This window comes from Dama dama, chromosome 14, assembly GCF_033118175.1.
Source record: "Dama dama isolate Ldn47 chromosome 14, ASM3311817v1, whole genome shotgun sequence".
Taxonomy (NCBI): Eukaryota; Metazoa; Chordata; class Mammalia; order Artiodactyla; family Cervidae; genus Dama; species Dama dama.
Window position 1 is genome coordinate 42,250,369 of NC_083694.1, and position 72,089 is coordinate 42,322,457.

The 72,089-nt window shown below is 44.7% G+C and overlaps 1 long non-coding RNA gene across 2 annotated transcripts; it reads right to left on the reverse strand.

The window, feature by feature from the left end:
• Positions 1 to 390: 390 nt before the first annotated feature.
• On the reverse strand, positions 391 to 25,939 carry LOC133069204 (uncharacterized). Of its 2 annotated transcripts, none has more exons than XR_009695813.1 (3): positions 25,205 to 25,939; positions 9,738 to 10,195; positions 391 to 2,979 (listed from the first exon to the last, which is right to left on the reverse strand). It is a non-coding gene; the product is annotated as an uncharacterized LOC133069204 (long non-coding RNA). The 2 variants fall into 2 exon arrangements; XR_009695814.1 differs by having other exon boundaries at positions 393 to 2,979; positions 10,083 to 10,195; positions 25,205 to 25,938.
• Between the last annotated feature and the right edge of the window lie 46,150 nt (positions 25,940 to 72,089).

Sequence of the window (72,089 nt, forward strand, 5' to 3'; positions counted from 1 at the left end):
ACCTTTAAAACTTGTTTTTATGAATGTCTAGTTGACTTACAATGTTGTGTTAGTTTCTGGTGTACGGTAAAGTAACTCAGTTTTATGTATATATACATATATATGGGCTTCCCTTGTGGCTCAGCTGGTAAAGAATCTGCCTGTGATGCAGGAGACCTGGGTTCAATCCCTGGGTTGGGAAGATCTCCTGGAGAAGAGAAAGGCTCTTTTTCTTTCCAGAATACTCCAGTATTCTGGGGGTCTCAAAGAGTCGGACAAAACTGAGCGACTTTCATACATATATACATATATATGTATATATATATATTCTTTTTGAGATTCTTTTCCTTCAGAGATTACTACAAAGTATTGAATATAATTCTCTGTACTATATAGTAGGTCCTTGTTGATTATTTTATTTTCAATCGAAGTATAGTTGATTTATAATGTTGTGTCAGTTCCAGGCGTACAGAAAAGTGATTTAGTTTTTTATACATTTATTATATATACATTTGTTTTTAGATTCTTTTTCCTTATAGATTATTACAAAATATTACATATAGTTCTATGTTCTGTACAGTATGTCTTTAATGGTTATTTATTTTATTTTAATTTTTTATTGACATATAGGTAATTTACAATGTTGTTACCTCTGCCTTTTGATTGCCATCCCAAACACTGTATTTATAGTCATTTTCCCCAGCCTTATAGTACAGAGCATTTCATATAAAAATAACCATCACAAAAGCTAATCTGTTTTTCTATGATCATAAGCATCATCCAAAGTCTGAGAAAAACCGAGTCACAAGCTGAAAATGCCATTGGCATGATGGTTACGAACTTCTAGTTACACGTTGCTTCAATCATGAGACTCTTAGCTCATGGTTAACTTAAAAAGGTCCTCATTAAATGGGAATGGGAAAATACATTTATTATTTATTTTTAAGCAGTCTTTGATAATGTAGTGAGGCATATTTACGAAGTGCTCTGACACGATCTTTCTACATCTGGACTCAAGGAGGTCTGGCTTTGAAGAAATGAGATCTACTGTTTTTACAAAGACACCAGAACTTAGGTATTCCAAGGGTGTTTCCTCTTCAAAGTGCAAGGATTAGTCAAATGATCACGCCCTTTGGAACGACGTCATTGAAACTCCTTTTGGAGGCAAGAGGCTCTCCTGATATCTGCTACAGGGATTCCTGCAACCCTTTTCAGGAGGACAAGGGGACTTGAATTTTGGAATCGGCCAAGTCACCTGATGCCAAGTTTGATGAGTAAAAGCAAAGACTGAGCCAAGTCACATCAGTTCAGCAAACCTGTGGTGTTCATACCCCACCTGAACCTTTTCCTCCCCAATTTTCACCTGCTCATGAAGAGCATCACCACCCACCAGCCTGAAAACTAATTTCACTAAAGCATTTATCTAAAATTTAGTCATACGTGTGTTTCCTTTCCTTTCTGCCTGCCCAAACCTGATCCACTCCTGGTCTACTTATTTACTCCAGAACCCAGCACCACCATCCTCTCACTGCCCCATGTCAAGCCATGGGTCACCAACCTCCTGATGAGGTTGTGGGCTCCAGCTCCCTCCATCCCTTCTCACCAGGCATGTTCTGCTGTTCTCCGGCTGACCACCCTTCATAAGTCCCATCACTATCACAAGCGTACAGACAAATTCCCCGGTGGAACTTGTTCCTGGCAGAGCTGCACCTCCTAAGCTTTGTCTTGGTTCCTTGCATTTGCTGAGGTTTCTGCCTCCTTAGAGACATTGCAAATGCTGTATCTGCAGCCCTGGGACCCTCTGCCTTCATTCTCTGTGTGCCTAGCTCCTTTGCACTGGTATTGGTTTCTTAGAGCTGCTGAAACAAATGACTGAAAACTGAGTGACTTAAAACAGCAATTTCGTCTCTCAGAGTTCTGGAAGTAGGAAGTCCAAAATCAGAATGTTGGCAGAGTTACATTCCTTTAGAAACCTAAAGAGGAGCTTCCTTCCTTGTCTGGTACAACTTCTCGTGTCACCTGCAGTCCTTGGCTTGTAGCTGCATCGCTCTGGCCTCTGCCTCCATCTTCATTTTTTAAAAATTTTATTTACTTATTTTTGACTGTGCTGGGTCTTTGTGGCTACACATGTGCTTTCTCTAGTGCATGGGCTTCTCATGTTGCAGAGCACTGGCCCTAGAATGCACAGGCTTGATAGTTGTGGCATGCAGGCTTAGTTGCCCTGTAGCATGTGGAATCTTCCTCGACCAGGGGTGAAACTGGTGTCCCCTGCATTGGCAGGTGGATTCTTAAGCACTGGACAATCAAGGAAGTCCTCTGCCTCCATCTTCTCATGGCACTTTCCTTTGCGATTGTCTCTTTTCCTAAGGATACGTCATAATGAGTGAAGGCCCATTCTACTCCAGCTTGTGTGTTCAGTTGCATCTGACTCTTTGCAACCCCAGAGACTGTAGCCTGCCAGGCCCCTCTGTCCGTGGAATTTTCCAGGCAAGAATACTGGAGTGGATTGCCATTTCCTCCTCCTGGGGATCTTCCTAACCCAGGGATTGAAGTGGCATCTCTTGTGTCTCCTTCATTGGCAGGCGGATTCTTTACTGCTGCACCACCTGGGAAACCCAACTAGCCACTGGATCACCAGGGAAGTCCCACTCCAGTATGACCTCATTTTAACTGTTTCTATCACAACCCTATTTCCAAACAAGGTGACTTTCACAGGTACTAGGTGTTGGGCCTTTGACAGATCTTGAGGGGTGGGCAGGTACAATTCAACCTCTAGTAGCAGCTTTCAGATCTCAGACTAGACCTCTTTCCTCCAAGAGACAGAGCTCTGCAGGGTGAGCTGTGCATCTTTAGCTCAGCCTTTAGCCAGCTTCCGTGGCAGTCTTCTCAACTTAGATGAACATATGCGTTCAGTTGTCTTATCTTTGTGTTCACCTTTCACTTGAATGTAAGTTAAGCTCCTTGAGCACTGGGTCCATATGGCTGCTCATTCTCCAGAGCCTGGAAAGGTATAGGCACAACATTGATGCATCATGCATTTTTACTCATGAATTTCAAAATATATACACTATTGATATTATGTATAAAATAGATAATTGGGCTTTCCCAGTGCTTCAGGGGTAAAGAATCTGCCTGCAATGCAAGAGCTGCAGGAGACTCGGGTTCAGTCCCTTGGTTGGGAAGATCCCCTAGAGGAAGACACAGCAACCCACTCCAGTATTCTTGTCGGGAGAATCCCATGGACAGAAGAGGCTGACAGGCCATAGTCCCTAGGGTTGCAAAGAGTCGGACATGACTAATGAGAACCTACTGTATAGTTCAGTGCTCTGTGGTAACCTGAATGAGAAGGAAATCCAAAAAAGAGTTTATATACATATAGCCGATTCACTTTGCTCTACAGTAGAAACTAACACTACACAGTAAAGCAATTATATTCCAATAAAAATTAATTTAAAAATATGAGTTGCAGGCTAGAGAAAGTAGCAGTCTGAAGATTGGAGAACATATCATCACAAGACCGTAACTTACATCTAGCTCACGCTTCATCATTTTGTCTTCACAGCCTTTATCTCACATCCTCTGCCCAACAACTCATCACAATAAGCCAAGCAAGTCTATATATCTCCCCATTTTATATAGAAATCAAGCTCATAACAAAAGGAGATGCTGTTGTTGAGACAGGACCACAGATTTGTAGAGCCGAAAGGAATCTCATAAGATGGGTCTGTTCTCCTTGTTTTACAAAGGAGAAAACAGGAGTTGGAGAACTGAAGCCATTCACTTATAATATCTTATCTGCTTGCTAGTAGAGCTGTAATTAGATTCTTTCCATTTCTCTTTTTTTTTTTTCTGGCTGTGCCGCTTGGCATTCGGGATCCTAGTTGTCCAAGCAGGAAAGGAACCCACGCCCCCGGCACTGGAAGTGCAGAGTCTTAACCGCTGGGACACTAGGGAAGTCCCCCCGAGCTCTACAACTTCTCATCAGATTCCAAGAGAGTAATTCCAAACATGTTTGGGGAATGGCAGACCCATCCCAGTAAATGTGTATCCTCCCCAAATGATGACGTGGTTGGATGACACTTTTGGAATACATGAAGCTAGACTGCCTGGGTGGGAAGCTCGACTCCACCCCTTCCGGGCTTGGTGAACTTAAGGGACCTCATAAATCAATTCACACCAAGACATCTGTGATTCATGTGATATCTACCCAGGTTGAACCTACTTTTGAAAAGAAATCGTTAGCCCCAGGCAAAAATCTCTGCTGCTGGTGCCTCATGTAATATCTGACACAGATATTCCTAATAAACAGGGAATGGATGAACAGGACTGGAACTCAGGCACAACTGAACTTGGACATGGGGGAGGTTCTGGAGCAAGAGGGAGCCACCCAGAATTCCTCAATTCATTCACAGTTGTAATGCATCACCTATGCCACACGTGCGTAGGATTGTGTAGTCCTGAAAACTCGTTTCAGGAAGGACAAGCACAAGCTAATGAATCAGTGAAACTTGGCATCATAACACAAGTGATAATTACAGGATAATAAGCTCCATTATATCAGTTTTCAGGGAGTTACAACAGACTATTCCATTGAACATATTGGCTAATAGATACCTGTGGCCAAAAACCCATAAAACACATAAGGCAGGATTTTATGAAAATATGTCCATGTTTTTATGTACAACCAGGGACATCATATACACTTTTAACTATTTTTGTAAAAATGTTTATTTATTTGACTGTGCCAGGTCTTAGCTGCAGCACATGAGATTTTCTTTTTTTTTTTTTTTAAGTTGTGGCATGTTAATTCTTAGTGTTGGCATACGGGATCTAGTTCCCCAACCAAGGATAGAACCCAGGACCCCTGCATGGGAGCATGGAGTCTAAGCCACTGGCCCACCAGGGAAGTCCACATTTTAAATTATTTGTGTCAAGAAAATAGCTTGAAGGAGAACCATGAAAATAATCACAAGGAGGGGAAATTGTTGTTGGGGATAGAATAAAAAAGTTAGTTTTGTTTTTTTTTCACCTATTAAGAGGATAGATCAAGGGAAACTAGAAAATAATTTCTGAAGGATTTTCTGTCCATTAGACAAATATTTATCAAATGCCTACTTGGTCTGGGCACATCTAGGACTCAAAATGCACAAGATAGACCAAGCCCTGTCCTCAGGCAGTCATTAAATAACAACATGAACTTGTTTACCAAATTTTGGGAAATTAGTTGGAAGGATTATCTCATGAAGCTTGTCAGGGGTACATTTAGAACAAACAAAAGAATCTGCCCACAATGCCCAAGACCAGAGAGATGCCCAAAGGATAGTTAGTAATTTTATGTAACAAAGAAATGTTGATACGCTTGATACCCTTTACCTTTTGTTGTTGTTCAATCTGTAAGCCATATCTGACTCCTTGCAACCCCATGGACCACAGCATGCCAGGCTTCCCTGTCCTTCATTATTTCCCAGAGTTTGCTTAAATTCATGTCCATCCATTGTGTTGGTGATACCATCCAACCATCTGATTCTCTGTCACTCCCTTCTCCTCCTGCCCTCAATCTTTCCCAGCACCAGGGTTTTTTCCAATAAAATGGCTCTTTGCATCAGGTGGTCAAAGCATTGGAACTTTAGCTTCAGCATCAGTCCTTCCAGTGAATATTCAGGGTTGATTTCCTTAAGGATTGATTGATTTGATCTTGCTGTCCAAGGGACTCTTAAGAGTCTTGAAAGCATCAATCCTTCTGCCCTCAAGCTTCTTTATGGTCCAACTCTCACATCCATACATGACTACTAGAAAAACCATATCTCTAATTACATGGGCCTTTGTCAGCTAAGTGATGTCTCTGCTTTTTATTATGTTTTCTAGGTTTGTTATAGCTTTTCTTCCAAAATATCCTTTATAGGTGTGTGTTAGTTGCTCAGTCATGTCCGACTCTTTGCACCTCATGGACTGTAGCCTGCCAGGCTTCTCTGTCCATGGAATTCTCCAGGTGAGAATACCGGCATGGGTAGCCATTCCCTTCTCCAGGGGATCTTCCTGACCCAGGTCTCCTGCATTGCAGGCAGATTCTCCACAGTCTGAGATACCAGGGAAGCCCTATCCTTTACATAGCTAATATCAAAACTCCACAGGCAATTCAGAAAGAGATATAAATGGCCTGTTGAATTTAATGCAAATTAAAATATGTGCAAAATTAAATGCAAATTAAAATACAACAATCTGGAGTTGCCAATAAACCTTCAGAGTTAGTAGGTCAGCAGGTGGAAGAGACTAATAGACTTGAAATTGATTATGATAAATCTACACCGGGTGTCTACTGATCCATTAGTGAGAACCAGAATCTTGGAGGATATGGAAACGAACACTTGAAAAATAACTTGTTGTCAGAGTTTCCCTGCATATGAGTTTATTTAGTTTAAGCCGGAAGATTCACGAAGCCATTCCTTGAGACCACCGTGAGGAGACAGAGAAGTGCTGAATTGAGTTGTTGGCACCCAGTCCAGCTGAACTTTCTTATGTAACAATGGCCTCGGCTGGTCTGTATGAGAACTTGTGAAATGAAAGCTCTAGAGTGGCCAAAACAAATAAGTAGCCAGATTCAAGCTGACTTGGCCAATGTTTCTTTAACATTTTCATCTTATGAACATAGAAAACTAATAAAATACAAGGCTGTGCATTTACCACAAATCACGATCAGGAACTGTTGCTTGCCTGTATCTCTGTTACATCATCTTCACTATCAAAAGCTTGAACATTCCATAAAGTCCATGGAAAGCATTCAAAACCGTAATGAAAACAAGCAAATCAGGAATGGGGAAATGCATGCTTTCTGTTATCTGCTGGGTGTAGCCAACAGTTTTCTCTTTCATAAGTGTTGTTTGATTTTTCTAGCAAACACCTAGAACCCTCTCCTCTCCAGAAATCAGGTATTGGTAGACCAGGAGGTGTGTTTGTTTAGCAGTCTATGCCTTTATTCCCAGAAGAGAAATGGGACAGAACACTCTGTCCAATAAACAATTGCCCAAGGTCTTGGGCAAAAGAAATTGGGACAGGAAGCAGACAGACTTACTTGTTGCCCCAGGTAACTGCTTGATAAGGCAAACACGCGTGTACAGTGAGTTCCTGTCCTCTTGTGATAAATATTTATGTGCTCAGCCCTGTGTTTGAAAGCACTAAACCATTTCTCAGTCAGAACACTGACCTTTGGATGCAAAACATAGGACTAATTTCACAGGTGATGTAATTAATTTTTGTGGCTCCAAGCTCACTGGGAACAAGAGAAACTGTTGTTTTCGTGCATGCTTAAAAAGCGATTCATCAGGTCTGAGAGGCTTTCAGGTTACATTGTCAGTTTATAACCTGAGACTTTTCCTTTTTTTAAGTCAGGGATGCATTCTTTAAATTGAAGTATAGTTGATTTACAAGTCTGTGTTAATTTCTGCTGTACGGCAAAGTGATTTAGTTATATATACACTCTTTTTATATTCTTTTCCATTATGGTTTATCACAGGATATTGGATATAGTTCCCTGTGTTTTACTGTAGGACCTTGTTGTTTATCAATTCTATATGTAATAGTTTGCACCTGCTGATCCCAAGCTCCCAGTCCATCGCTCCCCTACAATCTGGGACTTTTTTTAATCACTACTGGAATTCAGTGATTTTTGAGAGACAATGGTCTGGGAATATTATAAGCAAACTCACATTCTCTTGATAAAAGAAGAACTGATGAATGAATAATCAGTTCTTCTGATTATTCTGGGTTAATGCACAAGATTTGTATTGGGTTGGTCAGAAAGTTCGTTTGGGTTTTTCCATAAGATCTTGCCAAAAAAATCCAAATGAAATTTCTGGCCAACTCAATATTTTTTCTTGGAGATAATGAGGGTTTTATTTTTAGGATATTGGTTTAGCATGGCCCCAAATTTCTGTGACCAACATATATTTCACTTTAACGTTCTTAAAATGTACAGGCAAACTATTCTCCTATGGTCAGCTAAGTTAATCCTACCCCAAACAAAAGTAAAAGGCAAACAAGTAAAAATATTTATCACAAACACCACCACCATCTTTCCAGGTGATACAAGCTGGAGACTCCAGTTCCTCCTCATCACTTCTGCCTCTCTGATTCCCAGTGTTCAATGGATCTAAAGATCTTATTGTTTTCCCCCTAGAAATATATCAAATCCACAGACTGCCCTTTCTCTGCCTCCTCCAACTTGCTATTTGCACAGGCACCTCCAAGCACTAACTCACCAAAACCAAACTCAAGGTCCTCCCTGCCAGTGGGACCCTTGCAGAGTTCCATTTCTCACTAAAAGGCATCCTCTTCGGATCTACCCTCTAGGACCTGAGTCTACATCCTGGGCTTCCCCCCACCGCCCTCCCTGACTCGCCCTTCGCCGGATCTTGTGAATTCACCTTCTTGAACACCTTGGAGTCATCCACTCATGTCATTCTGTGTTCGCTGCTTTTTCTTAGTGTGAAAGTTGCTCAGTTGTGTCTGACTCTTTGTGACCCTATGGACTGTACAGTCCATGAAATTCTCCAAGCCAGAATACTGGAATGCGCAGTCTTTCCCTTCTCCAGGGGATCTTCCCAACCCAGGGATCGAACCCAGGTCTCTTGCATTGCAGGCAAATTCTTCACCAGCTGAGCCATAAGGGAAGCCCATTTTTCTTAGGACACATTCATCTCCCACCTGGGCCACTGAATGGCCTCCCAGGACCTCTGGGATTGCTGCCCTGGCTTCATTATCCCCAACCTAGCTAGACTGCTTTCCCAAACACAAACCTGATGGAAAATCATCTGTGACTTCACTTTGTCCTGAACATGAAGAAGATCCCATCTCCACCCTGGCAGGAGAAGGGGCTTGCACCAGCATCCTTCCTTCTGCCCCATGGTGTCTGCCCAGAGCTCCAGCCACACTGGCTCTACAACAACAGCCGCCCAGTTGACTCTCCACTTTTTCCCCTCTTCATCCACCTCTAAGAACTTATCAGTATCTGAGATTGGCTTATTGATTAGCCAGCACATCAAAGGTACTCAGTGAATATTTGTGGAATAAATGAATGTCTGAATGGATGAACCTATTAAGGAAAGGTGAATTCATCCAAGAAAATGGCAGAGCGGAGAGGGGAGAAGAAAACCACAAGATGTGGAGAAGGAAATGGCAACCCACTCCAGTAATCTTGCCTGGGAAATCCCATGGACAGGGGAGCCTGGTGGGCTACAGTCCGTGGGGTCTCAAAGGTTCAGACGTGACTGAGCACAGTCATCTGTAGGAACAGTGTAGGCCATACAAAACACATCAGTGGCTCCCCGTTTGCGGCCTCTGGTTTAATATCTTTCTTTCCCTTTGGCTCTCTACTTCACAGGGGCACATGCCTGTGGGTCTGCTCTGCTCACCACAGTGTCTGGATTCAACAAAGGGAAAACTAAAAATAAAAGATGGACCCACCCTCCCAGTAGAGCACCAGGTTCAGGAAAGAATACACTGGCAAGGAGATAGCATTCCATCACTCCCCGCCTCTTTTTGGATTGCCTGCTGGAAATGTCACCACTTCCCTTTAAGCCCTACTCCCAGTTGACCCCCCGCAAGCCTCCTTGTTCTCTGCCCTGAAGTCATCACAATGGCCAGACGGGTTCTGGCCAGGGCGGGGCCCTCTGTGACGTCACCAAGGCCCCGCCCTGCCTGGTCCTCAGTCTCCAGATGCCAGGGCAGACCAGCGCGCCAGGAGCCACTTCCTTGCTGCTCACCATGCGGTCTGTGATGTGGTTCTTTTTCTGGTCTATGTGTGTGTCCTCCTTCTGTGCCTTTGTGTTCTTCTGTCTGAGAGATGACACCATAGAGCTCCCCGGGAAGGTGCCCTGCGGAAGGCACTTTCGAATTCAGCAGAATCTACCAGAGCATGACCGAGGCTGGCTTGGCAGCAAGTTGCCCTGGTTTTTTCTCCTCGTTGTGCTGTTTGTGATACAGAAGTTTCCAGGAGACAGTGACGAGAGTACTGTGCAGACTCTTCCTGCCCTTCCAGGTGGTTCACTTGCCTCTTCGGGAAAGAAAAATAAAAAGGCTTCCCCCAACAAAGACTATATGTTCGATACCTTAAACCAGCTTGAGATGGACCTTGTGAAATTTGTGTCCAGGGTGCAGAATCTGAAACTCACCACGGCAACCGGCGGCAGTAACCTCAGTCTTCCCAGTCTCGAGGTACCTGCTGACATACACAATAACATGACAATACATGAGTTATGGGGTGACGAAGACTTCAATGAAGACTCCGAGTGAATATGTGTGTCAAAGTAGAAGAGGAAAAGTTGAGTGTGGAAAAAGTGTATCCAAACCAATAAAACTATTCTGAAGCAAAAGCAAAACCACAAGATGGAAGCCTATGCCTCAGGTGGTTGTCGATACATCTATATTCTTGGGCTTCCCTAGTGGCTCAGCTGGTAAGGAATCTGTCTGCAATGCAGGAGACCTGGGTTCGATCCTTGGGTTGGGAAGATCCACTGGAGAAGGGAACAGCTACCTACTCCAGTGTCTGGCCTGGGGAATTAGTCCATGGTGCTGCAAAGAGTGGGACACGACTAAGCAATTTTCACTTTACTTCACTTAAGAAAGGGGACATCGCTTCTGACCAATGGTCAGATGCCTTAACCTGGATCTCTAGTCTCCAAGCCTGATTCCCACTTCCCTTCACATTTCAGTTCAAACCACCTTCTTTCATGTCCTTGTACATAACCAGCTTCTTTGGCCTCAATGCCTTTGCACCTGCCAATATCTTTGCCAGGAATGTTCGCCAACTCCACACACCATCCTTAGTTCCTTTTTAAAAAAAAATATTTAAATGAATTCTTTCCATTACAGCATACTAACACATATATATGGAATTTAGAAAGATGGTAACGATAACCCTATATGCAAAACAGAAAAAGAGACACAGAAATACAGAACAGACTTTTGAACTCTGTGGGAGAAGGTGAGGGTGGGATATTTCAAAAGAACAGCATGTATACTATCTATGGTGAAACAGATCACCAGCCCAGGTGGGATGCATGAGACAAGTTCTCGGGCCTGGTGCACTGGGAGGACCCAGAGGAATCGGGTGGAGAGGGAGGTGGGAGGGGGGATCGGGATGGGGAATACGTGTAAATCCATGGCTGATTCATATCAATGTATGACAAAACCCACTGAAATGTTGTGAAGTAATTAGCCTCCAACTAATAAAATAAATAAATAAATAAATAAAAATATTTAAATTTTGGCTGTGCTGGATCTTCATTGCTGTGCAAGGACTTTCTCTATTTGCGTGAATGAGGTTCTCTAGCTCCTGGCAGTGCTTGGGCTTCTCACTGCAGTGGCTTCTCTTGTGGACCACAGGCTCTAGGCGTTTGGGCTTCAGTAGTTGCTGCTTGCAGGCTCTAGAGCACTGGCTCAGTAGTTGTGGCACACAGGCCTAGTTGCTCCACAGCACGTGGGATCTTCTTGGACCAGGGAACAAACCCGTGTCTCCTGCATTGGGGGGAGGATTCTTAACCACTGGACCACCAGGAAAGCCCTAGCTATTTCCTATTCATCTTCTAAATCATAGTTACAGTGTCACTTCCTGAGAAAAGACTTCCCTGAACCCTAGATTAGATTTGATCCTCTTTATCACACTCTGGTCCTTACCTTTGTATTACTTATCCCAACTCGTTGTTATGTATTTGGGTAATTCTTCCACACTATCTACCTTCCTGCCCCACGATTGCAAGGATTCTGATCTTGTTTCCAACCTCAACTTGTAGCCCAACATCCAACTCAGGGCCTCATCTAAAAAGGTGCCCAATGAGTATTTGATGATTTTATGTAACAAAAGAAGTGTTGCTACTTGTAACATCCTCTATTTATGTGATAGTAAAACTCTAATAGAAAAAGTGGGCAAAAGATAGCAGGCAATTCGATAAGGGGAGGTACAAATAGCCAGTTTTATTTGTAATAAGAGAAATGCATACTAAAATACAGCAAAATTCAGAACTTCCATGGTGGTACAGTGGCTAAGACTCTGTGTTCCCAATGCAGCGGGCTCAGGTTCCATTCGCAGTCAGGGCACTAGATCCCACATGCTGCTACTAAGACTTGGTGAAGCCAAATAAACAACAACAACAAAATACAGCAAAATACCATTTCAATATGCCCATTTGACAAGCCTTTAAAAAAGTAATAGTAACATCTACAGATTCAATGCAATCTCTATCAAAATCTTTAACAATGTTTTTTGCAAAACAAAATTCATCCTAAAATTCATATGGAATCTCAAAGGACTCAGAAGAGCCCAAAAAAATCTTGAAAAAGAACAGATTTGGAGGCCTCACACTTCCTGATTGTAAAACTTCCTATAAAGCTACAGGGATCAAAACAGTATGGTGCCATCAAAAGACAAGGACTTCCCAGGTGGCACTAGTGGCAAAGAACTTGCCTGCCAATGGATCCCCTGGAGGAGGGCATGGCAACCCACTCCAGCATTCTTGCCTGGAGAATCCCATGGACAGAGGACCCTGGTGGGCTACAGTCTGTGAGGCTGCAAAGGAGTCGGACATGACTAAACAACTGAGCATGCACTATATCTTTTTGATGTTTTGAAACACAGTTTACAGCCTAGACCTATTCTGAGAGTTCTGACAGAGCTTTCCTAAGTGGGGCTGTTTGGATGACAAAAGAAAAAATTTGTTTACTAATAGCCTTAGGCTGTTACTGAAGCAAATTTAAAATCCTACTGCCATGGAATTTGCAAGAGTGAACATAAGATTTAGTGTTTTTTAGTCTAGACTCTTTGGAAGTATCTGAAAGTCTGTGCATAATCATTAACTTTTATTATGGATGTATCAGGCTTTATTGCAGAAATAATGTAATCATTTGCTAGCTCTCCACTAGCTCTCACTCCTGGAGGCAGGAAGGTATGGGGCGAGCACTTGTATTTCAGAGAGATTTTCCTCCAGCATTTTCCAGTCCTTACACCCAGGGAAAGGTCATAAAATTGATATCCGGCACCAAATCATTTTTACAGTTGGAAACAAACTCACTTGGTTGTCAAACAACCAAAGCTACTGTATCCTCATGTAAGGACTAGATCAAAACCACAAGAAATCTCAACACCCAATTTGCTCCCAGGGTTTTCATTTAATTTATTTTTTAGGCCACAATGTCAGCTAGCAGAGTCAGAGTTTATTTCCTCTGCTTTTTGTGCTGAAGAGCTGCTGACATGCACTTGGGTATAACTTGAAAGACCCTCCACTTCCTGGTTCCCCTAATCCCATTGCCCCAGGGATATTGGAATCCTGTTTCTTTCCCCAATATACAAATCCATGCAATTGAAAAGGTTGCCTCAGCTATAGCAGAAGCTTATCAACAACACCCAAAGTGAGAGTCTAATTTACTCTTTTCATATACACAATCAGTTGCTCAGTTCCAATTGATACAATCAAATATTTTATTGCTAATCTACTATTAAGGGAGGAAAATTATCCCTTCTACCCTTCTGTGCTCTCCCTGGGACTCTGTAACAAAAGCTTAGCAGGAGAAAAGCAGACAAATTCATTAAATACAAGTTGCATGAGATACAGGAGCCAGTATAAGGAAAGGAAGACCTGAAGAAACAGTTAAGCTTCAGTGTTTTTTTATGCCAAGTTTGATCAAGAGTGGAAAATTGTGGGGAAATGTAATAGAAAAAAAGAGTATGAGCCCAGGGTAGTGAACTGGGGGCGGGGGGGGGGAACTTAGCAAAGTTTATTCTCTCAGGTTCCTCTCAGAATCCTTCCATCATTGGCGTCGAAAAGGCTCCTTTTCTCCAGGTACAGGGAGGGGACCTCTCACATGAGGGTCTTATGACCTGCTTCATGGGAAAGTCAGAGTCCTTCTGGCACCTGTCATTTCTCAAATCTTTTCATTTAAAAATATTCAATATGCCAGGGGCCTCGCTGGAGTCCAGTGGTTAGAAATTTGCCTTCCATGGCAGGGGACATGGCTTCAATCCTTGGTTGGTTGAAGAACTAAGATCCCACATGCCCGGGAGCAACTAAGCCATATACCACAACCAGAGAAAACCCTTGTGCTCCACAAAGAAGACCCAGTGTAGCCAAAATAAATAAAAATAAAAACAGTCAATATGTTGAGGTGCTGAATTTTGGAGTAGTATGCCCAAACCCTGTCAGGACAATGCCATCTCTATTGCATGATCAATACTCATAAACCTGCGGGTTTATTTTTGAGCTCTGTTCCTTTGTTGTTTTTCAGTCATTAAGTTGTGTCTGACTCTTTGTGACCCTATGGACTGCAGCATGCCAGGCTGCCCTGTCCTTCACTATCTCTCAGAGTTTGCTCAAATTCATGTTCATTGAGTAGATGATGCCATCCAACCATCTCATCCTCTGTTGCCCACTTCTCCTGCCCTCGATCTTTCCCAGCATCAGGATCTTTTCCAGTGAGTTGGCTCTTCACATCAGTGGCCAAAGTATTGGAGCTTCAGCTTCAGCATCAGTCCTTCCAATGAATATTCAGGGTTGATTTCCTTTAGGATTGATGAGTTTGATCTCCTTGTAGTCCAAGAGACTTTCAAGAGTCTTCTCCAGCACCACAATTCAAAAGCTTCAATTCTCCAGCACTTAGCCTTCTTTATGGTCCAACTGTCACATCCACACATGACTACTGGAAAATCATAGCTTTGACTATATGGACCTTTGTCAGAAAAGTGATATCTCTGCTTTTTAATACACTGTCTAGCTTTGTCCTTTAGTTTGCTTGTTTCTTTCTGAGTCAGTACGCCACATCTTAACTTCTGTACATTTATTATAAGTCCTGACATTTAGAAGGACAAACCCACAAAATTTCCACCTTGCCCTGTTTCTTGAAAATGGTCTTAACTAGTTTTGGCCATGTGTTCTTCCACCTATACTCCAGAATAAGCTCGTCAATTTCTCAAAAAATCCTTTTGGGGCTTTTCATTGGTGTTGCATTGGACTTCTGTATTATTTTTTTAAGATTTATTTATTTAATTTTGGGGGCTGTGGTGGGTCTTCATTGCTGTGCTCAGGCTTTCTCTAGTTGCAGTGAGTGGGGGCTACTCTTCATTTCTGTGTGTGGGCTTCTCATTGCAGTGGCTTCTCCTGTTGTGGAGCTTGGACTCTAGGTGTGTGGGCTTCAGAAGTTTCGGGGTATGGGCTCAGTAGTTGTGGGGCACTGAGTTAATTGCTCCAAGGCCAGTTGAACAACAACAGCAATTCTATTTACTATTACAAATAATGCCTTAATGAACATCCTTGGACCGTATGTCTTTGTGCATTTGTACAAGTACACCTGTAGGATAAATAGGAAAAGTTCTAGTTGTGAGCACCATTGTCTAACCGCCAAAACCCGTTCCCTGAATCATCTTGCCCTTCACTGCAGAAGACCTAAGAGGATTGTATTTTCTTCCATCAAGACCCTCCAGGACACATGGCTCTTCATAGCTCCTTCCCTCCTGGGCAAGATGATGAACCAGGGGGACAGAGGGCAGACAGCCAGCCTTCTGGCACTTCTCCCATGGACCCATTGGTTCTTCTTGGCCCATCTTAGCCTCCACAGACTTTGGACCTGATTATTTATCTAGACTCACAGTGCCTTCTGCCCTTTCCTCCTCCATGGCCTGCCTACTTGGGTGCCTGGTACCTGTGAGGTTCTCTCCACCTTCAAGGACACCCTGGGTCTTAAACTTGGCTCCATGGTATCTGCTAGCTCTTCCTTTTACCAAAGGATTCTCAAAGTCCTGCTCTGGGCCTCCTGCATCTGCTACGTTGTCTTCTTCCTGTAATAACTGATGTCCCCCTACTCCTTGGTCTGCTTGATCCTATCCCCATACCTTCAAAGGGGATCAAAACATGCCACCCTCAGTCAGGTGCTTTGGCACAGGTTTATTTGGGGCTGAAGGCAACTGGGAAAAAGTAGCCACAGGAAGGGCTCTCTGTGCTCTCACTATTTGCCTAAAAGCAAGGCATAAACTCCCCTTGCCAGGTTGTCCCCTACCCTTCTCCCATGCTAGACCAACCCTTATCACCAGAGATAGAGATAGTACTGAACTGAGTCTGCACAAACAGGCCTTACTAAATGAACTTTACCTGCCACTAGCTCTACCCATGTATTTGTTGTTGCTTAGTTGTGTCCGACTCTATGCGACCCCATGTACTGTGGCTCTCCAGGCTCCTATGTCCATGGGATTCTCCTAGAAAGAATACTGGAGTGGATTGCCACTTCCTTCTCCAGGGGATCTTTCCAGACCAGGGATTGAACCCATGTCTCCTACATTGGCAGGTGGATTCTTTACCACTGAGCCACAATGGAAGCCCCCATATATTTACCTCTCTGCAATTTACTGGCCCTAGAAGAAACTGGGGTTCCTTTGTCTTGGTACTTCTCCACTATATATTATTGCTGTTGTTCAGTCGCCCAGCTGTGTCTGACTCTTTGTGACCCCATGGACTGCAGCATGCCAGGCCTCTCTGTCCTTCACCATCTCCTGACGTTTGCCTAAGTTCATGTCCATTGCATTGGTGATGCCATCCAGTCATCTCATCCTCTGGCGCCCTCTTCTTCTTCTGCCCTCAATCTTTCCCAGCATCAGGGACTTTTCCAATGAGTCAGCTGCTTGCATCAGATGACCAAAATACTGGCGTTTCAACTTCAGCATAGCCTTGACAATACAGACCTCTGTTGGTAGGGTAATGTCTATTTTTCAACACACTGTCTAGGTTTGTCACAGCTTTCCTGCTAAGAAGCAAACATCTTCTGATTTCATGGCTGCAGTCACCATCCGCAGTGATTTTAAAGCCCAAGATGACGAAATCTGTCACTACTCCCACCTTTTCCTCCTCTATTTGCCATGCTGCCCTTTGTTAAAGTGGTATATAAGCCCCCAAGTCTAGGCATTTCTTTGGGCTTTCAATTATCTTCCCTATGAGTCTGTCTTTTGTCAATTTAATTCACACACTCTAGTCACAGAAACTAAAGGATAGAGGACGACTTTTCCCTCCCCTACATGCCCCATGTCCCACTCTCATCCGCAAGCCAGTGCTGACTGAGGACCCACAGATTATGCTTAACAAAGGTCCAATATATTCTCTACCCTACAGTCAGGGCAACCTCTGCAAGCAAAAATCAGATCATGTTACCTTCTTTTTAAAGATCCTTTTATGGTTTCTCAATGTACTGAGGGGGAAAAAAAAGCTCAAGTATACCTGCTTCAGCTCCTGCTCTGTTCTGCTCTGTCTTACTTCATGGCTTTGAATTTGCTGCCTTCTGCCTTCTCTGCTGGATGCCCTGATAGCTCAGTTGGTAAAGAAGCCACCTGCAATGCTGGAGACCTGGGTTCAATCCCTGGGTTGAGGAGATCCCCTGGAGAAGGGAAAGGCTACCCACTCCAGTATTCTGGCCTGGAGAATTCCATGGACTGAATAGTCCATGGCGGTTGCAAGAGTCAGACGCAACTTTCACTTTCACTTTCTGCTGGAAACATCCTCCCCCATCTCTCTGCAAGCTCAGCTTCATCCCCAGCATCTCACCACCCTATTAAAAGTAGGTGTTATTTTTTATCAGGACACCTCCCTTCTTTCTTTATCATGAATGCATCACATCTCCCCTACTAGATTTTTCTTGGAGGAAGTACCTGTCCTCCATAATAGGTGTCCACCAACCTGCCCCACCTTTTCATCAAGTGTGGCAAAAGCTCAGCCCAGAAGACTACCCACCCCACCTCTAGAATTTGACCTTTGACCCTCATGGTATGAGAACGCACAACAACAGCAGAACAGAGGAGCAGATCTATTTCAAAGGAGAGGCCTTGGTGAGAATCACCTTTAGCTGCTGCTCTTTTGACAGCCTATCCATTTTTCACCACCCCTGCCTGTTCAGCTTTTCCTTTCAATCTGTTTTCCCCTCATCTTGGCCCCAGCCTCCCTCTCTGACCCATTTGTTGTTGTTGTCCAGTTGCTAAGTCATGTCCAGCTCCTTGCAAACCCATGGACTGCTGCATGCCAGACTCCTCTGTCCTCTACTATTGCCCAGAGTTTGCTCAAATTCATGTCCATTGAGTCGGTGGTGCCATCCAATCATCTCATCCTCTGTCACCCCCCTTCTCCTCCTACCGTCAATCTTTCCCAGCATCAGGGTCTTTTAATGAGTCAGGTCTTCATGACAGGTGGCCGAAGTATTGGAGCTTCAGCTTCAGCATCAGTTCTTCCAATGAATATTCAGGGTTGATTTCCTTTAGGATTGACTGGTTTGATCTCCTTACAGTCCAGGGGACTCTCAAGAGTCTTCTCAAGCACCACAGCTCAAAAACATAAATTCTTTGATGCTCAGCCTTCTTCATGGTCCAACTGTCACATCCATACATTACTACTTGAAAAATCATATCTTTGACTACATGGACTTTTGTCAGCAAAGTGATGTACTCTGCTTTTTAATACTCTCTCTAGGTTTATTGCAGCTTTCCTTCCAAGAAGCAAAGTGTTAGTCGCTCAGTCTGACTCGGTGTCTGACACTCAGTCTCTGTGTCTGACTCTTTGTGACCCCATGAACTTTAGCCCACCAAGCTCCGCTGTCCATGGAATTCTCCAGGCAAGAATACTGGAGTGGGTTGCCGTGCCAGCATCTTCTAATTTCACGGCTGCAGTTATTGTCTGCTGTGATTTTGAAGCCCAAGAAAATACAACCTGTCATTGCTTCCACAGTTTCCCCCTTCTATTTGCCATGAAAAGATGGCAGATAGATCCGTTTAGCTGGCTGGGTTTCTGTTCCCACCTGACATTCTCCACCCTCCGAAGTCTCCCTCTTCAAGCCCTTCTCCCACTCCACTTCCTGCTCTTTCAGTGTCCTCTGTCAATACTGTCCTCTCACAATATTCCTGTGAAGGAATAACACAGGCTGATAACAAATGTCTGGCACTTTCTAAGGGAGGAAAAATATAATGAGGGTATAGGAGCCAGGCCTTTAGAGAAAAGTGCAAACAGTATGAACTACTACCTGCATCACACACCTTTGGTTTTGTTTACACTGTTTCTTTTGGCACAGACATGGCTTTCAGGAAGGGTCTAGGAGGAAAAGATGAAGTGTGTGTACAGTAAACAACTCAGTACTGACATGTTCAATCTGACCAGCTTCGCCATTTTGGGTTATACTAGTGGCCAATCTATGGTTTTTTCTTTTGGTAAAAGAGGACATGTTACTGGTGAGCATGTGGAACAGTTCCTCATCCACTCAACTTTCTAAAATTAATACTTTTCTAAATGCTGGAGACTTGTGTTTCACCTCTTGGTTGAATGTGTCAAGAGTTGTTAAATCAGTTGTAAAACGAACTCATGATCTCTTGCTACGCTTCAGGGACCAACAGGAAAATGTGGACATGGTCCCTGACTTGCACTTTCTGGATAAAAGATAAATATGCACATTTACAGAGATCTAAAAGTGTCCATCCCCACAGTCCCTGAGGGCAGGGCAGCTCTGTCCTGGCACTAACCACGGTGTTCCAGAGCTTGGTATGCTGCGAGGAACTCACCAAATGTGTGTCAAATGACCTAGTGATTTACATTTTTTCTCATTTATTTATTTTTGGCTACATTGGGTCTTTCTCTAGTTGCGGCAAGTAGGGGCTACTCTTTGTTGTGGTGCTCGGACTTCTTGCTGCAGCGGCTTCTCTTGTTGCAGAGCGTGGGCTTTAGAGCACGTGGGCTCAGTAGTTGTGGGACGTGGGCTTAGTTGCTCCACGGCCTGTGGAATGTTCCTGGACCGAGGGTCAACCCTGTGTCCCCTGCATTGACAAGTGGATTTTTACTCACTGGACCACGAGGGAAATCCTAATGGCTTACATTTTATTAAAAAGACTAACTTTGAAATAAAGCAGTCTTCTTTCTTCCCTTGGTGCAGATCTACTCTAGAACTAGAATCATAAAATTCAGATTAGAAGATTATTTCCAAGTGCCCAGCTGCAAATGAATTCCCTCTAAATCCTTTTGGCCATCTCTGCACAGCTCTGGATATGGGCAACTTTTCATTAGGTTAAGCCAAAGATCATACTGCAATTGGAGTCTATACCCTTATGTGTGGTCACTCCTCAAATATTTAGAGGCATCCTACCCATTTCTCCAGGACAACCAGCACCACCGCCACTACACCCAGCCCTCACCCTAAGACATTCACTGTTTCAACTACCCCTGGGGTTCCTTCACTGAAGACACTTCCACCTACTCTCTAAAATAATGGGGTCCCCAGAGCTGGGTCCTGGGCTCTCTTCTCTAACCACTCTTAGAGTTCTTCTGTCTCCCTCATCCCCAAGACCTTAACCATGGTTGGTGGCTCATGTTCTCCAGACTTATACCAATGGCCTTGACATCTGATCCAGATGCACCCCAGACCCGCATCTCCAATCAGTCCTTTGACTGCTCCCCTCAGATATCCAACCTCTTCCCTAAGGCCACCCGTTTCCACCTGCCTCTTTCTCAGTGAGCAGCATCCCTTCCCTAGCTGCTCAGACAGAAACCTGGGGGTCCTGCTTCTTACTTCCTTCCCCCTTGTACCCCAACCCTTTGTCAAATTGAGCAGCAAAGCTTACCAATTTGATCTCCAAGATTTCTCAAAGGCATCCTGTCTCTGTCTCCACTGCCACTACTCAGGTACAAGTCATCAGACTTTCTCACCTGAGCTATTGCTCGAGCCTCCTCTCATTGTCTTACTTAAAACTCTCTGATGACTTCCCAGGGATCTAGAATAAAATTCAAAAGTGATCTGCCCTTTCTGCCTCTTCAATGCCCTTGGCTGGGTCATTCCTCTGTGATCACAACTGTCCACCACTCTGGTCTTATTTTGGCTCTCTGGGCAGACTAACCTCTTTCTACCACAGGACCTTTGCACATGTCATCTGGGTCTCTCCCTGGACTGCTCTTTCCCTCCTTTCAGCATGATTTTCTCCTGCTTCTCCACTGGACGCCCGCCCAGAGCCCCTAGCTGCTGCCACATCGCATCTAGAATAATCTGTCCTCACGTCTTTACATAGCTTCTCTGGTGGCTCAGTGGTAAAGAATCCACCTCCCAATGCAAAAGATGCAGGTTCAATCCCTGGGTTAGGAAGATCCTCTAGAGTAAGAAATGGCAACCCACTCCAGTATTCTTGCTTGAGAAATCCCATGGGTGGAGGAGTCTGGGAAGGGGGAGGGGGGTATAGTCCATGGGGTTGCAAAAAAGTTGGACTTGACTACACAACTAAACAACAGCAAACATACTTATTTCAAGGTAAAAAGTGTAAAAGAAAGAACGACAAAGTAGGCAAGGATGGGGTGGGGGTGCTGGCTATAGGGAAGCAGGGGACAGCGCCCGTGCCATGCCTGCCCATCGATACTGTGTTCTAATGAGGCCACCCTGCAGAATCTTGGCTGGCAAAATTTCTCAGCAGTCCCTGTTGCTTCTACAACTGCACATGATAAGCCAAGTGCAGGTCTCAGATCTGTGCCCTAGCCAGAAACAGAATCTCTCATCCCCTCACCTGCTGAATAGGTGGATGAGGCTGCCTCCCAGCAACACTCCCACCTACACAGAGGCCGCCAAACAGATGTTGGGAAACCAAAGAAAGGGACAAAGTCCTCCTTCAGGAAGAGTCTGTGACCCCAGCCTGGATAGTTTGCATATATCTTTACCACAGCAACACCATGGCACTTGTGTCATTCATTCACTGATGCCTGCCTGTGTGCATGCTTTATTCACTCAACGAATGTAAACAGTGTCGCCAACTCAGTGGACAAGAATTTGAGCAAACTCTGGGACATAGCAGAGGACAGAGGAGCCTGGTGTGCTATAGTCCATGTGGTCGCAGAGTTGCACACAACTTAGTGACTGAACAACAACCTGGGCCCAGGGGATACTGCAGATGACAAAGCAAGCAGGAACCCCTGCCCTCCCAGAGTTCTGTCCTGGCTGTCCTCCTCGTCCAGCAGGTTTCCTCTTTCTTGGGCTTAAGATTTCCCCCTGGATGAAAATACAGAGACAATACAGGAAGTGACGAATTCCACTTCCCTGGTTGCCAGCCACACTGCACCTTTATTATCAGCTGCACTTTCCAGGAGTCTTGCCCTCTGTTTTTATTTTTAAATTATTTTGTTATTATTATTGTTATTTAAATTTTGGCTGTGCTGAGTCTTTGTTGCAAAGCATGGGCTTTTATCTCCAGTTGCAGTGCGTGGGCTTCTCTTGTTGTGATGCTTGGGCTTCTCTTGTTGCAGAGTGCAGGCTCAGGACTGGTATGCAGGTGAGTTGCCCTGCAGCGTGTGGGATCTTAGTTTCCCAGCCAGGAATGGAGCGTGTGTCCCCTGGATTGGAAGGAGGATTCTTAACCACTGGACCTCAGGGAAGCCCCTTACTTGTTTTTATTTTTTCACTTGAAGTGTAGTTGATTACAATGTTGTAATTTCTGCTGTACAACAAAGTGACTCAGTAACACGTATATATCCTTTTTTATATTCTTTTCTATTATTTATCACAGGACATCGACTATAGTTCCCTGAGCTATACAGTAGGACCTTGTTGTTTATCCATCCTATATATAGTAATTTACATCTGCTAATTCCAAACTTCTGATCCTTCCCTCCCCCACTCCCTCTTCCTTTTTGCAAACACAAGTCTGTTCTCTATGTCTGTGAGTCTGTTTCTGTTTCATAGAGATGTTCATTTGCGGCATATTTTAGGTTCCACATGTGTGGTATCACATGGTATTTATCTTTCTCTGTCTGACTTACTTCACTTAGTTTAATAATCTCTAGGTTCATCCACGTTGCTGCAAATGGCTGTCCTCATTGTTTTTATTTTTTTCATTTATTTTTATTAGTTGGAGGTTAATTACTTTACAATATTGTAGTGGATTTTGCTCATTGTTTTTAAGTTTCCCTTTCTATTGTGCTTTGCATTCCTGAGATTATTCTCAGAGGTCGTATCAGTCTCTTGTATTTTAGTTAGGTCACAGTTAAGTCACCATTCCTTTTAGGTACCTGTCCCTTAAAAATCTCAGCTCCGCTGTGGAATGATAACTGTAGCCACTGCCCATGTCCCTCTCATTAGAAAGAAAGTCATCTGTAATCACACAGCTGGAATTTTCAATTTTTTCTGAACTGATCTCGCCTTTCGAGATGCACATGTTGGAATCATAGGCTCTTCAATGTCTTCTGAAATCTCCCAAATTAAAGATCAGAAAACACACCTACTGTTATCCTTCTCAACTATCATGAACACTAAAGGTTGCAAGATGCTTATTTCCAGGGTTTCTGTCATTCCTGCTTGGGTAAAGCCCCTCAATATGGTGGCCATTCCTGGGGATAGCTTCTCAGAGACATGAAAAGGTTCACATGGCAGGTCAAGAGCTTGTTAGAAGCTCCCACAATCTAGTTTCCACATGGCAGTGAAAATGGGATTCTTAAAAAATGTGGAGCAGGTCATGTCATCCCTTGCTGAATACCCTGAAAGCCCCTGCCATTCTCACCAAATTCATCCAATGCAACTCTTGCCCCATTCCTTCCAGTATTCCAACTCCTTCCTGACCCAGGACCTTTGCACCTGCTACTTCATCTGTTCTTCTCTTCCCTTAGGTCTCAGGCTGAATTCCAATCTTTGAATAGGTCCAACTCTTTTCTACCCTCAGGACCTTTGCACCTGCTACTTCGTCTCCTCTTCTCTTCCTTTAGGTCTCAGCTGAATTCTAGCCTTTGAACAGGTCCAACTTTTTCCTGCCCCAGGACCTTTGCACCTGCTATTTCATCTCTTCTCTTCCTTTCTATGTCTCAGGCTGAATTCCACATCCTCCAGGAGGCTTCCTTTGATTATCCTTGGTTAATCAGGTCCAAGGATAAGGTCCCCTGTGGTTATTCTTATTTCTTCAGAGTTGCAATGATTGTATTTATTAGTCTGCTTACTTGTCGGTTTTGGTTTCAGTTTTCACTTGCTTCCTGCCATTGAAAGGTCAGCTCTGAGAGGGCAGGGACTCTGATATTTGTCTTGTTCACCACTGTGTACCCATGTCTAGCCTAGACCTGACTAAGGGCTGATACTCAAAACATTTTAGTTTGTGAAAGAATCTGATTTGGGACTCACAGACTTCAAAAAAAAAAGTATGGTTACCAAAGGGGAAATGTGGAGTGGGGGAAGGGATAAATTAGTAGGAATTTGGGATTACATGTACACACTACTATAGATAGATAGATAATCAACAAGGACATACTGTATAATGCGAAGAACTCTACTCAGTATTCTGTAATAAGCTATTAGGGAATAGAACCAAAAAAAGAGTGGATATATGTATACCTTTAACTGAATCACTTGGCTATACACCTGAAACTAACACAACATTGTACATCAACTATGCATGTGTGCATGCTAAGTCACTTTAGTTGTGGCCATCTCTCTGCCACCCTATGGACTAGAGCCCACCAGGCTGCTCTGTCCATGGGATTCTCCAGGCAAAAATACTGGAGTGGGTTGCCATGGTCACCTCCAGAGGATCTTCCTGATCCAGGGATCAAACCCGCATCTCTTGCGTCTCCTGCTTTGGCAGGTGGGTTCTTTACAACTAGCACCACTCAGGAAGCCCATAAATCAACTGTACGCCAACATAAAATTAAAATTAAATCAAAAAGAATCTGATTTACGTGAAGAGGCTTCCTTCAGATGTCACACCTAGATGCTGCTCCCTGCCCATCTGGGGAGCTCTGTCCCAGGAGGAATACCTCCTGGGTCCAGGTGCCATGACAGCAGCCACCTTCTGGCTTTCTCTTACCTTCCTGATGAGTCCCTCTTCTCCCTGCGTCCCTCAGGCTTACAGCCGGGTCTCTCCCTTTGGGATGGGGTGAGTCTTGCACAGCTTTTCTCTGTGAGATCCTATTTCCGGGCCATGAGCATTATTCTGCCTGTCCTAACTATTCCCCTCGTGAATCACTGGGCACTTCCTGCCCTCCAGTTCTTTCTACACCACCCTGCCATCCTCCACAGCAAGTCACTGATGCCTGGGAGTTTTCCTCCCTCCTCTGCAATATTCAGCTCCAAGCTTGCTTGGGATGCAGCCAGTCATTGGGAAAACACATTCTTGACCCTGCCCCATGTGCTCACTTCTAGCTAAAGGCCTTTTTTCTCTGATATCTTAAGATGTGCAAGATCCAGGAAGTCAAAAGCCAAATAACCGGTCACTCACCCTCATCTTCTCTTTCCATTGTTCCCATTTCAGCAGGAGGAAACTGGAGAAACTCTTCCCTGCTTCCTTCTGCGTCAGGCCCAGGCCCTCACAGTCTCTTGAAGGTGCTACATGGACCAGCGGCTCCTGGGTGGACACTGCAGCAGGTGGGCACATGGATGGGTGGTGGCTCGGGGACACAGCACATCTCCCGCGGCCATGTCAGATCCACTCGGCCGCTCCCCTTTACTGACAGTCCTCCACTCCCATGACTCATCCCTCTCCCAGAGACCTTCCTGGTCCCCGTTTCAATTTGATTGTGTCCTGGCTTTGAGAGGATCCGCAGCTTCAACTGCCTGCTTCCTCAGTTCTTACTGGGTCTGTTTAGAAACAGAAGACTGACAGCAGGACCATCTCTGCCCGGTTCATCCCTGGAACCCCAGCACGGAGCAGTCTCCATTCCTTACAGGCGTTCCAGATCTTACTTGAATGAGTGAATCAATTTTTTCTGGGAACTCTTCCTTCTAAGAAGTAAACCTGGTCCTGAGCTGATCCATTGTCTCTCTGAGCCCAGTAACCAGTTTGCATTTGTGGCTCTACTCAGGAAAATGCACACTGCTCATTGTCAGTCCTTGGAACAATCATCACAGTGTCTTGTAGGCAAGTAGAGTCCCAAGAAAGATTCTGATTCTCCGTGACTGTGAGATGATGCTTATGAAGTGCTTGCTTTTGTGCTGGGCATGGTGTACAGGGGCAGGTAGGATGACTGTATGATGATGATGTAGAGGAGGAAGACAAGAAAGAAGACAAAGGTGATGGTGATGACAAAGGTGACGATGCTGAGCTAAACTGCATTTGTTTCTCGGACTCTGGTTCATCTCCATCACCCCACCACCACCCCTATTCCAAGAAAGCCATAAGCCACTTCCTTCACACACACTCACATTTTTTCCTACCCATGATCAGGGATAAAGGCTTGGCTACTATTAGCAAATGATGACCAGTTAGCAGAGCCAGTAAGAACAGGTAGGTAGTGAATCACCTGGCAAATGGGAAAAGAATTCACATTTGTTTTAAACTTCAAATCTCTGCATTTGGAATCTCTTATCTGTTTGTTTCCAGACTCAGGAAATGAATATTCTTGGGGCTTCTGGACAGAAAACAAACCTAGAAAGAATTTTCAAATGCTTCCAGCTATGGTGATAAATTGGACATTTCTTTCTCAAAAATTATCATATTATAAAATCTTACACAGATTGGATTAGATTATAGGACTACCCATTTTAATTAGTCTATTTAGAGAATACTTTTGAGGGAGAAAAAATTGTCCTCTTCCCTCTTAATTTTCAGAGCTAGGGCCTGCAAATTAGGCTGATAAAGGCCAGATTAACAAGAGAAAAAGGCATACAAATTTTGTTTGATATTAATTTGATGTTAATATTTTAATTTTTACATGCATGGGTTAATATTTAAATTTTAACATGCATGGAGGACTTCATAGAAAAGAAATGAAGTGGTTAAACTCAGAGGGCTTATATACCATTTTAGCAAAGGGCAATACATTTTTGAGAAAAGACAGGAAAATGGGTTTGGGTTTCTAGGAGTGGTAAATGGTGGAAAAGTAAATATATTAGAGAAAGTACTACAAGATAAAGTAGGGTTTTGTTTATACAGACTCATCTTGGCGCCATCTCCATCTCCAGTGATAAAGGTTGCTCCTGTCTTCCTGGTACGAGGGAGGGAAGAACATCTTCACCAGGGAAATTTATGACCTACTTTCAGGCAGAGAGCAGGACAGCAGATTGCCTTTCCTGTGTCTGCTTTTTCTCAGTTGTCTTCAGCTCAAAACAATCCTTATGCCAAAGTGGTGTGCTTTGGGATGGCGTGTTTTGATCTTCTGTGATATTTTAAAAGAAACTTAGTTCTACTGCCCTCAAAACTACAGAAACTCAAAATAGGGAAAAATAGAATTTTTTTTTAAAGATTTTTTTAAAATTCGGAACTTCTTCCTTTCTTAAAAAAAAAAAAGTCTTTATTGAATTTATTACAATACTGTTTCTGTTTTATGTTTTGGTTTTTTGACCACATGGCTACTGGATCTTAGCTCTCCAACCAGGGATAGAACCCACACCCTCTCATTGGAAGGCAAAGTCTTAACCACTTAACTACCAGGGAAGTCCCTGGGAAAACAGAGGCTTGCCCCCTGGACACCCTGGCAGGTTTATTTAGGGAATAGAGAAGAACCATTGAAATCAACATTAAATTTATAATATACAAAGGAGGGCTTCTAAAATCTAGAAAAATGTTTTTGTGTCACATAAATTAGATATTTTCCCTCTGATCTTTACTGCTCAGCAAAACTTCTTTTACAACATGTATGTAAATTATTATATACTTCCATCTGGTGAGGCTAAAATAAATTACAGTTGACGTGATTGCCATTATTTAAAAGAATAAATCATTTAGGAGGAAAAAACATCTTATTTCTAGGTTTTCTGAGAAGCTAGGTTTTAGAACCCCCATGAATAGATGGGACCTTCCAGGTGTCTTTAGCCCATGACATGTCTGGGTGGCTAAGTCATAATCTTGCAAACTCAGCCCCAGGGTTGGGTACCTGGGTTCTCATCAGGTCTGTTGTCCTCTCTGGAACTGTGAATAGCACAGAAGGTACAATAGTATAGCCCTGGGGTCTTCCCTCATGGTCCAGTTGCTAAGACTCCACACTCCCAATGCAGAGGGCCAGGGTTCAATCGCTAGTGGGGGAACCAGATTCCACATGTTGCAACTAAGAGTCATGCTATAACCAGAAGATTTTGCATGCCTCAACTAAGACTCAGTGCAGCCAAATTAATCAATCAGTTAAAGAGAATAGTTCTAGGCAGAAGGGCTTCCCTGATAACTGAGTTGGTAAAGAATCCGCCTGCAGTGCAGGAGACCCTGGTTTGATTCCTGGGTCGGGAAGATCTGCTGGAGAAGGGATAGGCTACCCACTCCAGTATTCTGGCCTGGAGAATTTCATGGACTGTATAGTCCATGGGGCTGCAAAGATATGACTGAGCAACTTTCACTCACTAGACAGAAAGCATGAACTCCAGACCTAGCCACCTTCTGCAGTATCATTGTTGATGAACTTTAGTGGATGCTGAGACTGGCATATTTGTTCATATCTAGGAACACGATGAGCAATGCTTGTTTAGCATGTTTCCTTCAAAAGCCCAGTGTTTTTCAAAATCACATTAAACATATTCTTCCCATGTCCTGAAGCATAAAAGTAGAAAAATGAAGTTAATTTCATTACAGGTATATCTCAGAGATTGTCTGTTTGGTTCCAGACCATTGCAATCAATGAGAACCCCGATAAAGCAAGACACACGAATTTTTTGGTTTCCCAGTGCATATAAAATTAGGTTTACTGTCATCCATTAAGTATGAGGTCTAAAAAACAATATACATAACTTGATTATGTTATTTAAAAAAAAATGCTAACCATCATCTGAACTTTCAGGCAGTTATAAAATTTTTGCAATAGTAACATCAAAGATCACTGACCATCATAACAAATAATGACTAAGTTTGAAATGTTGAATTACCAAAATGTGGCACAGAGACATGAAGCTAGCGAATGCTGTTAGAGAAATGGTGCTGACAGGCTTGCTTGACACAACCTTCAATTTGTTAAAAATGCAATATCTGTAAATCACAATACCATGAATTGCAATAAAAAGTATGCCTGTATGCTGTTGTTTAGTTGCTAAATCGTGACCTTTTGCAACCCCGGGGACTGTAGCCCTCTACGTTCCTCTGTCCCTGGGATTTCCCAGGTAACAATACTGGAGTGGGTTGCCTTCTCCAAGGGATCTTCCCAACCAAGGGCTCGAACCCAAATCTCCTGCATTGGCAGGCCAGTTCATTACCACTGAGCCACCAGGGAAGCTCATATCTCAAGATACATAAGCAAATTAGGCCAAAACCATAGAAAACTGGATAGCTAAAGTAGACAGTAATACCTACTTCAACATTTAAAACACTTTTTGCATTTTTGCTCTCAGGAACTTTGTAATTTTCATAACTGTTTAATAAAAGCTTTTTTTTTGTCACAACATATACCTTGTGGGACCTTAGTTTCCTGACCAGGAAGCAAACCCCAGCCCTTGTCAATGACAGCACTGAGTCCTAACCACTGGATGACCAGAGAATTCCCAACAACTCTTTAAATTAATGAAGCATAAAGTAATGAAGTCAAGAGAAGAAAGCACTGTTTTCAATAACCAAAAGTTCAAATCAGATTTTAGAATGGGTGTTTGTCTACCTGCTTTAAGATGGGTCAACATCAGGTCAGAACCAAGTGCCTGCACAGAGTGGATGCTTTGGGTCAGCATCCAGCTGGCTAAAGTAGACATTCCCTTTCTATAGGGTAGAAATGAAAAGATGAAACACTTAACACTAACCATATGCCTGCCTAGAATGGTTCCCCAACAGTGGCTACGAAGTTCCAGAAACTGAGGGTTGAAAGGGATCCAGGCTGAGGGCTGTCTCTTAGCCGGAGACTAGTTTAGGCAGAAAATCTCTTTTGCTTCAATTCTCTTTGTTACTGATTCTCCTGTCCTTTGCACGTCCATTCATCTACCTACAAACAAAACACAGGGAGGGACCCCCCAGGCTGCTGGTTTGGGAAGCAGAGGCCCCCGCGAGTCACCGGAGGCTGCAGAATATCTGCCTGGGACCCCGGGTCTATAATCCCCCAGGTTCCACCCACGGACCCATTTTCTGGGAAGAGTAAGAGCAAAATCAAACAAAAGAGCACTATTCTTGGATCCTTTCTTTTATATTCAACTGCTGGGCTGCTGCAGTTTTAGAGTCTAGTGCTGAATGAGAATGACTTCAGCCAAATCCTGGCTGTTTTAGAATAAATGTAAAATAAATTCAACAGGCCCTGACTCATAAGAATGGAAAATCTAACTGCTCCAGGGAAACGTAAAAGAACCAAGATGGGGTTTATTCAGTGCTGAGTTTTGAGCCCCAAAGATGGCCTTCAAAGCTTGGCTCCATCAGGCTTAAGTCAGTCAGTTACACAGGGAATCTGAACGTTCAAGGCCAACTTCGGAGTTTTTGCCCAAGTTGTCTTCCAGGATTCTAAGTCTGCACCCTCTCTGGGCAATCCCTGGGAAACTTCACTGTGTTGATACATGCGAGTTAATCCTAAAGGAAATCAACTCTGAATACTCACTGGAAGGACTGATGCTGAAGCTGAAGCTCCAATACTTTGCCCACCTGATCCAAAGAGTCGACTCATTGGAAAAGACCCTGATATTGTGAAATATTAAAGGCAGAAGGAGAAGAGGGCCACAGAGGATGAGATGGTTGGATGGCATCACCGATTCAATGGAAATGAACTTGGGCAAACCCGGGAAGATGGTGAGGGACAGGGAGACCTGGCATACTTCAGTCCGTGGGGTCACAAAGAGTCCAACACGACTTGGTGACTAAACAACAATACATATGAGGGGGGATGCATGTGGTGGCTTTGAAACCTGTTCTTTATGTCACACCTGGACTTTCTTCTACTTCCAAAGTGTTTCTGTCCTTGGCTGTGAGCTTGCCCATCAAACAGGGTGCTAAGCAGTCAACTCCTCAAGGATCCCACCCTACCCTGCAAGGGGTAACTCCTGCCACCTTAGAAGCTTCTCTAGCTTTGTGAAGTGGGATTCCCTGTGAAGTGGGGCTCCACTGAACGGTATGGAGCCCCAAGAGACTAACAGGATGTGTATATCTGAGCCTCACAGTCAAGCAAAAGGTAAACCATCACTTTTCTCAAAAGTCTGAGACTTCCCTGGTGGTCCAGTGGTTAAGACTCTGCACTCACAATGTAAGTGGCTTGGGGGTTCCATCCTTCTTTGGGGAACTAGAGCCCACATGCCACAACTAAGAGTCCGCATGCTGCGACTAAACACACATGTGCATGTCTGAACTAAGACCCAGTAGCTGAATAAATGAAAATAAAAAAATAATTTTAAAAAGGTCTTATGTCACTGATAAGCTCTCAGCAGGTGGCAACCAGTCAGGGAGGATGAAGATGGGATGATTTTACACCTGGAGTGGGGGGCTGAAATAAAAGCGCACCCAGGAAGGGCTGGGTGGCCAAGGTCACTTTCTGCCCGCACGGGGCCGGCGGGGAGAGTGTTTCCAACAGCAGCCTGCACTGCAGCACTGAACTTGGTTGGGTCTGTCCGTCCTCTCGCCCCGCAGGGGCTCCCCCGGGTCACAGGCCAATCCCTGTTACTGGATCCCTGATCAGAAAGCCGGGACTCCCTCCAGACCTGCGGGCCACTCAGACCAGCACTTCCAAGAGGTTCAAGTTTGGGACCCGAGTAAAAATACACAAAGCCTATAAATAAGCCGGGGGAATTTCTTCAAGGCCCCAGTGCCACAAGGGGAAGGTGGCACCGCACAAGTGCTCACTCGAACATTTCTCAACGTGTAAAAATAACTTCGATAAAGGCGCGAAGACGCCTGGCTCAGAAGAAAGGAATGGAGCGGCGCCGAGAGCCCACTTCCGGCGCCGCGGCCGCTGGGCCCCTCGGCGCGGGGGCGGGGCGCGCTGACGGCGCGGGGACGAGGGGGGCGGGCGGGGCAGCCCCACCGGGCGGGCCGCGTGACTCACCGCGGCGGCCCGCGCCTTAAAAGGGCAATCGCTTCCGGCGGCCGACTGGAGGAGGGCCCACCTAACTCCCACGGGGGTACATGGCCCCAGTTTGCAGAGGGCCCCACGTGCCACCCCAAGACTGAGCCACCAGGGAAGCTCCACTGCAGGGGGCGCCGATTCAGTCCCTGGTGGGGGAACTAAGATCCCAGATACCTTTCAGTGAACCTACCCTCCCCCCCCCCCCCCAAAAAAAAAATCTCGCCCTCCTTTTCCTTTCTTTCAGCCTCAACTGTGGGCTTCCTTGGTAGTTCAGACCATAAAGAATCTGCCTGCAATATGGGAGACCTGGATTTGATCCCTGGGTTAGGTAAGATCCACTGGAGAAGGGAATGACTACCCACTCCAGTATTCTTGCCTGGAGAATTCCATGGACAGAGGAACCTGGTGGGGTACAGTTCGTGCGGTGGCGAAGAGTCTGACATGACTGAGCAATTAACACACACAGCCTCAGATTTCTCCAAAGCTTAATCTTCACAGGCTAACCCACACTGCCTGACTCTTGGCAAACTATTCGTTTTTAAACAAGAGAGTTTCTATGTTTCTATCATTTCAAACTTAAACATTGCAAGAATACTACAAAAAGGTTCCCCAAACTCTTTGCCCAGCTTTTCCCCTTGGGAACATTTTATCATCTTTGCTTGATCATTCTCTCTCTATGTATCTGTATTTTTTTCTAAACCATTTGCAGGTAAATTGCAGACTGCCTGTCTCCTTATCACTAAGGACAAGGGTTAGCTAAAGAAAAAGACTGTCTTGGGGTTGCCAGTGACCTCTGAGCTGCCCAGTCCAATGGCCTGGCAGAGTTCATTTGCTTGACCCTTCTGTTCCTTGTTCTCTCTGTCTGTCTCTGTCTCTTTCTACTCTGATTCTCCCCTTTCCTTGGCTCCTCTCCTCCCTCCCTTCATATGTGATCTCTCCAGGGTCTTGCCTCTCATCTCACTTTACCACTTCTTCCGGAGGAGGCCAAGGGCTCTCACAGCATTAGCTGTCACCCATCCTCTTCCAGCACTGAATCTTACCTGTCGTTCCTTGTTTAGTCCCTAAGTCTGGTCTGACTCTTTGAGACCCCATGGATGGCAGCACACCAGGCTTCCCTGTCCTTCACTATCTCCTGGTGTTTGCTTAAACTCAAGTTCATTGAGTAGGTAGCGCCATCATCCTCAATCTTTCCCAGCACCAGGGTCTTTTCCAGTGAACTGGCTCTTCACATCAGATGGCCAAAGTATTGGAGCTTTAGCTTCAGCATCAGTCCTTTCAGTGAATATTCAGGATTGATTTCCTTTAGGATTGACTGGTTTGATTTCGTTGCTGTCCAAGGGACTCTGAAGAGTCTTCTCCAGCACCACAGTTCAAAAGCATCAATTCTTCAGCGCTCAGCCTTCTTTATGATCCATCTCTCACATCCGTACGTGACTCCTGGAAAAACCACAGCTTTGACTTTCTTAGCCTGGGCCCCCTTCTAGACTTCTACTTGAATGTCCACTGATTCCTTGAAATTCCCTGAAGCAGTGCCTGATTCCTTGAAATCCTTCCACTCCTTGTAAACTGGACATGACAAGGAACTGGGTCATGGTCACTGCACCCTTACCCCCATGTCCCTCTCTGCAGGGTTCTCCAAGGTGAACCTCCCTCCCTTTGAAGTCTGCCCCGTCCAGGCTCTTGCCTAGTTCTTGGTCACATGCCCTGGAAACCTCATTCTGACTTTCATCTACATCCTTCATTCTCCATCTTCATTTACCCACTGACTAGACTTCCCACCTGGAGCCCTTTGTCATCATCTCTGCACCGCTATGATAGCTGCCTTCGATGTTATCCAAGGTCTCTCTTGATTGCAATCACTGACCTCAAGCTTCTCCCACTGGGTTCCAAAGAGCAGACCCTTGAGTTCCTGAAAAGGTATTCAAATGTTGTGTGTCAGGGAGAAGCATTTTCTCAGAAAAGGCTTGTTTGTTTCATCACGTTTTAAAAAGAATTTGTGGCCTCTCCTCTAAAAGAAAAGAACCAAAGGGTTTTGTGTTAAGATTCAAAGTCTTGATGAATCCAAAACCCCATCAGCCACTTACTGCAGCTCAGTCCAGCTTTCCCAAACTTGCTGGTCACAAGAGTGCCCGGAGGCACCAGGTAAAAATCCAGGCTCATTGACTCCTGCCCTGTGGATTCTGATTCAAAAGGTCTGAGTCGTGGAGTCAGGATGGGGGTGGAGGGAGCCCAGGAATCTGTATTTAACAAGCAGACAAGTCTAATAGGGAAACACTAGGCTAGAAGCAGCCAAGGGCTTTCTCACCTCCAGACTTCTGCGTTCATTGTGGGTCCCTCTTTCTGAAATTGGTGGAAATTTTATTGATAAATTTCATGTTAATCGTTCAATGTGCAGTTCAGCATTGGTGCCTCTGTTGAGATCTTCCCCACCATTTTTTTTTTTAAGGTATTTATTTATTTGGCTGTTCCCGATCTTAGTTGCTACATGATCTATAGTTGCAGCATGTGGGATCTAGTTACCTGACCAGGGATTGAACCTGCATTGGGAACTCAGAGTCTTAGCCACTGAACTGCCAGGGGAGTCCCTACCTACATTATCTTTTAATGTTCACAATCCTTTACCCACACTGAGACAGCTGGGAAAGACCTCTTTAGACCCATTCTACTGAGTTGGCAAAGAATCTGCCTGCAATGTGGGAGACCTGGGTTCGACCCCTGGGTTGGGAAGATCCCCTGGAGAAGGGAAAGGCTACCCACTCCAGTATTCTGGCCTGGAGAATTCAATGGATGGTATAGTCCATGGGGTGCAAAGAGCTGGACACGACTGAGTAACTTTCACTTTCACTTTCTTCTAAGTTGGAGCACCGGCTTGGATTATTTTTTTAAATTAATTTTTAATTAATACTCCCTCACTTAGCATGTGCTTAATAAATGTTACACTAAGTGGTGATTCAGAGTGTGGTTATTAAATAGAAAGTGAAAGAAAGTGAAAGTCGCTCAGTCATGTCCGACTCTTTGGGACTCAATTCTCCAGGCCAGAATACTGGAGTGGGTAGCCTTTCCCTTCTCCAGGAAATCTTCCCAACCCAGGGATCAAGCCCAGGTCTCCCACATTGCAGGCAGATTCTTTACCAGCTGAGCCACAAGGGAAGCCCTGGTTATTAAATAAGCTCTTGAAAACTCTGTGCTAAATTGCTTCAGTTGTGTCCAACTCTTTGCGACCCCATGGACTGTAGCCCGCCAGGCTACTCTGTCCATGGGGTTTTCCAGGCAAGAATACTGGAGTGGGTTGCCATGCCCTTATCCAGAGGATCTTCCCAACCCAGGGATTGAATCTGTGTCTCTTACGTCTCCTGCATTGGCAAGAAGGTTCTTTATCACTAGTGCCATGGAAAATTATGTAATGTGCCATCTCATTGGCTATTCTTATCTGCCTTTGTGCCCTGAATGAGAATTAGCTCTCGGTCCATGCAAGAGGTCCGGCAGAGTCTGGACGCCCACCTTAGGGATGCTGTCCAAGACCCTCCCAAGCCTAACATGCTGGATTTCTCCTCCTCTTCAACTGGGACGTTTTCATTGGTGATCATTCAGGGAGTTTTATTCTCCCACTCAGCAGGCCTGTGCTGAGTGCCTCCTGGTCCCAGTCCTTTCTGGGTACTAAGGAGACTGGGAGGAAAACACACCTCAACAAGAAAATAAACAACACTAAGTCAGAGATAGGGCTTCCCTGGTGACTCAGCGGTAAAGAATCCACCTGGAATGCAGGAGATGTGGGTTTGATCCCTGGGTCAGGAAGATCCCCTGGAGGAGGAAATGGCTACCCACTCCAGTATTCTTGCCTAGAATACCCCATGGACAGAGGAACCTAGCGGGCGACAGTCCATGGAGTCTCAAAGAGTCTGGCACGACGGAGTGACTAAACAACAACAAAGTCAGAGATAAGAGCTGGGGAGAAAATAAGACAAAATGAGAACTGTGTGCATGAGAGTGGGGAAGATCTCTCCAGGAAGAAGACAATTACATGGAGATCTGGAGACCCTGTTTTGATTCCTGGATTGGGAAGATCCGATGGAGAAGGGATAGGCTACCCACTCCAGTGTTCTTGGGGTTCCCTTGTGGCTCAGCAGGTAAAGAATCTGCCTGCAATGAGGGAGACCTGGGTTTGATCCCTGGGTTGGGAAGATTCCCCTAGAAAAGGGAAAAGTTACCCATTTCAGTATTCTGGCCTAGAGTTGCAGCTTTCACTTTTCTTTCACTTGGATAATAAAGGGGGTGGTCGTGTGAGGCTTTCCCAGCAGAGAGAACAACCTCCGGGTTCAAGTAGCTGAGGTCCCCCAAAGCAGCCGGAGTGGCCAGAGCAGAGTGGATGAGGAGAGAGACAGGAGAACCAGGTCAGGACCAGGTGGCACAGGAAGGCACAGATGGGGAGGTTGGAACTGTAAGCCATGCCCAGCTATGAACAGGCCTGTGATGTAATTCTATTTAGTTTATTAGACAATTATCCCCACTGCTGTGTGGAACGTGAATTTTGTAGAGCTGGAGTGAAGGCAGGTCACACAGGGGGAAGGTGTTTGAGTGGTCCACCAAAGAGCTGGTCTACCTTTGGCCACGGTAACAGCATTGGAGACAAGAAGTGACAGATCTGCTTCGTAAGCTAGCCCACGGGTGTGTGTGCTAAGTCGTTCAGTCGTGTCCAACTCTGTGAAAACCTATGGACTGTAGCCCATCAGGCTCCTCTGTCCATTGGATTCTCCAGGCAAGAATACTGGAGTGGGTTGTCATTTCCTCCTCCAGGGGATCTTCCAGACCCAAGGATCCAACTTGCATCTCTTATGTCTGCTACATTGGCAGGCAAATCCTTTATCACTAGTGTCACCTGAGAGCCTGTGGGCAGAGTCAGTAGCTGTGCAAAGGCCCTGGGGCAGGGACCTTCACTGAGCAAGAGAGTAAGGAAGGTAGGGAGGGCCAAGTGTAGGTGGGTTTGTTTGTCTCAGAAGAGAGAGGTGTTCTTTGCTGATGTTTGGGTCATCTGTGAGGATGATAAAGCAGGTCAGAGGCTTGCGGGCATTTGATAAAGATATTTATAATTGAACTATAGTTGGTTTACAACACTGTGTTAGTTTCAGGTGTTCAGCAAAGTAATTTAGATCTGTCTGTCTCTCTGTTGTTGTTCAGTGGATAAGTTGTGTCCAACTCTGTGACCCCATGAACTGCAGCACACCAGGCTCATCTGTCCCCCACTATCTCCCAGAGTTTGTTCAAATTCATGCCCATTGAGTCCATAATACTGTCTAACCATCTCATCCTCTGCTCCCCCTTCTCTTCCTGCCCTCACTCTTCCCCAGCATCAAGCCTTTTCCAATGAGTTGGTTCTTCACATCAGTTGACCAAAGTATTGGAGCTTCAGCTTTAGCATCAGACCTTCAAATGAAGAGCTGTCTATCTAGCTATCCTACACTATCTATCTATATTCTTTTCCAGATTCTTTTCCATTACAGGTTATTATAAGATACTGACTATAGTTCCCTGTGCTTTACAGCAGGTCCTGTTGTTTATCTATTTTATATATAGTGGTGTATGTCTGTTAATCCTAGACTTCCAATTTGTCCCCGCTCCCTTTCCCCCTTAGGAACCATAATTTTGTTTTCGACCTCTGTGAGTCTGTTACTGTGAGAAAGGCATTTTAAAACACTATTTCACAGAGTATTCCTGATCTGAGGAAAAGTTATGTCACTAAAAATGTGTATCTGATCTAGAGATGGTAAGTTCTATTTGATGATTTATATGGATGAACCAGGTTCTGAAATCTCTCCACTACCCCCAAAACAATCATTTAAATCTGCCCAGCAGGTATAAGCACTCATGGTCCTGGCCTCCTTGCTCAGGATATTCCTGGATAATTCTATGGAGGGCGAGGAAGAATGGCTCAGTCATTCATTCAGTTGTCGTTTTATCATGATGTCAATCCCAAGCAGTTTAAAGTTTGCCCAAAATGGTTACAGTCAATTCAGAAGAGATTTTCCATATCTCCCCATCTAGGGACCTCACCCATGGCATTCTTCTTTTTCAAAAAGAGAAAATGACCCACTAGGCTAGCAAGAGTCAACTACTCTCTGAATACAGATGACTCTCCCCATTTTTAAAAAACTATTAACTTGGAGCACCTTGAAGAAAGTAAGCCCAACCTCCTTTTCATCCTTGCCCCAATTTTTAAGAGCTCACTGGGGAGAAATCATCACATTGCAAAGCTTTTGAAATGCCTGCCAATTAGAGACAAGATTCTGTGACCTCAGGGGCTTCCCTGATAGCTCAGTTGGTAAAGAATCTGCCTGCAACATGGGAGACCTGGGTTCAATCCCTAGGTTAGGAAGATCCCCTGGAGAAGGGAACAGCTACCCACTCCAGTATTCTGACCCGGAGAATTGCATGGATGGCATGGTCCATGGGGTCCATGCTCGGACACAACTGAGCAACTTTCACTTTCTATAACCTGAAGCCGTATGAGTGTAAAAGCAAAATAAAAAACTAGAGGGAGGAAGGTGCTTATATATACCATGCTTTAAAATGAAAATAATTTCTTTCTTGATAAAAAGGTAACTTGGACCTGACATAAACGGGAGAAAAAATTTCTGGCAGTCAGGGCACAGAAATTAAAATTGACTTTCCCTACAAACTCTAAAAATGTTTATATTGGAGAAGAATGCCAGTGGGGTGCATTAGTACTCAATATCAGAGGGGTGGATTTATCCCAAGGAAATAATTTGAATGAAAAAAACTGAATTGTTTGCACACAGATGCTTATTGCTTCATTATTTGCAATATTTTAAAGTTAGATTTATTCTTGACAGAATGGGAGTAGGGTGTCAGGTGTGAGTCAAATGGTCCAATGGCATTTAGAATTGATGAAGGTGTGGAGGATGGATTAAAGTGTAGGTGAATCAGTATACACAAGAGATGAGGAAGGTTTGACTAAGGCTGTCCCCTCAAGGTTAGAGAGGAGAGCTTAGTCAAAGAGATATTTAAGGATCATTTACATGTGTATAGTGAGAGGGGAGGGAGGAATCTAGGATGACGCTCTGTTTGGGTGGATGGTGGTGTAGCCTGAAAGATGGAGAGTGTAGGTGAATGAGTCTGGTTTCTGTCTTTCTGCCTGTCTGACTGTTTGGGGGCTGGAATGAAGGGGTGGAGGGTGTAGGCAGTTCTAATGCCAAGTTTGAACCATCCACAGAATAACCAGGTAATGCCCTAGTGTTCAGTCACTCAGTTGTGTCCTACTCCTTGCGGTCTCATGGACTGTAGCACACCAGTCTCGTCTATCCGTGGAATTTTCTGGGCAAGAATACCGGCATGGGTTGTCATTTCCTACTTCAAGGGATCTTCCTGACTCAGGGACTGAACCTGCCTCTCTCGGGTCTCCTGCATTGGCAAGTGGGTTCTTTCTCACTAGTGCCACCTGGGAAGCTCCGTAACCAGGTAATGGAAGCTGAAAGGACTCAGTGGAGAATGGAGGTCTGAGCTGAGAGAGGAAAGTGACTGGAGATAAGTAACAATAAATAAACATTTTCTGTAAGTTGGGTGAGGTCATGTGTGTCTCCCTTCTTACCTCATTTTTTAAAAACATTTTATTTGTATTGGGGTATAACTGATTAACAATATTATGGTAGTTTCAGGTGAACAACGGATGGACTCAGTCATACATGTACGTGTATCCATTCCCCCCGCAAACTCTCCTTTTATCTAGGCTGAGCAGAGTTCCCTGTGCTGTACATAGGTCCTTGTTGGTTATCCATTTTAAATATAGCAGTGCATATGTGTCCATCCCAAACTCCCTAACTACCCTTCCCCCATCCTTCTCCCAGCATCCACAAATCTGTTCTCTGAGTCTGTGAGTCTCTTTCTGTTTTGTAAGTTCAGTTGTATCATTTCTTTTTGGATTCTATACATACCTCCTTTCTTCATCTTGGTCTTCATCCCCTTGAATCTTTCAGAGGCAGCTGATGCTATCAACTACCTTCTGGAAAGTCTTTCCTCCATCAGCCCTTGAACTCACATACCCTTCATCTTTTCTTTCTACTTCAGTTTTTTTCCTTTCTCTTTTAAATTTTATTTAAAATTAAATATTTCTCCCCAAGTAATCCATTTTTGCTGTCGGGAAAAAAAACTAGAAAATACAGATGGTGGCTTAGTCAGTAAAGATTGCCTGCAATGCAAGAGACCGCCTGGAATGAAGGGGATGACAGTCCCTGGGTTGAGAAGATCCCCTGGAGAAGGAAATGGCAACCCACTTCAGTATTCTTGCCTGGTGAATCCCATGGACAGAGGAGCCTAGTAGGCTACAGTCCATGGTGTCACAAGTGTCGGACATGACTTAGTGACTACACCACCACCCACCATGGAAAGAAAAATTAACTCAATATTCTGTAATAACATATGGGAAAAGAATCTGAAAAAGAATAGATATGTGTATTTGTATAACTGAATCATTTGGTGTACATCTGAAACACACAAACTTGTAGATCAATTATGCTCCAATATAAGAGAAAAAAAAATGCTTTAAAAAGAATAATTAAAGCCACAAAGCATTTTGACATACACCCTTACAACTCTTACTGAATTTCCTCCCCGTTACATACATTCAGTGCAGCCTCTTCTGATGAACATTTACCACAATTAGAACTAAATATTTGCATGCTATTTTTCTAAAAAGCTGAATTGTTTAATGAATGTATTCATATGAATGAATTCTTTAAACAAAATAAGACCAACTGGTAGATAGTGTTTTGCAGTGTATTTTCCTCATATGTTAATATATCATATAAATTTTTTTTTGGCCATACTGCATGGCATGCAGGACCTTAGTTTGCCAACCAGGGATCGAACCTGGGCCCCGAACAGTGAAAGTGTGGGTTCCTACCCACTGCACCTCCAGGGAAGTGCCGTCATTGTGAATAATCCTTACACACCCATTTCAATCAATGTAATCATTTTTAATGCTACCTGGTGTTGAATTCAACTGTATGACTGAGCCAAAATTTATCTCAACCTTTTATTACTAGACATTGATGGTATTTTCAAGTTGCCTCTAATCTGCTGCGTTGTACATGCATCTCTAGGTAGATGCTCTTCGGGTCTCCTTTGATTTTTTTCTAAAAATAGAACTATTGTGTCGAAGAATAAGCCAGGTTTTCAGTTTTGATGGAGGTTGGAAAATTGTCTTCCAAAAAGTCTATCCAACTGCACATCCACCATTTTGCTTTTATAAAACTCCTTTTGTCTCTGTTATAAAAATAGTGCTTATGAACTAGAGACAGGAGGCAGATAAGCAGCTAGAGGAGTTGTGGGTAGCCTGCCACTCCGGTGCTGCTTGATAACCCCTGTTGGGTAACTTTGTCCCACAATTGTCTATGTGAATGCCCTCGGGAGTCAGACTGTGGCTCAAGTGCCAGGTTTACCGTTACTGACAGTATGGCTTCAGGCGATGACTTAAGTCTCCAAGCTTCTGTTTTCTCACCTGTAACTCAAGATGGCAATAGCAGAAGGGCTGGTTGTCAGAATGCACAGCAGGCGCTTGTGGCTCAGCGGTAAAGCATCTATCTGCCAGTGCAGGAGACAAGCGTTTGCCCTGGGTCAGGAAGATCCCCTTGAGAAGGAAATGGCAACTCATTCCAGTACTCTTGCCTGGAGAATTTCATGGACAGAAGAGTCTGGCGGGCTACAGTCCACAGGGTCGCAAAGAGTTGGATGCAACTGAGTGACTAAACAGTAACAGTAGTAACAGTAGCAACAAATGGCAGCATGGAGCTCAGCCCCTGGCTGAAGCCGTGCTCCTCCATTTCTGCTTTCATGTTGCTTTCCTGCCCCTGAGATATAAACAATCTTCCCTTGTATCAAGTGGATACTTCTGGTCTCACCTTTTACACCCCAGTGCTCTAGGTCTGATCCCAGACTGTGAATACCACCTGTGGTATTTTGCTGGTGTTTTCTTTTGGTCCCAATCAGATGAGTTATGAGTTCCTCCTCTTTATCATGCCTGCCCCCATCTTACCCACCGTCATCTTTCCTCAGAGGCACCCAGGCAGAAACCATCAGAACACCTCCCCACCCCTCCCACAACTGGGTGCCAAACAGTTCTGTTATTCCATGATACGGGGTGGGGTTGGAGTCAGACTGACCTCGATTGAAATGCTGGCCTTGCTGCTGACACATGATGTGTCTGGAAGCAGTTCCCTCCCTTTTCTGAGTCTCAATTTCTTCATCTGTAAGACTGGCTGATAGAACTGTCACTTAGGACCGAGGTTCTGATGGTGAAAGGAGACAAGAAGTGCTTAGTATCTCTAAGGGATGAGCTCCAATGCGCTCTGTCACCATGATTACTGTTTCTCACCTTCTCTGGCCTTTGCTATCGCTTAAGCGCAGTCCCAGCCCACCTGTGGCACAGACATGGCCTCCCACCTTCAGCCTTTCCCAGGCCTAATTTCTGGAGCTTTTCATCTACTCAAGACTCTCGATGGCTTGTGACCATCTACAAACTAAAACCTGAATTGTCCTTGCATGGATCCCTGGCCTGTGCCTATTTCCAGCCTGGTCACTCTGTCACCTGTGCTTACCCACCTTGGCTGCCACCTCCCCATCTCTGTGTCCACTTCCTGTCCATCTCCACTGCACAGTTCCCACCTTCTCTGTGGTGGTCCCGTCACCCAAATGGACACCAGTACCCCATCTCAGCATCTCCCAGCCAGGTTCAAACATCCTTTCTGCATCTGGTCCTCCCAGCCCTCCCCCAGGACATTCAGTGCCCCCTCCCCTGAGCCCCGGACTTGCCCTCCCCCGACCCCACTGCCCTCGATTGCATGCCATGGAAGGTCCGTTCTTCACCATGACTCTGCGCCCTCGTGGGAACAGATTCACTTTCTGTCACCTCTGTATCCACCACCCCCACCCCATCTCCCGTCCACAAACCCCCAGTGTTTGCCTGTTAACCACATTGTTAATAAATAACATTCTCCCAGGATTTCAGTGTTCAAAAGTTTACCCACAGGCCAAAGTTTCGCAGAGATCATTTACCTTTCTGAGACTTACTCTGAGATGACAAGTGCGTAGAATTTTTTTAAAACTGAGATACCCCCACCTGAACTGATACGGGTGAACTAGGCACCATGTATTTGTGTGTCGCGACACACAGGTGCCTTGACTGTTTTCATGATGGTGAGGTGAGCGCAGAACGTACGTCACGTATGTCTTTCATGACACTTGCCCTCTTCCTCTAGGGCAGGATAACCGGGCTGCGCTATAAAGAGAGGGTGGGGCTTGGACGTGGACTCAGGTCCTTCTTTCCTAAAGGCATGTAAGTTTCAAGTAAATCTGTCCGGTCCTGTTGGGAAAGATGATGCAACGTGACGAGAAAGGAAGTGGGGAGTTGCCTTCCTACTACGAGCTAAGGAATGTCACGTCGCTGAGTACTCTCACATTCCCAGAAACATGTCGTGGTTGAGAAGGAGGCGGATGACTCACAGTTCCCTGGGCTGCTGAGCCTGAGCAGGGCTAACGAGGACAGGGTGGCGGAGAGCGCTTGCTGCCAAGACGGCGGGTCCCCCAAGTCTGGGGGCTGCCCTGGCACTGGGCGTGCAGAGACCAACCACATAAACACAATCTTGTTTTCTCAAAGCTGGAGTGAGAGGTTCACGGGGCCCTTGTGTCTATGATCAGATGTGCCAGCCTGAACTATGTGAATTCAGCTGTGGTTCTGATTATTCCTTTTGCGGAAACAGGGGTGAGGGAAGGTGGGGGCTCTGTTCTTAGAACAGGCTCCTGTGACAAAGTTCTTCTCTGATTTTCAGAGACCCTGGGGCTTTATGCTAACTTGGCTATTCCTTCCTGGACTTCATTCTTCCTCCCTCATTCTCCAAATTAAGCCTTTTTCTAATAGAAAGACCTGAAACATTATTCCAAGGGCAAGAATTTGGCGACTCTCCCTGAATGCACAACACATGCTTTGCAGGGTTTTTTTTTTTTTTTTTTTAAATGTTCCACAGTAGAGCCACCTGTTCACTCCACCCACCTCTGGGCGCCTGGCCACAGGGCTCATGAGCAGCGAGATGGGACCAGTCACCAGCCTGCCTCGCTGGGCAGAGGTTGTCAGTGGCTTTCTCTAGCCCCCAGCACCCCTGCTCTACCCTTAGGCAGGATCCCCTTTGCAGCCTATGGGTAGTCACTGTTTCAAGGCCAATAGCCCAAAGCCATGTTGAGCAGTGGACACCCCTCAGGAGTTATTTACAAACTCATAGTAACTCATCTGGAAGAAAGAAAACTCAGATTCCCCAAGGTCGCCAGTAAGACACTCACACCCACCAGATGCAGGTGGGGTGGGTGCAACACAGGCTCTGAAGGGTCCCTGAGATGCTCACCAAGCAAACATCCGTTTGTCATGAGAAGTTGAGAAGGCAGCAGGTGGGCACTGTAGTTCTCTACCTCCCGCAGGTGGCCGGCCTATTGCAGCATCTCCTAAACTTATCATCCTTGAAACTGGCTCTGCTCTGTGACCCAAGGCCTTGTGCCCATGTGGCAACTAAGCTGATAAAGAGATAGCCCTGCCTGCATTACCCGTCTTCACAGTGGGGGCCTAGAGCCCCCAGCGTGAATACCGAGCAGTGGAGTGGAGCCAGAGACTAAGGGTCTGGAGCTGACCAGGACTGGCTCCTGGCTCCCCATTTTCTTTATTTCTTTCTTCTTTTCTAGTTGGAATATAACTGCTTTAAGATGTTGTGTTAGTTTCAGCTGTAGAGCAAAGTGAATCAACCACACGTATACGGATGTATCCCCTCTTCCTTGGATTTCCTTCCCTTTAGGTCACCACAGAGCATTGAGTAAAGTTCCCCATACTATACAGTATCTTCTCAGTTGCTGTTGTTATTTAGTTGCTAAGTTATGTCTGACTTTTTTGTGACCCCATGGACTATAGCTTGCCAGGCCTCTCTGTCCATGGCATTTTGCAGGCAAGGATACTGGAGTGGGTTGCCATTTTCTTCTCCAGGGGATCTTCCTGACCCAGGGATCAAACGCAAGTCTCCTGCTTGTAGTTATCTATTTTTTACCTAGTAGTGTATATATTGTTGTTTAGTCACTCAGTTGTGTCCGACTCTTTGTGACCCCATGGACTGTAGCCCTCCAGGTTCCTCTGTTCATGGGATTTTCCAGGCAAGAATACTGGAGCAGGTTTCCATTTCCTCCTCCAGGGGATCTTCCTGACCCAGAGATAGAACTCTCATCGCTTGCATTGCAGGCAGATTCTTCACCTCTGAGCCTTCAGGGAAGCAGTGTATATATGCCAATCCCAATATCCCAACCAGCTTCCCATTCTCTGAGCTCACTTCTTAACCTCTCTGGGAATCACTGATCCTCTCTCTCTGTACCTGAAAACCAGGAATAATAACAGGGTTGTGATCAAGGCAAACTATTTTTGTAAAGTACCTACAACAGTGCCTGGACTCCATGATGTTTAATGAACAAATAAATGCAAGATTCTTTCCCAGGGAACATTTTGTGGCAGGTGGGGACTTCAGGAGTGGAGTTCCCCATTCTAGGGTCTGAGTCTTTCTCAGTGGGGTCTTTCAGGGTTAAATCCCATGGCTCTATCAAATGAGTGTTAACACTGACTTAGCCCAGCAAAGAGCAGGGAGGTTAGGGTCCAGCAAGACTGAGGAGGGAAGGTCTGTGCTGTCAGAAGAGGCCATCTTAAATAGCAAAACTCGGGCTTCCCTGGGGGCTTATGGTAAAGAATCCACCTGCAATGTGGGAGATCCAGGTTCAATCCCTGGGTCGAATGGCAAAACCTGTGTTTGCCCAATGAAGGATTCAGATGAATGGGATGGGGCCCTTGGCAGTCCCGTTTCTACACCTCTCAGAAGAGTCCTCCTTCAAAGGGTGATATCAACTTTGATAAGCTGTATTATTCACCTGCTAACCTGATAATTCTTTCAGCCACCACCTGAGACAGAAAAAGTTTGTTAGTTGCTAAGTCTTGTCCGACTCTGCGACGCTATGGACTGTAGTCCCCCAGGCTCCTCTGTCCATGGGATTCTCCAGGCAAAAATACTGGAGTGGGTAGCCACTCCCTTCTCCAGGGGATCTTCCTGACCCAGGGATGGAACCCAGGTTTCCCAAATTGAGGGTGGATTCTTTACCATCTGAGCCACCAAGGAAGCTGAGACAGAGTCCAGCCCGAAATCTTCCATCACCAAGTCATGCTGCTCTGAGCTGGAGCCCTATCCCCTACCCTCCCAGGAAAGGCTGTAGATAAAGGCCGCAGATAAGAAAGACTCAAGCTTGTATCCCTGCAGGGCCTGGGCCTCTGTCAGCCCAGGGCCATGGCAGAGGTCCCAGCCTACTCACCTCTGGCCTGAATATGTGAGGATCAGACACACTGGCTCCGATGCTCAGAGGAGACCATGCGCACAGGGTTTCATGCTCTGTGACTGTGGTCTTGAACTTACTAATTTTATCCCTGATCTTGTGGTTTGTGAATGAAGTTCAGTGGGATGATGAAGCGCGTGTCAGGGGCTTGGAGTCACACACATGATCTTCCAGTCCACTTCCTGTGGGTCCTTGGCTGCCTACTGCCTGGTTCCCTAGTGCCCTGGGGGACCCAGACCCCCTTCTCTGCCCCTGTCCAGTGACAACTGATACCCTCTACCACCAGTGGGGCCTGGTCCCAGGTGGGAGGAGAGTCAGGGTTGGGGACACACACCCCCCTCTCAAAGTCAAAGGGTTCCCAGGCCCCTAGTAGGGGATGGTCTGTACTCCCAGAGACATCTATGCCACCCCTACCCCCCCATCTGAAGAAGTACCCTCATTAAACAGCAAATGGAAAACACCATGGCAGGTGGAGACAGAGACCATGGAAGAAAGGACAAAGTTTTCCTCCTGCCTTTTTTTTTTTTTTTTAATCTTTATTGGATTTGTTACAACATTGCTTCTGGTTTTAAGTTTTTTAGCCATGAGGCATGTGGGATTTTAGCTCTCCAATCAGGGTTTGAACCCGCATCCCCCGCATTGGAAGGCAAAGTCTTTACCTCTGGACCGCCAGGGAAATCCCTTTTCTGCTCTTTGAACAAGAAGTCCTGCATTGTTACTTTGCCCTGGGGCCTCATAAATCCCTAACTCCCTACAACGGGTGTCATTTCACCTTGGCTAAAGAGCCTGGCCTGGCCGATGCTTTCAGGTTTGTGTACTTTAGAGTTGTCTGTGTTTTGTGTGCTCCTCCTCATCCAGCGCACGTGGGCTGCTGGAGTGAACTGGTTTACCACGCTCACTTGCCGGGGTCCTTGTAGTCCTGTGGGCTTGGCCACCACAGCCAGAGGCCCAGGGTCACCTGATCCAAGCCTGACTTTCTCACCTGTGAAAGGAGATTAGGCAATGTGATCTTCAAGATCTTTTCTAGCTCTAAAAGCATCTTATGATTCTAAGCACATGACAAAGCCCATTTTATGATCTGAAAACCCAGATTGGGAGATACAAGATCCCATGGCTTCCTGGCAACAAACAGCTTTTATGATTATTGGTAGTGGAAAACAGCAGAAAAGGATCTAGACTTACTGCATGAGAATGCACAGCATCTCAGATCCTGGGCTTGGTGTACAATAAAAGGAGAGGTTAGTGAACATCCCTTCTGCTGTTGGACAGAGTTGAATAAGGAAGGCCATGGATAGAATGACCAAACCCTCTCTGTGACAATGTGCTGTGATTTTTACTCTGTGAAACTTTTGTGTTATTGACAGGAGGAGACCCACATACGTAGAAAACAAACTTACAGTTACAGAGAGGGGGGAGAGGGAGGGATAAATTGGGAGCTTGGGATTAGCAGATACACACTACTATATATAAAATAGGTGCCCAGTAAGGACCTACTATACAGCACAGGGAATGATACTCGATATCTTATAATAACCTATAGGGAAAAAGAATCTGAAAAAGAATATATATAAGCTGCCGTGTGGCACAGGAGCCTAGTCTGGCACTCTGTGGTGACCTGGAGGGGTGGGATGGGGGGAGAGGTGTGTGTATAATTATTGCTGACTTGCATTCTTGTATGGCAGAAACCAACACAGCATTATAAAAAAATTTTTTTAATTTAAATAATACATATAATGGAATCACTTTGCTGTGTACCTGAAACTAATACAGCATTGTAAATCAACTATAGTTCAATAAAAAAGAAAAAAGTTAAAAAAAATTTTATTATTGGGAAATGGATTAAAAGCATGAGGCTTAATTTAGCATCATAGTGTAAATTAGCATCATGTCCTAAATTAACCTAAATCATATCCTGGGATCATGAGGATCGCATGTGACTGATAGTGAGCCGTGTGAGTTCTGTGAGCTTGGGAGCCTTCCTGGTTGTCATTCTCCAAGAGATCATGGAATATGCTTAGAAAAGATATAAGAAAGTTCCAGAGTGGTGACTGAAATCTCCCCTTCTAGACCATTACATAAATCCAAAGTAGCTGAGAAAATACCGACCCTACTCCATGTCCTTGACACTGTCAAATTTCCCAGTGAGGAGATCTTCAGGACACTGTTACCTTACTGATTTCAGACAGTGGATTTCCCGGGTGCCTTGGTCCATCCAAACCCACGTGGAGAACATGACCCACATCTAACAGCCAAGTCCTTTTTTTCCTATCCACATCTGTGATGGAGATTTTTCCTTCCATAAGAGACTCAAATGTGAAATTCCCTAAAATTGTTTTTGCTTTTTCCCCCACTGGGGCACAGTTTCTAAGACAGAGTATTATCACCTCATTAAATGTGTCAGTAAGTTTTAAAACTTGGGAGAGAAAGTTAGCAAACACAGGGGACAGGCAGTGTTTGCCTGTGAGATTTCCCTATCTGGACAAGTGCTTCCTACACTCAAGGCTGCATTGATTTGTATCTTTGGGAAAGGGTTTGGGGAAAATCCAGGTATCAGTGTTTCTATCTTGTGTCCTTCCAACCTGACCAGTTGTCCTTCAGTTCTTTGCCCAATTCCACCGATGAATCCTAAAGCTCGTCGTCTTTTGGGACAGAGAATGGTTGGGATTTCAGAAATCTTATAATTTTGGATGGTCGGGCTGGCCCAGTAAAGGACCAGACACGTGGGAAAGAATGTACCGTGGTGATTGTAATCAGAAAAGTTAACAAAGGCTTTAAAGATTGTGTCATAATAACAGATGCTTCAAGTGGTTAAAAACACCCATATTGTTATTCTTTCTGGCCCAAACTATGTCCTGAGACAGTGAATTTAGCAATGAAGGAAGCTACTCCTTTACTGCGAATGAAAGTTTGGCTGCAGGGCTAAGAGGTCTTGAAATGCAGAGAGGAGACAGAGGTTTTATAATAACTTCACCCCTCAGAAACCTTCTCCAAATATAGCAGGTGCAGCAATGTGGAGAAAATATTTGAGGGGAAGCAAGAAGAAACTCTCCTCTCTTCAAAGATGTGATGGGTAAAGATCCCACAGCTTGCTTAGCCAGCAAGGATCTAGCCAATTCCAAGACCCAAGGTTTCTCTCCCTAGACACATTCTGGAAAAATGACTAAACCTTCCTGCACTTCAGTTATCCCAAGTGCAAAATCAGAAAAATTATTTTAACCTATTTTATGATACTGCAGGGGAAACACAACCTTGGATAAAGCTTGAGAAGTATTCACTTGTTGTTAACTGTCTCATAAATGTTTAAGATTTCCAGGCCCCCGGGAAGCCTGCATGGTGTAAAGTTACAGCCAATTCACCTGATTGGAATCTGTTGTCAGGGACTTCACAAATGTCCCTCGGGGGCCATAGTGCAATCTGAGCAGAAGGAAACCAGGAGGTGCCTTGTGCAGGAGCCTGAATTTTCAACAGTGTGGGGCTGAACTGGAAGGCGAATTTCTTCTGTTCTCTTTTCTTGGCCCACTGCAGAAAGTATTTTTATTTTATCACATACACATTTTCCGCCTTCCCCTGATCATGAACCAGAGCACTTTTATAGCTAGGAGGAGTTTTAGGGATTTTCTAGTTATTTCTCGTTTTACAAACAGCAGGCCATGGAGCTAAGAGCCGAGTTTTCTGATTCTGAGAATTGTTCAAAGGGACCACTTAGCTCCACCCAGCTATGGCCCACGCAGCAGTTGGTTCCCTGCTCCCACTGCGGGGCAAACTCATACCCAAGAATTCTTCCTCAGACTTTGTGGATGTGAGTTCTTTTAGAGAAGCCTCTTGAGAGACCCTTGGACAGCAAGGTGAACAAACCAGTCAATCCTAAAGGAAATCAACCCTAATATTCATTGGAAAGACTGATGCTGAAACTCCAATACTTTGGCCACCTGACTCTTTGGAAAAGACCCTGATGCTGGGAAAAATTGAGGGCAGGAGGAAAAGTGGGTAACAGAGGATGAGATGATTGGATGGCATCACCAATTCAATGGATATGAGTTTGAGCTAACTCTGGGAGATGATGACGGACAGGGAAGCCTGGCGTGCTGCAGTCCATGGGGTCGCAAAGAGTTGGACACAACTGAGCAACTGAACAACAACCCTAGGGGCTCAGTAAGCACTGAGCTCAGGACGAGACCCTCCGTCAATAGAGGGAGATGATGGAGGTTACCATCGTCCATAGAGGCTGCCATGCGCTTGGCCACTTCCCATGTGATCACTTGGTAATCTTCACCGCAGTCTTATGAAACAGGCTTTGATTTCCTGCCTGAGGAATCAGATGTGTAAGCAACCTTCCCCTGGGGGTGGGAGAATCAGGCTTCACGCCCAGATTCCAAGGCTGGCCTGCCTGCCTCTCCAGACCCTGAGGCTCCTCGTACAGACCACGACCTGGGCAGATGACCAAGGCAAGGACTCAGCCTCGGGGAAGGGGCAGTGGTAGTTTGGGATGGATTCCTGAAACTGGAGGATAAACTTGAAGGAATGAGGCAAGAAGCCAGTTTACAGACCTAGAGGTCAAGAAGGGCATTGCTAGCTGGACGGTTGGGCTGGGAGGTCTGGGCCCTGGAGTCCACCTGTCACTTAGACACAGTCCTGAGCAAACCCAGCCCCTGTTACTTGTGGGGTCTGGAATGTGGCAGTCCTCCGGCCTTCTCATCGGACGTTGCATGCTGAGTCAACTGCCCTTTCAGCTCACTTTAGCAGACAACAGCTGGTCACCCGGCTGGGTGTTCACCTGAGGTCACGGTTCACAGAGTTACAAACAGTGGGGGGGTTGAGGGAGGGGAGCAGACTGCCTGGCTCTTGATCCTGCCTCCCTCACTTAGCAGTGCATCAGCTTGGGCATGGCTACCCGCTCCAGTATTCTTGCCTGGAGAATCCCATGGACAGAGGAGACTGGTGGGCTACAGTCCATAGGGTCACAAAGAGTCAGACATGACTGAAGTGACTTAGCAGTCGTGACCCATAGCTTGGGCAGGTCAGTGAGCCTCTGCGGGCCTTAGTTTTCCTATCTTTACAATGGGCTATCTGATGATGAAGTGGGTCAGTCCACACAAACCACAGGAGAGCGATGCCTGGCACACAGTAGGTGCTCAGAAAGCAGTGGTCATCCTTGATTTCTGCACACGACGGTGGCAGCAGACGGAGTGCTCCCCTGAAAGGACCTCTCCGGGACTTTATCCAGGCTGGGGACACACTGCCTTCTGAGTCAGGCCGTTCCATTTTTGGACAACTCTGACTAAGAAAATTCTTCCTTGCTTCCAGCCAAGTCCACCTCCCCACAACTCCCACGCACGGGCCCCAGCTCTGCCAGAAGGCAAATGTCAGAAAAATATTCTTGAAAGAGAGGACATAGAATGTAAATAAGAATGATAGAATCGGGTTGAGGAATTACAGTCTCCCTGGCTTCAGCCATTCCCACTGCCCGGCCCAGACGTGGTGGGGGTGGGGGTCAAAGACCCTTTTGGTTCAGTGGGAAAGCCGGCCAAGGCTCTGCACTCTCCCCCACTCCCTTTAGAAACACATTAATCAACTTTTCCCTTCATTCCTTGCAGGCCGCAGCGCACTGCTAACTGAGCGACAAGTCACTCCCCAGGAACAAAGGTGACGGCCCCCAGGCCGAGGAGCCTTGACCTCATCTCATTTCCTACGTGCAGTCCACCCCGTAATCATTGTGCCTCCAGGGAGCATGCCTGCCAAGCAGCACATGCTGTCGGCCTCCTGTTTACAGAGCCTTTCTGGCGTCAGGTATATATAATCATGACCCCTGTGTCTTCCTTCCCTGTCTTCCTTGGCAGGTGCTGTGATATAAGAAGGATGCATGAATCTTTTTTTTCAGGCAGTTGAGACAGCTTAGCTCTCCCCTGATGCTTGTTAAAAAGGATTTGAAATTGCGTGTCAGTGTTGCAAGGTGAAAAGACTGTCTGAGCTCTGTTGCAGGGTGCACATGCCCTTAACACTACCGAAGTATCCGCTTAAAAATAATTAAGATGCTAAAACTCAAAGCAGCACTTTTTACCACAACAAAAAAAAATCTTTAAGGATGAAATAGGTAGGTGAAATAATACAACACAGTGGCTTTGAAATGATGAGGGAGGATGCAAAAGTTCATTGAACTGTACACTTATGGTTTGTGTACTTTTCTCTAACATTGCTTGTGCTGTCATCTCTGACTCTGTGAGACCCCACGGACTGTAGCCCACCAGGCTTCTCTGTCCATGGCATTTTCCAGGCAAGAATACTAGAGTGAGTTACCATTGATAGTAGCCTTCGTTAAAAAGTTTATATACATATAGAAGTAATCATAGAGGAAGAAGACGTAAAGGGCGGGGGTTACAGTTGAAACAACATTATATGTGAGTTGGGTGAGTTCTAGTCTATTTCTGTGTGTTTGAAATTTTCCACAATAAAAGAATAGAAATGCAGGAAACATTTAAAATGTGGGAAAAGTGATCTGAACATTTCGAGTATAAGTCAGGACGCACGTGTAGACTCCTTTTAGCAGCTCTGGGGCAGGGCAAGCCGTGAACTGGGTACCCAAACGGCCACATCGTGTTCTACAGGACGAGGAAGGCAGCACCCTCATTACTATCAGGACACTTTGTTCCTCCAAGAGCTTATCCAAGAATCCGAGACAAAAAGAAGGGGCCCCAGGGTTGGTCCCCAGGTCTCCTCTCCCAGCCGTCTGGCTGAACATCACTGTTACCCTCCAGGCCCTGCGGACCCCAAATCTTCGAGCTCTCTGAGGACTTGGCCCCAGGCACCCTCCAGCCACTCTCAAGGTCAAGTGCAGTCCAAACCTCTCAACAGAGGTGCTGTGTGCAGCCAGGACCCTCTTTGCACTCCCAGTGCTCACTCTGAAGCCTGGTACTTCCTGGGGCACACAGAAGCTTTTGCCAAATCGCCCTCTGTCACCTCGGGTGAGCCATGCCCTCTCTTCACAGGACAATCCAGCTAATCTTCCTCCATGGACCTGAATTTAAAAAGTTTTTTAGGCACTTCCTTGGTGGTTCAATGGTTAAGACTCTACACTTCTAATGCAAGGGGTACTGATCCAGGAACTAAGATCCTGAATGCTGCTCAGCCAAAAAAAAAAAAAAAAAAAAAAAAAGCTTTTTAGCTCCTCTCTCCAGTGGGAGCTGAAGAAGCTCAGTTCAGTTCAGTTGCTAAGTTATGTCTGACTCTTTGCAACCCCATGGACTGCAGCACGCCAGGCTTCCCTGTCCTTCATCATCTCCTGGAATTTGCTCAGATTCATGGCCATTGAGTCGGTGATGCCATCCAACCATTTCATCCTCTGTTGCCACCCGCTTATCCTCAGGTTTTCTCAGCATCAGGGTCTTTTCCCATAAGTCGGCTTTTCACATCAGGTGGCCAAAGGATTGGAGCTTCAGCTTCAGCATCAGTCCTTCCAGTGAATATTCAGGGTTGATTTCCTTTAGGATTGACTGGTTTGATCTTGTAGTCCAAGGGACTCTCCAAAATTAAAAAGCGATGCTGGAAGGAAGTGGTTTGCATTTGTCTGCACCTCTGCCAGGGTGAGATCAAAACAACCGCTAAAGGAAGAAGACGTGGGTCCTGGGCTTTTCTTCACCCTCATCAAATCAGATCAGCTAAAACTGTCAGTTAAAAAGAAAAAAAATCAGTAAAGCTGTCAGGGCTCAGAAGACCATGAGATGATTCTGTTCCCGGGGGCTCAGTGACATTCAAGAATATCTGGAGTAACTGCTCGATGGACGATTCAGTGATGACCCTGTGAAGTCTGGTCTGGGTGGGGGCAGCCCCCACTCCTGGGTCATCAGGTGAGAGGTGAGGCCTGGGGAGGGGTAACTGGGAAAATCTGGGTGTGATTCAAACAACTTGCTTTTCCCCAATTTTACATGTTAACTAGTATCGACCACCTCCTCTTTCCAGGTCAGACCCTCATCCCTTGACATTGGATGGGTAAACAAAACACCTGGAGTCCCTAGGCCCCGTCCCCACCTTCCCTCACCCCACCTCTGGGACCACCCTCTGGAGTTGACCCCTCCCCACGGGTGGGCTCTGAGCACAGCCATCTCCTGCTTCTCCGGCTGCTTCTTGCCTGTCTTTAACTTGGCTGCCTTTCCCCACCCACCTCCCTGCACGTGGACACATCCAAAGGTTCTGGCCTTGGACCTCCCTCCCCCTCCCTCCTGGGTCATGACCACTCCTAGTTTACCGAGGGCACGAACTCCTGCCTGAATCAACAAGGGGCACTGACTCAGCGCGTGGGAGTCCATCCGGGCACTGGAGCCTCTCTCCACCCTGAAGCCCGGAGTCCACCACCTCCATGCACCCACCCCCCCTACAGCTCTGGGGACCCTTGCTATTCACTGAGCCTCCTCCCTGGGCCCCCCTACTCCTGCTCCCAATCACGGAAGTCCTCTGGAGACACAGAGCCAGGTGCCCCATCAGCTCAGACCTTCTGATCACCTCTAATTTTCTTCCTAGCAAAATTCCCCAGCTCCTATGATGGGGAGGCTTATCTTTGGCCTCAGGACCTCTCTCCATCCTCTCTCTCAGAAAACCTGAATAGGACAAGGCAGTTGAATCCGCAGCTGCATCCCCCAGTCACGCTCCAGTAATCCCCGAGAATTGCTGCTTCTCCCTGTCTCTTCTTGCTCCCAGTTTTAGCGGAAGATGTTTCTCACTCTCCACTACAGACTCTGCCCTCACCTTCCCAGATTTTTGGCTGAACTTCAGGTCTTCCATCTATTACCGTCTCTCGGAGCCTTAGACTCCATACTTGCAAAGTAAGGATAATCCTGTCTGCTTGTGAGCTAGGTAGTGCTCAATTTGCCAAGCTGTGATGATAACAACAAAGACCAACCTGTTCCTGATCATTCACAGTTCAATCCAGAAGGGGCTCCCTGAACACGCATCCCTGTTCCACCAGTCCTGCTGGTGAAGGAACCTACACCCTAACACTTTTATGCACGCGAGTCTAGTTACAGTGCATCCCATCTCCTTGTGTGTAATTGATTCTTGCATCATTGGGAACCATGCATCTCCCAATGGTGGGATTTGCAGAATGAAAGGACTTGATGAAATGATGGGTCCAGCTCCACATGCTCTCTTGGCAGCCTCCTCTCTTTCCCTCCTTGCCTCCCAGCACCTCTGCCTAAACCCAGTTGTCCAACAAATATTTTATTGGGTATCTACTCTGTGCTAGGCACTTTTTCTAAACAATGACAAGGATGGTAATGATGAAGGATGGAGGACAGGGAGAACAGCTTCTATTTCCTGAGTACTTAGTGTGTGCCAAGCACTCACACATTTGGAGTCATTCAATTCTCACAATGGATCCATCCGTCTGTTCCCCAGAAACCCCAGTGAAATGGGTGCAGTCATCATCCTTGTTTCACAAATGGCTGAGCTGGGGCTAAGCTGCCCAGGGTCACGCAGTCCCAGAAGGGCCCCTGGGAAGTCCAGCCTGCCTGCCCCCAGGCTGTATTTGCGGCTATCAAAAGGAAGAGATAATAAAAGAGGATGTGGACCAAGAGATAACTTGATAAAGCCAGGGAGCAAAGTGCTGCAGGAAGGGCTCAGGACCCGTATTAGAAGGAGCGTCACAGGGTGACCTTTCTCTAAGACCTGGGAGATCAGAGGCCCAGGTGTACAAGGCGTGGGTGGAAAAGAAAGGATGACTAAGGCCCCCGCCATCCAGGATTAGGTCTCAGACCCAGGAGAGGAGCTGCGGGGACAACATACGGACAGCTGGTGGAATTCCAGTTTAAATTGTGGACTGTATCCTGGCTTTCTCTTTACGTTAAATTTCCTGATCTTGGTCACTGTGGTGTGGTGGTATCCGAGGATGTCTTGGTGATTGGGAAACACACACTGAAGTGTCCAGAGGCACAGTGCCTCCTACTTAACTCTGAAATGGTTCAGAAAAAATATGAATCTAGGTGTGGGCTTCCCTGGCGGCTGAAATGGTAAAGAATCTGCCTGCAATGCAGGAGACCTAGGTTTGATCCGAATGGCTACCCACTCCAGTGTTCTTGCCTGAGAAATCCCATGGACAGAGGAGCCTGGTGGGCTACAGTCCATGGGGTCACAAAGAGTTGGACATGACTGAGTGACTAACACTTTCAGATGTGTGTGTGTGTTGTAGACACAGCCTACAGAGCAAAGTGTAAACAATGAATGAACCTGAGCAAAGGGTACACCTTGTACTATTCTTGCAGATTTTCAGGAAATTTTAAATTATTCCAAAATAAAATTTAACAGAAGTACATGCACTGAAATAGCAGTACACAAATAGCAAGATCTTATAAAAATCAAACGCATGTGTGCATGCTCAGTCACTAAGTCATGTTTGACTCTTTTGTAACCCCATGGACGATAGCCTGCCAGCCTCCTGGTCTGTGGGATTTCCCAGGCAAGAATACTGGAGTTGGTTGCCATTTCCTTCTCCAAGAGATCTTCCTGACCCAGGGATTGAACCCAGGTCTCCTGCATTCCAGGCAGATTCTTTACTGTCTGAGCTACCAGGGAAGCCCTAAAAACCAAACAACACCCATCAAATACTGAAGAATGGGAAGGAGGGGGATGCTAGTGGGAAAGGGAGAGGTAAGAGAATAGAAAAATTAGGGAGGGGGCAGACAAGAAAGGAAGGAAGGAAGAGGGGAACAGAGAAAGAGGGGGAGAGGAGGAATTTGGGGTCCCTTGCATTCTTGTTCCTGACTGGATCCCTCCGTTCTTAGGACTTCAACTTTGCATCTCCAGGAGGATGACTCCTAAGACCTTATCTCCAGCTTGGTCAGTTGGCCAGTCCTGTACTTGGAATTGCTGGGCACAGGACCCCTCAGGATAACCCACTCTAAAGCTCTTCTCTTTCCCCTGCAACCAAACCTATCTCCTCCAAGGCCATCAACTCCAGATTCCATCTCCTCCCTCACCTTTCTTCCTTGGTCCGCATCTTATTCTTTCTTCCTTTCCTGTTCCTCTTCTCTTCAGGTAGCTCCAGCTCCTGTAATCTCTCTGAGGATAATGATAGGGGCCTCCTGCCTGGGCTCACTGCCCCCAGGGTGTGGGCCTTCCACTCACCAACATTTGTGACCCAACTTTCCTGTAACTCAAGAATGCTCTCTGGGCTTCCCTGGTGGTCCAGTGGTTAAGAATCCACCTTTCAATACCAGGGACACAGGTTTGATCTCTGGTCTGGGAAGATCTCATGTACGGGGCAACCGATCCTGTGCGCCACAGCTAATGAGCCTGTGCTCTGGAGGTCACAAGCCCCCAGTGCTGAGCCTACGTGCCACGGCTACTGAAGCCTGAGAGCCCTAGAGCCTGTGCTCTGCAACAAGAGAAGACACCACAGTGAGAAGCCCTGGAACCACAACGAGAGTAGCCCCCACTTGCTGCAATTGGAGAAAGCCTGCCTGCAGCGAAGAAGACCCAGCACAGCCAAAGATAAATAAATTGAAAAAAAAAAAATGCTCTCTTGGGTCTGATGTTTTTCATGGATATTTGTTTTAGCTTCCAGCTTCATCATGTTCCTTGGAAGCAGGCACTAACCCTGTTTCAAGGCTGGATGCAGAGCAGCAGGAGAATAATAGCTACCTAGTCAATTAAGCTACCCAGTCTTTCTAGGTTGTTCAGTTACATGCAAAGAAATTCTCATGCTCCCGTGCCACGTTTGGAGTGACAATAGGTGTGATTAAAAGGATAAGATCAGGACTCTAGGGCTGTTTGGGAGCCCTCATTAGGTAGACCCCAATGTCAGGCCTTAGGATCACCCATGAGGCTCTGCAGAAAGGCCCGTTCTGGGTGGATCTGTATTTTCATGTTTCTCATAGAAAGGATTTTTTTTTTTTTTTAAGTATAACATTGTTTTTAGAATATACATTTGCTAATGTAAATGTTCCAAAGTTCAACCCAGGTTAAAACATACTCCCTAATTGTTTGTTGCTTCCTCGTTCTCTCTTTTCCCAGCCCAAGACATATGTTTTTGATATCACAGCAAACAGCAATTGATTCTATTTCTAGTAGCTTCAAAAACAATTTTAATGGCCTAGTCACTGTCCAAACAAGGCAAAGGCTGGGTGGATCAGCCTCCTTATGTCACAGTCATAAGGAAGGTCCTTGTAGTTAAATGTCTCCCAGCCCCCAGTTCCGTATATTTAATTCCTTCTCTTGATATTTCATCCTTTCAGCTCATAAAAGAGAAAATGATGTCATGCCTAATAAATGCCAGAGTAGCCTTTTCGAGAAGTGACACCAAACATGGGCAGAGTGCCGAAGTCTTATTTGCTCAGGCAAACATTCAGACATCTGTCACCATTTAAGTTTTCATCTGAGATGCTGATTCCTACACAGGTTTCAGTGAGGTTTTGATCTATCTGAATTTCAAAGCACTGGGATTTGAGCCCACACAAGATGTACATGTGAGAATCTCTGTATCACTGAGTGAGCATGTACCAGAACACGTACATCCTCCCAGAGACACAATAACATTATCAAGGACCACTTACTGTGGGTGGATTAAAAAAATTTTTTTTTACTATAATGTAAACTTCCTGTTGTGATTTGGACCAATTTCCTCTCCTTCAGTTCCTGGGGGAGATGGTAAGCAGTTCATCATGATTGTCTGAACAATATGTGAGCGTTTCTATAGGAACATAGCATGGCTGATCTTTGTTCCATGGACCATCTGCTTTGAGTTGTTTGTCCAGGTGCGATGCATTTTTCTCCTTCATTCCCAAGTTCTTCTCTGTTCCCTTTCGAATTGAAGACGTATGCTGGCTATTCACGGATTCAGAGGGAAGAAAACTATCTTGGCCACAGAAGGCTGAACTGAAGCTCATCGGACCTCAGGCTCACAACCCATGGCTTAGTGAGCCCTTCACAGACTCAGCCATCACAGAAAAGGAAGAACTCTCAGGAATTCTCTGGTCCAGTCTTCTTCTGTGTGGGATTCTATGGAAGCCAAAATCATCCACAGTTATGGTCTTTAAAGGACACAGGAAAGAGGCATGTCCAGAGTTACCCATGCGTTTGACTCCCTCATCCTCCTGGATTTTTTGCTGAACCCTAACCCTCACCCAACAAATGTAACTGGGACAATTGTAGGCCACTCATAACTTTAGCCACAGAGGCCCCTGGGATCAAAGCTGTGTGAGAAAGTCCACCAGATAGGGGCTTAGCAGAACGGACATCACTGTGGCCATGGGAAGCTGGGCTAGGTCCCAGGTGGTTTCAGCCTTTCTGGAGAGGTTGCTTCCATCCTCACACCCTCTTCCATCCTGTTGTGCCCCTGGACCACCAAAGACAAGTTTATAGGCAGCATTAAAATAAATTTAAACTACTCCCTTAGGGACTTAAGGCTTCCCTGATGGCTCAGCAGGTTAACAATCTGCCTGCAATGCAGCAGACACAGGAGATGCAGGTTCGATTCCTGGGTCAGGAAGATCCCTTGGAGGAGGAAATAACAGCCCACTCCAGTATTCTGGCCTGAAAAATCCCATGGACAGAGGAGTCTGGTCTACAGTTCAAAGGGTTGCAAAGAGTGAGACATGGCTGAGCACACACACATGAACATAAGGACTCCTTGGCAGTCCAGTGGTTAAGACACCGTGCTTCCACTTCAGGGGCCATGGGTAAAAACACCACCTAGCAAAGCTGAGCACCAAAGAATTGATGCTTTTGAACTGTGGAGTTGGAGAAGACTCTTGAGAGTCCCTTGGACTGCAAGGAGATCAAACCAGTCAATCCTAAAGGAAATCAGTCCTGAATATACATTGGAAGGACTGATGCTGAAGCTGTAGCTCCGATACTTTGGCCACCTGATACAAAGAACTGACTCATTGGAAAAGACCCTGATGCTGGGAAAGATTGAAGGCAGGAGGAGAAGGGGACGACAGAGGATGAGATGGTTGGATGGCATCACTGACTTGATGGACTTGAGCTCCAGGGGTTGATGACGGACTGGGAAGTGTGGTGTGCTGCAGCCCATGGAATCGCAAAGAGTTGGACATGACTGAGTGACTGAACTGAAAAATAAAATAAAATACTCCCCATACTCCCTTCTCCACTTTCCCTCTTCTTCTGGTTTCAACTGGGTCTAAATAAACATGACCCCCACTAGTGGTTTTCAAACTTTGCTAGTGATTCTGATCAACTGAGACCAATGGAAGCTGGATTATGTTCTAGGACTGGGCCATGACACCTGGTCTGTGAACCCAGACCCAGAGGGGGAGGGCCATCAGGTAAGAAGTTACAAGGGACGAATTTATGCTAACAACAAAAAAAGACGCATAGTTTATCTAAATTCATGCTTAATTGAGTGTCCTGTATTTATATTTGTTAAATCTGGCACCCGTAAGTGAGGAAGGTAGGCATGATTAGGAAGCAAAAAGGGTTCTTACAGGAAGGGCCCCCAGCCCAATAATAGGTGGGGACTTAGTAAAATTTGAGGGAGGGGCCCTGGGAGTGGAATCTCCCTTACTTCGACTAAATTTTTGTGTGTGTATGTTTCTGTGTATGTGTGAAGTGGCCTTCCCAGGTGGTCCAGTGCTAAAGAATCCACCTACCAAGCAGGAGATACGGGTTCGATCCCTAGGTTGGTAAGATCCCTGGAGAAGGGAGTGGCTACCCACTCCAGTATTCTTGCCTGGAGAATCCCATGGACAGAGGAGCCTGGCAGACTACAGCCCACAGGGTCTCAAAAAGTGAGATAAAGCTAAGCAACTGAGCACACATCTGAATGCAAAAATACCATAATCAAAGTTAAAAGACTGATGACAATATATCTTCTGCAACATTAAAAATAAAAATCACTGGCTAAGTCATACAAAGAATCAACAACAACAAAAAGTTTTCCTACAGAAAAACAGACTATGATTAGGTAATTTAGAAAAATGATTGACGAGCTGCAAAAGATATCTGAACTAAAATGAGACTTTTTAGCTTATTGCATTAAAAAAAATTAATATAAAACCACTATGGATAAGGATAGGAGTGGGGATTACACTGGTAGAATCTTTCTGGAAAGATACTTGCCAATATCCATCAAAGATCTTAAGAAAAGACAGTGTTTTAACATAAGGAGCCATAAAAGGACAAATGTACAAAGATACAGAAGTATAAGGTTAGCCACTGAAGGGGAAGTTCAGTTCAGTTCAGCTCAGTCATTCAGTCATGTCCGACTCTTTGCAACCCCATGAACCGCAGCACGCCAGGCCTCCCTGTCCATCACCAACTCCCGGAGTCCACCCAAACTCATATCCATTGAGTCGGTGATGCCATCCAACCATCTCATCCTCTGTCATCCCCTTCTCCTGCCCTCCATCTTTCCCAGCATCAGGGTCTTTTCAAATGAGTCAGCTCTTCACATCAGGTGGCCAAAATATTGGAGTTGCAGCTTCAACATCAGTCCTATCAATGAACACCCAGGACTGATCTCCTTTAGGATGGACTGGCTGGATCTCCTTGCAGTCCAAGGGACTCTCAAGTCTTCTCCAACACCACAGTTCAAAAGCATCAATTCTTCAGTGCTCAGCTTTCTTTATAGTCCAACTCTCACATCCATACATGACTACTGGAAAAACCATAGTCTTAACTAGACGGACCGTTGTTGGCAAAGTAATGTCTCTGCTTTTTAATATGCTGTCTAGGTTGGTCATAACTTTCCTTCCAAGGAGTGTCTTTAAATTTCATGGCTGCAATCACCATCTGCAGTGATTTTGGAGCCCAGAAAAATAAAGTCAGCCACTGTTCCCACTGTTTCCCCATCTATTTGCCATGAAGTGATGGGACCGGATGCCATGATCTTAGTTTTCTGAATGTTGAGTTTAAGCCAACTTTTTCACTCTCCTCTTTCACTTTCATCAAGAAGCTCTTTAGTTCTTCTTTACCTTCTGCCATAAGGGTGGTGTTATCTGCATATCTGAGGTTATTGATATTTCTCCCGGCAATCTTGATTCCAGCTTGTGCTTCATCCAGCCCAGCATCGCTCATGACGTACTCTGCATATAAGTTAAATAAGCAAGGTGACAATATACAGCCTTGACTTACTCCTTTTCCTATTTGGAACCAGTCTGTTGTTCCATGTCCAGCTCTAACTGTTGCTTCCTGATGTGCATACAGGTTTCTCAAGAGACAAGTCAGGTGGTCTGGTATTCCCATCTCTTTCAGAATTTTCCACAGTTTATTGTGATCCACACAGTCAAAGGCTTTGACATAGTCAATAAAACAGAAATAGATGTTTTTCTGGAACTCTCTTGCTTTTTTGATGATCCAGAGGATGTTGACAATTTGATCTCTGGTTCCTCTGCCTTTTCTAAAATCAGCTTGAACATCTGCAAGTTCACAGTTCACGTATTGCTGAAGCCTGGCTTGGAGAATTTTGAGCATTACTTTACTAGCGTGTGAGATGAGTGCAATTGTGCAGTAGTTTGAACATTCTTTGGCATTTCTTTTCTTTGGCATTGGAATGAAAACTGACCTTTTCCAGTCCTGTGGCCAGTGCTGAATTTTCCAAATTTGCTGTGTATAATAGCAAAAAGTGAAAGCATGGACAGTGTCCAACAAGAAGGATTAATTAAGCTACTGGACTACCTTTCAACGGTATCGCATACAGGCATTTAAAATTATATTTGTTGACTTGGAGTGATATCTACCATTAAATGTTACTTGAAAAGAAATAAAAATGCATATTAAATGATCTCATCTCTTTCTCTTCCTCTTCTTCCTTCTTACAAACCTAATTATGTACCACTTCTCACCACTAAGGCGGCTATAATCAAAAATAATGTGTCGATGTGGACATTCAGAAATTAGAATCCTCAGACCTTGCTAGTGGGAATGAAAATGGTGCAGTTGCTCTGGAAAATGGATTGGCAGTTCCTCAAAAGATTAGAGTCATTATCTGACGTGATTCCATTGCTAGGTATATTGCAATTGGCAGTTGTTCAGTCTCTAAGTCATGTCCAACTCTTTTCGACCCCATGGACTGCAGCATACCAGGCTTCTCTATCCTTCACTATCTCCCAGAGTTTGTTCAAACTCATGTCCATTAAGTCAGTGATGCTATTTAACCATCTCATCCTCTGCTGCCCCCTTTTCCTGTTGCCTTCACTCTTTCCCAGCATCAGGGTCTTTTCTAATGAGTCAGCTCTTCACATGGGGTGGCCAAAGTATTGGAGCTTCAGCTTCAGCATCAGTCCTCCAATGAATATTCAGGGTTGATTTCCTAAGATTGACTGGTTTGATCTCCTTGCAGTCCAATGGACTCTCAAGAGTCTTCTCTAGCACCACAATTCAAAAGGATCAGTTCTTTGGCACTCAGCTTTCTTTATGGTCCAACTCTCACATCTGCATATGACTACTGGAAAAACCTAAGTATATACTGAAGAGAAATAAAAAGGTGTCCACATAAAAGCTTGGATACAAATTTCGAAGCACTATTTGAAAGATCTAAGAAGTGAAAATAACCCAAAAGTCCATCACGTGATGAATGGATAAATAAATTGTGGTTTGTCTATAAATAATGGAATATTATTTACCATAAAAGGAAATGAAGTACTGATACATGCTACAACATGGATGAAACTTGAAAGCATTATGCTTCATGAAAGAAGCCACATACAAAAGACCACATGTTGTCTAATTTGGCTTATATGAAATGTCTGGGATAGGCACATCCATAGAAACAGAAGGTATATTAGTGGTTGCCTAGGGCTGGTTGGACTACAAAGAAAGCTGAGCGGCAAAGAACTAATGTTTTTGAACTGTGGTGTTGGAGAAGACTCTTGAGAGTCCCTTGGACTGCAAGAAGATCAAACCAGTCAATCCTAAAGGAAATCAGTCCTGAATATTCATTAGACGGACTGATGTTGAAGTTGAAATTTCAATACTTTGGCCACCTGATGTGAAGAATTGACTCATTGGAAAATATCCTGATGCTGGGAAAGATTGAAGGCAGGAGGAGAAGGGGACGACAGAGGATGAGATGGTTGGATGGCATCACCGACTCAATGGACATGAGTGTGAGTAAGCTTGGGGAGTCTTGGTAAAGGACAGGGAAACCTGGTGTGCTGAAGTCCATTGGATCTCAGAGTCAGACACGACTGAGCAACTGAACTGAACTGAGGGCTGGTTTGGGAGTGATTTGGAGTGAAAAGTGTGACTACTAATGGGTAGAATTTTTTTTGATGGGGATGATAAAAATGGTCTAAAATTGATTGTAGTGATGGTGGTACAACTCAGTGAATATCGTAGAAACCACTGAAGAGTATACTTTTAGCGGGTAAATTAAATGGCTTGTGAGGGACTTCCCTGGTGGTCCAGTGGCCAATGCAGGGGGTCTGGGTTGATCCTTGGTCTGGGAACTAGATCCCACATGTTACAGCTGAAAAAGATCACTCATGCCACAAATAAGACCCCATGCAGCCAAAAAAACAAAATGTGAATTTTATCTCAATCAAGCTGTTTAAAAATCCATTTATGTGGATTGAGGCCTAGAGCAAACTTTGGAAGGTATTTTGAATCAAAATGTTAATAGGGGGTGTCTCTGAGTGGGGGATTATCTGAAATTTCCATCTGTGTTCCTTCCAGGATCCTTTGAAGTCTGCAAAGAGTGTGTATTTCAATAGTCAGAGAAACAAAACAAGTTTCCTGTCTGTTCCAGGACTTAGACCTGAGGACTCTTACAGGTGGGGACCCCACCCACATTGTACCAGATGCAATAAAAAGCACCTGAGCCCCACAAGCTTCTATCCATGAAAATATCTGAAACAGCTTTGATCATTTTGCTTCTGAAATGATTAGGCTCCAGATAACTACTTATGATTAGCTGTGACATTCTCAGCAGTTATCATGCAAACTGGGACATAGTGAAAGAGGGAAGATATGTAATCTACAGATAGCTTTTAAAAAAATATTTGTTTATTTGGCTGTGCCAGGTCTTAGTTGTGGCATGTGGGATCTGGTTCCCTGACCAGGGATGGAACCTGGGCCCACTGGTTTGGGAGTACGGAGTCTTAGCCACTGGACCCCAGGGAAGACCCTGCAGGTGGTTTTTTAATGAAATAAGATGCTTACAAGTTATAAACCAACAAGGTTGATGATGTGTCACATTTCAGAGGTATCCAAACGTTATTTCAGGATTTTTTCTCCTTTATTTAGTAGTCAATACAATTTTTCAGGACCCCAATATTTCAAGATGTAAAAGGAAATGACAACCCACTCCAGTATTGCCTGGAAAATTCCATGGACAGAGGAGCCTGACAGGCTATAGTCCATGGAGTTGCAAAGAATTGGACACAACTGAGCAACTGAGTACAGTATTTCAAGATGCTTGAGATCATCTCAGAGGCCCCGAGCCCCAGCCCTGGAAGTGACAATAATGTCAAAGACAGTGCCTGACAAATAATCTGACCTCACTAAGTATCTTTGGACTGATTGATTTAAGGAGTCTTCATATCTTTCAAATCTTATTAACAAGTGTGATATTTCCTCTTTTTTCAGATTGCTGTAAACACGAAGAACATATATTTGCAAACTTCTATTAAACTTTCACATTCCTGAAAAAGGAATCCAGATGCCTCTTGATCAACTGTTTTGTTGATGGAACAGTTCCAGTTTGTTTATTTAGTTACTAAAAAACCTATTTTTATGATCAGTTTTACATCCTGTCTAGGGTCTGATGTCATGTCAGCTCTTACTTGGTATAACATTTCATGAATGTTTGATAGATGCAAAACACAGAGACCCATTTACCCTCCAAATCATACCAGTGTGGTGGTTGTTGTCATTGTTGTTTGACTGAAGTCTAGTTGATTTACAATATTCATAGAGAATGGACTTCCGGTTGTTGTTTTTAATGCCAACTGTCACTCAACCTGAATTCATCACTGATCCCAAGCTCTTTATCTTTCTTCCTTGGATCTAGTTAAGTTCTTCCCTATCCCATATTTGAATGATTACTTCTTCTTCTGTAACTACTATCTGGTAAGTCTCTGCTAGACTTTATCATTTTTAAGATAAAGTTTGATTTCATACCTGTTTTAAAGAATTTTAGCTACTAGAGGTTCAGTGAATGCAGAGTTTGGTCCAATAGTGAATGTTCAATGACAGAAGCCAATATATGACCTAAGATAAATAATCCTCACAAAATAAACTTCTAAGGTATAATAAACTATCTAAAATTTTATTTTAAATATTCAAAAATTAGAACTTTTAAAATTGGATAATTATATTTTAAAGGTTTAACATTCTAGTATAGAAAAAGTTTCTCAGTGCTATCAACTATGTCACTCCTGTAGGCACAGTTAAAATATTAAATAGGTGTGCTTTTCCATATAATGATGGAAGAGTAAAATAGTTTAACTTTCCTGACTTTTCCCTAACACCTTCTCCACTTATTCACACTTTTTATATTCTGTACTGTGTCTGGATAGATTATTATTTATCACTGATATATTATACATGAGTTTGAGACTTTTCTCTTTGTGAGCTTTGATGTTCTGCTTTTAATTTATCTTCCCTGGTGGCTCAGTCAGTATAGAATCCGCCTGCAATATAGGAGACCTGGGTTCGATCCCTGGGTTGGAAAGATCCTCTAGAGTAAGAAATGGCAACCCACTCCAGTATTCTTGCCTGGAAAATCCCATGGACAGAGGAGCCTGGTGGCCTACAGTCCATGGGGTCATAGAGAGTTGGATATGCTTGAGTAATTAATACTTTCACTTTTTTCCCTGCCACTTATTGGCTGGTGGCCTTGAACAAGTTACTTTCTGTGCCTCAGTCTCTTCTTCCATAAAATGGGGATAATGAAATACCCACTTCTTTGGTTTGTGGTGAGAACTTTCTGATATGTGCCAAGTAGTCAAAAGTGTGCCCTTCTTATCATAAATGGAAATATATGTGTTTGCTGTTATTACTGTTATTAAATAAGTGTCACTCAGTTGTGTCTGACTCTGCGATCCTATGGAGTGTAGCCCGCCAGGCTCCTCTGTCCCTGGGATTCTTCAGGCAAGAATACTGGAGTGGATAGCCATTCCCTTCTCCAGGGGATCTTCCTGGCCCAGGGGTTGAACCTGGGCCTCCCACATTGCGGACAGATTCTTTACTATCTGAGCCACCAGGGAAGCCATTATTATTATTATTATCAATTATTAATTAGTACCCATGAAAGCTAACTCATGATTTATTACTTTTCATGAACTCTAGTCTCAAAATGACAGAAAGGAGAGAAATCAGACTTTCTGGATGGTTTAGAAAGTTTCTTAAGAATACAAATATGGGGATGCCCTTGGTGGTCCAGTGGTTAAGAAACTGCCTGCCAATGCAGAGGACACAAGTTCAATCCTGGGTCTGGGAAAATCCCACATGCCATGGAGCAACTGAGCTGGTGTGCCACAACTACTGAGCCCATGTGCTGCAACTCCTGAAGCCCTTGGGCCTAGTTCCCATGCTGGGCAACAAGAGAAGCCACAGCAGTGAGAAGTTTGAGTACCACAACTCGAGAGGAGCCCTTGCTCACAACTAGAGAAAGCTAGAGAAAGCCAGCACAGCAACAAAGACCCAGTGTGGCCAAAAAAATAAATAAAAGCTTTAAAAATGTATATAAGTATCAATAAAAGAGTTAATCATGACTTCATAGCATTCTTTATCCTAAATAAAGATCTTTTATTTATCTGAGTGAATGTTTACAACTTTTAATTATGGAAATTGTCAGACCTATATAAAAGTGGGAGATTCATGTAAGGAAGCATATGTGTCCAGACCCACATTCCACAAGGAGCAATATGCCATCTTATGTTTAACTGAGCACATTCAATCCGATGCCCCACGTCCCCAGCACCTCTGGTCATGTGGTGGTCAGGACAGCACAGAGCCAGTCCTTCTTCAAAATCAGACTTCTTAAGGAGCAACAGCTTTTACTTTATCTGAGGAGGTAGGAATCTAGCCCCTACAGCAAATGTTTACTCTCAAGAATCATTTTTCACATTTTTTAATTTAAAATATATTCTGCTTCTTGATAATTAAAGAGGCATAAGTCACTTCAGTTGTTTTTGGTCTTGGCTGTGCTCCCAAGTGGCAAATACTTTTGCTCCCAACAGATTAAATAAAAGTTCAAAAACCTCTGATGTCAATAGATCAAGCACAGACTCTTCTTTTTAAAAAATTTTTGGCTGCACCCTACAGCACATGGGCTGTTAGCTCCTCGACCATGGATTGAACTTGCTCCCCCTGCATTAAAAGGTGAAGTTTTAGCCTCTGGACCACCGAGGAAATCCCCAAGTACAAACTAATAATGGTGGCCTTGTATTACTTCACCAGTGCATTTGTCACCAAGATACCCACATCCTCAGGGACAGAGAACCAGACCTAACAGGCTTTGTCATCTCATGACCATCATAGTAAATGCAAAGTTTCAAGCACACTGGGGAACAGATGGGGATGCTCATAGCCAAGCATTGTTCAGTCAACCGTGTCTGACTCTTTGCAACCCCAGGACATCAGGCTTCCCTGTCCTTCACTATCTCTCAGAGTTTGCTCAAATTCATGTCCACTGAATCAATGATGCCATCCTACCATCTCATCCTCTCCAGCCCCTTTCTCCTCATGCCCTTACTCATTCCCAGCATCAGGGTCTTTTCCAGTGAGTCAGCACTTCACATCAGGTGGCCAAAGTATTGGAGCTTCAGCTTCAGTATCAGTCTTTTCAAAGAATCAGTTCAGTTCAATTTAGTCACTCAGTCCAACTCTTTGCAACCCCATGGACTGCAGCACACCAGGCTTCCCTGTCCTTCACCAACTCCCAGAGCTTGCTCAAACTCATGTCCATGTGTGATGACATCCAACCAGCTCATCCTCTATCATCCCCTTCTCCTCCTGCCTTCAGTCTTGCCCAGCATCAGGGTCTTTTCCAATGAGTTGACTCTTCACATCAGGTAGCCAAAGAATTAGAGCTTCAGCTTCAGCCTCAGTCCTTCCAATGAATATTCAGGACTGACTGCCTTTAGGATTGACTGGTTTGATCTTCTTGCTGTCCAAGGGACTCTTAAGAGTCTTCTCCAACACCACAGTTCAACAGCATCAATTCTTTGGTGCTTAGCTTTCTTTGTGGTCCAACTCTCACATCCATACATGACTAATGGAAAAATTATAGCTTTGACTACATGCACCTTTGTTGGCAAAGTGATGTCTGTGCTTTTTAAAACACTGTGTAGGTTTGCCATAGCTTTTCTCCCAAGAAGCAAGTGTCTTTTAATTTCATGGCTACAGTCACCATCTTCAGTGATTTTGGAGCCCAAGAAAATTAAGTCTGCAGCCAGGTACCTGGGACCAATAGTTCTGTCACTCACGTGAAGTCTATATAATCTGCAAATATGTTGGGAAGTTGTAGACCACAGCAAGTGCTTTATAGGTACTGACTCATTTAATCCTTACAACTGCCCTATAAAGAAGGCATGATCGGTCTGTATTCAGGGTTGAAGAACCTGAGTCACAGAGATGTAAAGCAGCTTGCCCAAGATCACACAGCCACAAAGTGGCAATCAGCATTGGGAGGAGATTCTGTACAGCCTCTCGAGTAAGGCTTCTCTGATTATCTCATGTTTCCTCCTTAGCCAAACCATGACATGCATGAAAAACACAAAGGTATAAGCATAGTTTTTGTGTGCATTTTCACACTTCCTCTGTGTCATCTTCCTTATGAGATTTCATGCTAGATTCCAAGCTGCTGGAGAGCATGAATAAAAACAAAACAACAAAAAAAAGAAAACTGAGCACAGAGTGATACTCAAATACCTTCCAGTCAAATGGCAAAATCACATCAAAACTATGTAACACGCACGGACACTCAGAAATTTGATGATGATAAAAATGTGGGAAAAGGAACAACACAAGGTTTGTGACAGATAATAAATACCTTGTTTTTATCAGCATCTGATGGATCAAAGGAGCCTAGAAAAGAGAGATGTCTAAGTTCCTTATTTTTACAAAATGCCAACCTTGAGTGTTTTCACTTTCTTGTACTTTTGTACTCTTACACACTGGGAACTTCTTATTCCTTCTGGCACCTTTCAAATCTGTGTTTTGATCTCTGTGAATACCTGAGAATACAATCACACTACCTAAGTCACACTTTAACTGCCTTCAGACAAATATGCAAACAAACAGCTTCAGAAAGCTCAGTAATTACCTGAAATCTATGCCAGTGTAGACTGACATCATGATCCACACACAACCGGCTGCTGAAATGAGGCAGTTATTGTTTTGCTCAAATCTTTCTTTTAGTTGAAATGAATCACCTAAGTCAGAAAGCAAAGTGATTTTAATAAGTAATAATCACAGTGACACATCTTATTGTAATATTTACAAAATGTTCTTGACATCATTAAGGCCATGCCCTTGGAAAGAGGAAGGAGGAACATAGAGAGTGAAAACATAGTCTGGGCACCTGCTCTATGACAGGTGATCCCATCCACAGGCAGAGAATCCTGGGGAAACTGGTGTGGTGATTTTTTATTTCCAGCTGAAGAATGAGCCTCAGAGCAATACAGGAATGTACCCCAAATCACATAGCTAGAAAAGGACCAAGCAAATATTAGCAGTCAGTTCTGCCCAGCACTCAACCCTCTGCTACGTCTCAGAGTTTCCTGAGAAATCTTTTGAGAAATTAAGTGGATTCTTTAATTTCCCAAAGATTTGATTCCATTCCTATGCCTAATCAGAAAGTAACATTTTCTCAAGATTCGAAACTTAATAGAAGCCCTATTGAGGAAAAGTGGAAAGCAATCAACAGGTCTGAGTTATCAGATCACTCATTTTAATGACTGGTGAAGATGTATGACCTCAAGACTCTCATTCTCCTCTGTGCCCTCATTTAGATGGTGGAAGTTTATATTCACAGTAGTCATAATCCTCACAGATATAAGTGGATTAAGCCCATAAGTTAAAAGGCAGACATACTGGGAGAAGTTCTGCCTAAGAGACAACTAAAACTAAAGGACGTGGAAAAGTTGAGATTAAAAGGACGAAAAAAGATACACCAGAAAGGAGAACTGGCATACCTTCATCAAAATCACACACACAAAAATGATCTTTAAGACAAAAACTGTTACTAAATCATGGAAAAATTTTCAGCTTACTAGGAAGACATAAGAATTCTAAATGGATACACATCCAGTAAAGTCTCACACCATTTAAATCAAAAATTTATATGTACTACTATAAATTAGTAGTATAGGGAGAAATTGACAAATCCAACATCTCTCTCTCAATTATTGGTCAGTCGAGCAGCAAAAATGAATCAATAAATATATTTAGACAATTTGATTAAAAACGATATAATGGACACAGGTAAAATCCTGAATATAACAACCAAATCCATTTTCCCTAAGTACAGGTACAGAAATTAATCAGGGGACTTCCCTAGCAACCCAGAGGTTATTAATCTGTGCTTCCACTGCAGGGGGGTCAGTTGTGATCCCTGGACAGAGAATTAAGATCCTACATGCCAAATGGTGTGGCAAAAAATAAATAAATAAAAAATAAAGTAAAGCACATCTCAACAAATTTCCAAAAACAAATCACATACCCATCACATTCTTTGAACACAATGTAATTAAGTAGTGAAAGTGTGAATGTGTTAATTGCTCAGTTGTGTCCAAGACTCTGCAACCACATGGACCGTAGCCCACTAGGCTTCTCTGTTCATGGAATTTTCCAGGCAAGAACACTGGAGTGGGTATCCATTCCCTTCTCCAGGGGATCTTCCCAACACAGGGATCAAACCCAGGT